Here is a 60,948-nt window from a genome sequence, read left to right as displayed (position 1 = left end):
CCAGAACCTATTGGCAGCAATGCCCTGATGGGAACGTCAGAAGCTTTTGCTCTGTCCCTTGCACTCATTTCTGTTTCTAATTCTATTCCCACCCTCGGGTGTGACCAGAGCACCACGGCACAGTTCATTCAGTCTGTGTGGGACATGCTGCCCTCGGTTCACTTGGGAACTCAGCTCCCTTACGCTTGCTGGAATGTGCTGCTTAATTAACACCATTTACCACACAGATACTGCCACCGAAGTGAACACGGGCTTGCTGGCTGTCCCTTGAGAGTGAATTTGCTTCCTCTCAGCAGCTGAGGTGCTCAGCAAGGCTTGGAGCTCCAAGGAAAGATGCCTTCACTGTACACCTTCCCCAGTGGCATTCCAAAACTTTCTCCCGGCATCTGGAACAAGAGTTTACTGCAGTTCAGAAAACTAAATTCACCACTCCCCTGAAAGCGCATGTGAGTGGGGAAAAACTGAGGAGCTGTTTTCAGTCTTCATCCACAACCTGAACTCTACCCTCTTCTGCTGCCAAAACAGATTCCCTTCCTTTGGGGCGTTTTCTTCTTTGGGGATGTGTTACAATCCTCAGGACAGCGTGTTCTCTTGGCTCTCTCGGCAGCAGGCAGCAGCCCTGGTTTCTACACCCACTTGTGGCCTGAGGAACAGCCCTGGGAGCCGTTGCCCAGCTGCTCCCGCCGCCAGCGCTGCCCTGCCGGCCGCGCACCGCGGCTCCCAGGAGCTCCTGCCAGGCACGGTTCGTGCACACGCTGGCTCTGGGCACAGGGCGAGCGCTGCCTGTGCCCGTCGGGCACTGCTCTGTGGCAGCCGCGAGCAGCCAGGGACAGCAGCCAAGCTCTCCCGAGAGGTTGGCACACGCTTTGTTTTTCCCCAGCTCGGCCTCGGGCCAGGCGGGCTCAGAGCTCAGTGTGCAAACACCGCTGAGCGCAGGTTGCCGTCTAAACACGTTCCCTTCCTCCTCCCTTTCTGGGAGCCCAGGACAAAACAGGGGTGAAAGGAGTGAGAAGAAAGGGGGTGGTAGTGATGTGGCGTCGGGCTCTTCTCCCAGGGAACAGCCCACAGGATAAGGGCAAACAGCCTCAGGTTGTGCCAGCAGAGGTTTAGGCTGGATATTGAGAAAAATTTCTTCACTGAAAGGGTTTTACCAAGCTTTGGAAGAGGCTGCCCAGGGAAGTGGTGAAGTCATCGTCCCTGGAAGTGTTCAAAAAACCACTTGGCTACGACTTTCAAGGAAGAGGTTCAGTGCTGAACATGGTGGTGCTGCATGGTTGACAACTGGACTTGATGAACTTAGAGGTCTTTTTGAGCCTTAACAATTCTATAATTCCATAGATATAATTCCCTGGAGCTTGGACACTGGTTTGCTTTGGCTATGTGTTGTTAAACCTTCCCACCGCTTGTCTGTGCATCGCTGGGGCCGTGTCCCCTCCCCATCCAGCGGTGCAGGTTTGTGCACACCTGGCTGCCACACCTGGGGATGGGCAGGAGCTGCCCTGGGGAAGGTGGGAGTCAGCCAGGCTCCAGGGCCCGGCAGTGACCGTGTGCGTGCTCCTGCCCATGTGGCCATTGCTGCTGCTGGGATGTCCCTGGTGTGACCCTGGGACCCGGCTCTGAGGGACACCAGACAGACACGTGTCCTGCTGGGGACGCTGCACCCCATGGCAACAAGGCCCCTCTATCCTTGCAGTGGAGACTGGGACTCTTCCCGGGCTCAAGAGCAAAGGGAGATGAAATTATATTCTCCTCTCTGTGTGTGCCTGGCATGGGGATTAATTTATCCGCATGATTAAGGCAGCAAGTGATGCAGGAGGTGGCTGGGTAATTTAATGACCCAGGTGGAAATAAAAAGCCAGGAGCGTGTTTCCCTTTCAGTCGTGCTGGGGTTTGATTTTTATGTCCTGTTACAAATTGATTGATAAATGAACCCCCTGGAGAAGTGGAATATATTCACACTGATCTGCCTCTCTGTTGTATGAAACTGCTGAGAGCCAGAGCTTGCTGAGCTCTTTTTGGGGACAGATGTGGCCATGGCGTGTGCAGAGGGGGCTCCCCAGCTCCTGTGTGGCTGCAGGATGGTGTCACTGAGCTCAGGTGGAGTCCTGGAGTCACATCCCTATGGATATGGGCTTGGTACCACCTCATTTTGTGGAGTGTGTGACCACCTAGCTCTGTGACTTGATGACTGATTCAAAAGCTCTCTGGGCTCTGGCTGGGGTAGGAGAATGGCACAAATGCTCTTCCACTGGCACAGAAACACAGGCTCTGGCACTGTAACTCTGGAAATCCCACCGTGCTGCAGCAATTCCTTCCTCCTGCCTCGCTCTACAGTTTGGCTCCAATTAGTTGGTCTCGACTGCTACATGTGCAGGCCAGCACCGCTTCTATTTCAGGGGGACTTGCCAGAAATTAATTAGATCCCAGGCCTGCAGAGGACCAGCCAGCACATTTCGTGTGCCATTAACTCGGCACTTATCAGGCAAACATTGTGGGGATAAATCTCCCCTTTGTCGTGCTGCTGTAAGCGATGGTTGTCACAAAGATGAGCTTTGAGCAGACACAGGGTGATGGTTTGGGATCTGCATAAGCTGCTCGGCGAGCTCAGACGCCAGCCCCGGTCTGCTCACGGAACTGCTGAGGCACAGCATCCACCAGGCCCTGAGTCAGTGCACGGGGATGTGCAGCGTCAGCCACTGCTCCAAGGAAACCTGTGCTCTGAAGGGGAAAATCGCAGACAGAGAAGGCATGGAGCTGGGCAGAGCAGGGAACAGATCTCCAGCAGGAGCTCCGCAGGTTTCTGTTTGGAAAGCACGAGGTGACCTTATCTCACCAGCCTCAGGTTGTGCTCTGCTCCTGGTGCCCACGCACTGGGAACACAAACCACAGCGGGCTGGCTTGTCCCAGCTCGTCTCACTTCCAAGAGAGCTGGGAGAACGTCTGGCCAGACAATGAGGGACAGGAGCCAAGAACCAGGAATGGAGTGATGGCAAGAGCGAGACAAAATCAGGGAGCAGAAACAAAAAAGCAGCTTGGAGCAACCTGGTCTGTGGAAGCTGTCCCTGCTCCTGGCAGGGGCTGGAACTGGATGGCCTTTAAGGTCCCTTCCAATCCAGAGCACTCCAGAATTTTATGATTCCATGATAAATCATTCTAGCTAATCATCTAGAGGGGATGGGGCGTGCAGAGGGGTGATGTAGTGGGAACTGAACGCCAATAATCTTAACAGCAGCAGCCTGAATTAATTTGAAGAGCAAAGTGAGAAGTCTGGAGAAAAAGCCTGCAGAAGTGTCCAGAATGAGGGAACAGTCCTGGCAGTGTGGTCAGGGAAGGGCCAGACGTGGAATCTGCCTGGACTGCACTGGAACAGCCCGGCCTGGCCTGGGGACTGTGAGGTGAGGCTGGTTAGCTGGGCTCCCGGGGCTGCCACTCACACCAGCAAGTCAGGCTCCAGAAACTCAACGTGAAACATCTTGTCCTGGCGCTGACACATCGGGCTGGGAGATGGTGTTCAGATAGGGAACTTCCTGCTTTGACAGCAGGGGAAAACGGGAAGGTTCTGCTCCAGCTGCTCGGGCTGAAGGCTCTACCCTGCCCTGAGCTGGCCAGAGAGAACTGCAGTGTGCCCGGGACACGCTGCCCTGGGATGGGCTCCAGTGGGACACGGCTGGGTCCCAAGGCTGGGTGCCACCCTCTCAGTGCCACCCTCTCAGTGCCACCCTCTCAGTGCCGTCCTCTCAGTGTGATCCCTCAGCAGAGCCATGGCTCAACTGGCTGGGGCATGGCACACACATGTGGGATGTGTGTGATTATCAGGGGACAGGGATCGGCGCTGGAATTGGCCGAGCACTTGGAACTGCTCCGTGCAGCTTCTCGGCACTGACTCGAGAGCAAGGAGTTATTTTTAAGATTCTGCTTTCCCTCGAAGTGGAATGACTCAGAAGGAGCTTCCTTTAAACAGCACAGATTTGGTGGGAAAAGGGGAAAGCAACTGCTGTTAGCTTGGCCCTGAGAATGTGACAATATTTTTGTGAAGGTGAAACTTTTGGTAAACTTTTGGTGAGAGGTGTCCGGAGCTGCGGCTTCTGCTCCAGGACATGCTGGAGTAATGTTGGTGACAGATGCTGCCTGAAACATGGCTCTTCAGGGAGAAAAACACCACAAACTTTAAATGGTGTTTGGGGCATACACAGTGAGTCTCCAGAGAGCCCAAATCTGGGATTAATCCATGTGGGATAGGGGTCAGAGTGCCCAGGGGAAGGTTTCCATTCCGGAGCTCGCTGGATTCCCCGGCCACCCCGCTGTGCACAAAATGAGCTCATTTTTAACAGCACCGTTGTCTTTCCTTCTGAACAGGCCACCTATGGAGTAACCCAAGTGTTTGAACAGGGCTGGGCCAGATTGATTAAAAGGCACTGACATTTACCTCCAGCCTTGCTTATATTAGAGATCCATTGATCAAACAGCCCCGTTCCAGCTCTAATAAGCAAGGTCTTAAACCCAACCCATGGGCTGTAATTAAATAAATCTTAGATAAGCTTTAAAACCTTCTGTCATCAGTGCAGTGTGATGGGGCTGTGGGGAAGATGGGGTGAGAAGGGGACAGTAAATAAGAGTTGGGACAAGCAGAACTGAACTCAAACTCGGACATGCTCACGCCAAGGCTGGAGTTCATTGTGTTGTTTAAACCGCCGCCTATGCCCAGCTCGGGCCTCTGCTGCGTGACCCCTTCATTCCTTTGTGCACACAGGTCGTGTTTATTGCAGACTGTTTGCACGGCGGCCATTGGTCCAGTGAGCAGGTGAGCGGCAGGGCTCTGAGCTTCCTTCTCAGCCGCCGGGAGCTCTGTACTTGGAGGGACAGAGTCCCCCCGGCACCAGGTACACCAGGTACAGCTCTTTTCCCGGCTCTTTTCCCGGCGGTTATCCCAGAACCCCAGGAGCCGCAGCCGCGCCCTCTCTGTGGTGCCCTGAGGGGCCGCCCCGGGCCAGAGCGCCGCCTCGCCCGCCGCGCGCTTGCCCCGCCCGCAGCGCGCCCCCTGCCGGCCGGGCGGCTCCGCGCTGCCAGCACCCCTCCACCACGAGGAAGTCCCTCCCCTCCGCCCCGCTCGCTGATTGGCCGCAGCGCCCGCGAGGGCGGGCGGCCATTGGCTGCGGCGCGGGCGAGCGGGGCGGGGCCGGCGCGTCCCGGCCGTGGCGGCGGCGGCGGGAGCGCGACGGGGCCGGTGCGGTGCGCGCCCCCCGCCCGCGGCCGCGCCATGAAGAGCCTCAAGTCCCGGCTGAAGAAGCACGAAGCGGTCATCGGGGGCAGCGCGGTGGGTGCCGGGGCACGGCCCCCCGCCTGGCTGGGGGGTCCTGGGGTGCGGCAGAGTACGGAGATCCCGGCGGGGCAGAGCACGGGGAGGTCCCGTTTCCTGGGCTGGGGCAGGGCACGGGGGTCCCGGCGGGGCAGAGCACGGGGAGGTCCCGTTTCTGGGCTGGGGCAGAGCACGGGGGTCCCGGTATTTGGAGGGGCGGAGAACGGAGAGTCCGGTCCGGCTCTTGGGACGCAGAGCTCGGGGGTCCCGGGGTTTGGACGGATGGAGAACGGAGGGTCCGGTCCGGCTCTTGGGGCGCAGAGCACGGGAGTCCCGGTATTTGGAGGGGCGGAGAACGAAGGGTCCGGTCCGGCTCTTGGGGCGCAGAGCTCGGGGGTCCCGGTATTTGGAGGGGCGGAGAACGAAGGGTCCGGTCCGGCTCTTGGGGCGCAGAGCTCGGGGGTCCCGGTATTTGGAGGGTCCGGCTCTCGGGGCGCAGAGCCCGGAGCACGGAGGGGCAGAGCGCGGAGGATGCCGGCTCCCCCGGGGAACGGGGACTTCACGGGGAGCGGAGAGCTCGGGGAGCCGCGGTAACGCGGGGCAGGGAGAGCCCGGATCCGAGCTCGGGGCGCTGCTCGGGGCTGGAGGAGCGGGGCTGAGCGGCCCCGAGCCGCCCCCCGCCTCTCGCTCCGGTTCCCTGTGCCCGTCCGCTGCCTCCTGGCTCCAGCACAAATTAACAATTTTTCCCCCAAAAACCTTGGGGAGCCGGTGCGGGGCCGCCGCGGGGCTCGCTCGGTCCGTGCGCGGGGCACGGGCAGGAGCGGGTTCCGTGCTAGGAATTGACGTGGTGAAATCGGAGCGCTTCTGATGGAGGAATTGCTCGGAAAGTGGGCAGGAAGCTGGTGAGCGTGCGGCTGTGATTGCCGGTCATCCCCTCTGGAATGCCGAGCCGAACCAGGCAGAACAGGGCAGGCAGAACCTCTGGAAATGCACCTCTGTCCCTTCTGTCCGGCTTCCAAAATTTAGGCTGGCTTTAGCTGCCTTTAACCGGCTTTATCGGTCTTTATTTTCACTTCATTCATCCCCGCGGATGACTTTTGTTCACGGAGGAGGTCTTTGTAAGTGGAGAAAGCCGTGTTTGGAAACTGTTGGCGCGGTAAATCATCTTTAATTGTGCCTGCCCGGTAAATGCTTCCCCATCTTTAATTGTGCCTGCCCGGTAAATGCTTCCCCATCCTGAGCCGTCCCTGTGCTCCTCTGCTGAGCTCGCCGCTGGCTCCGGGGAATAGCGGGACAGGGAGGTGAATGCGAGGCGCTGGATTTTATCAGCCGTCCCTTGAGATAGTGGCTATCTGTAAAATCCTGCTCTGAGGATGTTACCTGGACAGAGCTCGTGGGGAGGAGCTGGAGCTGCTCCCCCGGCTGATGACAGCTCCCAGGATCCACGGAGCTCAGCGGTGATTCATGAGCCTGTTATGAGGATTTGTCATGCGTGGGCTGGCGCTGCTCTGTGTTCATTAGCTGTCCCGTACTTTAGAGCTGTTTGTTATTCTCAAATTAGCCCAGTAATTACATTCAAACAAAGACTGGCAGCACCTGTGTTTGGTTTTGAATAGACATGGAGATTTTTCACTTCCAATAAACCCTCTCTTCAGAGGAGGTTTGAGCAGTCTTAATGCCTTCGAGAGCTGAAGCTACTCTGAAATACACGAAGGGAAATTCCTTTCAGCGAGATCCTGTGAAAACAGGGATTTTTCTCCATAGTAAACTTACTTCCCCTGTTTATTACCTAGCTGGGTTGTGTGATCGCTCCACTGTCTCCATCTAATAGCAGCAGCTTTTAATCTTCTCTGTGGGGGACAGACCCGTGTGGGTGTGTGGGTGTTTGGGATGAAGCTGGGCTCTGTTCTGCTGGGAAGGAGGGGAGGTGGGTGGGATCCCTGCCAGCGGCAGCTTCAGAGATCCCGTGTGAAAGGAGTGCACAAGAGCTGCCTCTATGGGAAACCTCATCCCCCTCTCCTCTCCCCACCCAGCGCTGTTTCCTGCAGGGTGGAGAGAAACCCAATCCAGCCTGCTTTTGGGGAGGTTTCCTCCAGGTGAAGGTGGTAGTTACGTGCTTTCCGATGAGAATCGCTTTATTACTGATTTGTGATGGAGGGAAGCCACGAAAAGCAGCAGAAAGTAAAAACCATGTTGGTTATGACCAATTCCACGGTTATCCAGAACCTGAAAGTGGAATTACCTGGTTTTGTTAGCTCCAGCTGGCTGCTGGTGCTTGGAAAATTATCTGAGCAGCCTGTTCAGTGCTCTGCATAGTGAGACAAATGCCTGTCATTAGCAGGAGGGCAGGCTGGAAAGTTGGATGTGGGCTTCTGTGGGGCATGAAGGTCAGAGGAGATGCCTCATCCACCAGCATTTACAGGAAAGATCTAATTAATGTACTCAATCCCACTGCTGTGCCTCTGTGATTCCAGAGTACATCCTGGCACCATAAATGTGTGTTTGGGACCTGGGTTGTGACAAGGAGATGTGTTCTTCAGCAGAGCTGGGGACTGTGTCTGTACCCACGAGATACTCACTGCTTGGTCTCTCTTGAGAAGCTGATTGAGGAAGGGTTGGTTTGTTGTTCTGCAAAACAAACCTCTCCTCTCTGGGCAGGCCTTGGCAAATGGACCTTCAGAGTTCTGACAGTGGCCTCTGCAGGGGAAAAGGCACCTGCTTATTGCTGTAACTCTGGGGCAACAGCTGGGGAGGGCTCTGCTCAGTCTCAGGTGTGTTATCCCCTCAGCTGAGCCTGGAATTCAGGGAAGCACCTGGAGTTACTGGGAAACCACCAGTGAGGTTGCTGGTGGTGCTCTGAGCAGAGCTGGAGCTGCAGCCCCAGGAGTGGGGTCCCCACGGTTCAGGGGGCACCTGGGGGAGGTGGTGATGGGGATCACCTGGGGGAGGTGATGGGGATCCCCTGCTGATGGTCCTCACCTGGGGGAGGTGGTGATGGTCCTCACCTGGAGCAGGGGATGGGGAACACCTGGGGGAGGTGGTGATGGTCCTCACCTGGAGCAGGGGATGGGGAACACCTGGGGGAGGTGGTGATGGGGCTCACCTGGAGCAGGGGATGGGGATCACCTGCTGATGGTCCTCACCTGGGGGAGGTGATGATGGTCCTCACCTGGAGCAGGGGATGGGGATCACCTGCTGATGGTCCTCACCTGGGGGAGGTGATGGGGATGGGCAGATCCAAAACCACGTGAAAACTCCTAGCAATCCTTCCTCCTCTGGGAAAAGTGGTGCCGGGTTTTGTTTAATTAAGAGAAACCAAACCTGCCGTATAATTAGCGGAAACCATTGTGCAAGGAACAAAGGGACACCTGAGCTCTTGCCCTGGCATAATGAGCTGTGATTATTAAATGAATATCTGAACAAGCTCTGGAGTCAGTGACAGCTGAGCTTGTTTAAGGCTGTGTCAACACTCCTTTCCCTGTGGATGCTGCCCAGCTCTGTTAAGTGGATGAGTTTTCCTCTGGGAAAGCAGGAGTGGAGCTGTGTGGGGTGACCCAATGCACATGAAACATCTGCTCCTGCCCTGTCAGCAGCAGAGAGGGCAGGTACCACCTCCTGCTCTGGGCTGACCCCTTTTGTCATGGGAATGAAGGATGCTGCTTGGGTTTGCTAATTCATCAGCAGCATCAGTGTTAGCAGTGATTTATAGCCCCAGTGTGCTGACAAATGCACATCTGTAACCAAAGGGGTGAAGTGAAAACCAGGTGCTTGATAACCTGATTTTAACCCTTTAAAGGTTCAAGATCATTTACAGAAGAAGATCCTGGTGCTGCTGGGGGCACAGGAGAGCTTGTACATGAACAAGACTTCTGTGGCACTGTGTCCTGACTCTGCCCTGTGCAGGGACACAGACCATTTGTCAGCCAGGCTGATCCCAGTGCCCTGACCCCTCAGCAGAATCTTTCCAGTGCTGCTGCTGCTCTGGCTGGAGCAGCTCTGTCCTGTCCCCCCTCCCTGGGGCAGCCCGAGGTGACTTTGCCATGGCATCCTCAAGCACCCACAGCACTGTAATATTCCAATGTCACTCCTGGCCTGGCTGGGGTTGTTCCTTCAAGCGAGTTTGGTTCCAGGAAGCTTTATTCAGGCTCGTGCTAATGTGTTTGTTCTTGGAAAAAAAATCTCTTTGTGATTCATTTGCATTTAGTTAAGTGGAATTAGAGCTTGTTTGTGGGGTGAAGCTGAAGCAACACAACTGGCAATTTGTGGTGCAGCAGAAGCTTTGTGGTGCAGCCTGTTTACAGGTGCATTGTAATTTTCAGGCTCTGTAGAAAGGAGAGTTAATGCTTTATCGCTTTGGAATGTAGCAATTAAAAATATTTAAAAGAGTGGAGGTTCAGTGCAGGCCTGGGAGTTCAGTATCCTGAGCTGATATGCAGACATAATTACACAGACAAGCTCTATGCTTATCTCTTTGGAGTTCACATGACCTTTTGTGTGGAAGCAACTTACGGAGTGCTTTGTCAGTATTTAAATATTAATGCTAGCAAGCACATGCTGGGACATCTGAGGCTGATCCTGTTTGCCTCACTCACTGCTGGCTGACCATGGCTGGGATTTGTTGCCTTCCCCGTGTGCCGGATGCAGCACTCACATCAGGTTTCATCCCCCCTGACACCTCCTGATGCTGTAATGAATGGCAGCACACAGATCGATGGGGCCGTGCCTGAGAGCTCAGAAATTCCAGCTAATGGAGTCCTGGGCAGGCAGGAGCTGTGCTGCTCCCACTGGCAGCTGGACTCTGACCCTGCTCCTGCTTCTCCCTGTTTAAAGGGGAAATATTTCCCCTGTGGGGTGAAGCCAGGCTGCAGCAGGAGCTGGGCTGGCAGGGCTCCCCTCTATCCAGGTTGGGGGGTGTGATGTTCCTGGTGTGTGTGAGTCTGGCCCCAGGTGCCAGGGGTGTCCTCAGCAGAGTTTGGAAATGCAGAGCCCCGGCAGCTCTGGTCACTTCTCTTGGTGTCCAAGTCAGGCTGTGCCTCAAGGCTGGCACTCTCAGGCTGTTTTATCAGTAAAGCGTTCTGGAGTTTTGTGTTGGCCATGAGATATGAGAAAGTTGTTTGAGAACAAAACTGGGACTGTTTTTAGTTCTTTGAGCCGGCTTTGCCGCCTGCAGGGATTGTAGGCAGAATCCTTTGGCACTTCCAGTGTGGCCTCGGAGCTCCTGTGGCTGGTGCTGGTGGATTTTCCCCTGGCACAGCCTGGCAGAGAGAAGCTGGCACTGCTGTGGGGGACCTCTCACTCTTTGCAGTGGGAAATGTTCATTTTGAGAGGATTTTTTGACCTAGAAGTCGATTTGAATTTTCTTTATTCTTAATAGATTGATCTTGATGGGACATGCTGACTTGGGAGGAACAGGGTAAAATCAGGGATGTTTATGAGGAGATGCAGCTGCCTGCTTTAAGCTGTTTGTTAGGACACTGTTACCTGCATTAATGACAGGCTGCAGTTACATTTAAACACACCAGGCACAGCTGTTCAGGTGAGTTTTTTTGACAGGAGTGTTTTCAGCACAATACCAGACCAGAGCAGGCCTAAGGGAGCTGCTGCTTTTATCCCATTTTGAGCTAAGCCTTGCCCACTTTGTGGCATTCAATGGCTTTTTTATTCTGGAGGATTTTTGGTGAATGAGGTGGTAACACAAAGTGCTGCCTGTGGGAAGGTGCAGGGTGAAACAAGAGCCCTGTGTTCAGCCTGTGTCTGGTTTTCCCTTGCACAGACTAAACCCACATCTCACTCCTGCAGTCTGGCACTCCAAAGCCTTTACACGTGGGGACAGACGTGTCCTGGGAGGTAAGATATGCTTGTAAAACACAAAAAATGCCATTTCTGCTCGCCCCAGTGGGGTTTAACCCGGTACGTGCAGTATTTTTTCAGCCAGGTAAGCCAGATTCTTCAGGAGAGATGGGTTTGGGTGAAGTGCCCTTGCACTGCAGGGGAAGCTGCACCTGGGAAACATTTTTAAGAGAAACATTTTTAAAAGCCAGTTTTCTGATCTAACTTACCTTTCATTCTGTCAGTGCAGTTTTAAAACAAACCAAAGCACTTCAAAAGCCTTTGTCACTTTGTGCCATTGAGAGGGCAGGGTGTGTCTGTCCCCACGTCGGGTTTGATGACAAATGTACTCTGCCCTCTGGAGAAAGAGCAGGGACTCCAAGTGTGCGGCCTGGGGGACTGTGAGCCTGCCCTGGCTCTGAAAGGGGTGGTTTGGGTTGGATTCTGGCAGGAAATTCCTCCTTGGGAGGGAGTGAGGCCCCTGCATCCCTGGCAGTGCCCCAGGCCAGGCTGGACACTGGGGCTGGCAGCACCTGGGACAGTGGGAGGTGTCCCTGCCGTGGCAGGGTGGGATGGAATGGGATTTAAATCCCTTCCAGCTGCTCCTGGGCTTCTGTGAAGGGCCACTGAGAGCCTGTGAGCTGTGCTGGTGCTGGCAGTGTCCCCAGAGCTCTCTGCTCTCCTGTGGGCTTATGTCACCCACTAATGGCATTACAGGGGCTGTGTCCCTGCTGGGCTGTGCTGGGGACAGGATCAGCCTGGCCCCGTGGTGGCAGGAGCTGGGCTCACTTTCACAGCTTTATCCCAGCTCGCTGTGAAGGGCTTAGGAGCTGCTTTGAGTCACTGCTGGTATTTCTGGGCTGGGTTAGGTGACCTGAGAGCTCATCCAGTGCCACCCCTGCCATGGCAGGGACACCTCCCACTGTCCCAGGGTGCTCCAAACCCCATCCAGCCTGGCCTTGGGCGCTGCCAGGGATCCAGGGGCAGCCACAGCTGCTCTGGGCACCCTGTGCCAGGGCCTGCCCACCCTGCCAGGGAGGAATTTCCTCCAAAGCCACCTAAAGCTCCCCTCTTCCTGTGGGAGGCCATTGCCCCTTGTGCTGTCCCTCCATGCTCTGAAGTTTTACAGTGTCTTAGCAGAGGGTGTGGAGGATGCTCAAAGCTCACCTGGACTTGAGGAGTACCTGGGGAAGTCCATTCTTGCAGCTCAGGAGGTTTGTCACTGGCTGAGAGCTGGGAGGGCACGGGGAGCAGGGGGTCTGTGTTCTGTCTCTGCTCTGGTGTGTGTCTGCAGCAACCAGGCTGCTTCTGGTGCCAGCCCAGCAGGGAGGTGGGCTGCTCTTCTCTGTGGAGACACAGAGCTAGGCTGGGCTTAGGAAAACAGGTGTGTTAACACAGACTGGGCAATGTCAGCCTTGGCCAGGCGTCTGTGGGGTGGAGAGGGATGTAGCACCTCCAGAGATCTGCACTGCTGGGGTCTGATGATGTTCCTGGTCTTAATTTTGGGAAAAAATTCTGAATTAGGCTATGCACTTCAGGTACTGTAAAGAGCATGTTGGAGTTGGTGCCTTTGAGCTCTCTGGGTTGAGCTGCCTTGGAGAAGGTTTAATCCCTGGGGTTTGTGCTTCCTGAAGCTGCTCGGTGCTGATGGAGCATGGAAGCTGCTCTGTGCCTGGCTGGAGCTGGGCAGGGCTGGGGAGTGTGGTTTAGCAATCCTAAATCTCGTGGTCAGGGCTGTCTCAGGAGGATCTGCAGCACAAAGGGGCTGCAGGGTGAGTGCAGCTCAGGAGACACGAGGAATGTCTGCAGGCAGATGAGATGGAGACAAGGAAAGCCTTTGGGATGAACACCTGGAAGCCACAGTCTTACCTACATTTCTCACCAAACTGATTTTGGTCAAGTGGGGCTTTTCTGTCCCTGCCACTTGGGAGGTGTATTTATTCTCCCCCCAAAAATATCCATTTTTAGCTGAGGAGACAGACTTGGTTGTGGTCAGAAGACAGCACAGTCACTGCACTTTTTTGGAGTGGCTTTGTCACATGGATGCTAATTGCAGAGAGGTCTTGGATCCTTCTTTGGGGAATGTTGGTGCTGTGGGGCAAAGGCTGGTGCCCACACAGGGGACCAGGGGACAGTTCACAACTTACTGGGAAAGAGAGAATTTGCCCAAATCGGCGATTGATTTAAAAATTCTCTGCTGAGAAGATCCATTTATTAGGTTATTTGCAGCCTCTGGAGTGTGTCCTCCAGGATGAGTCTAAGTGGTTTTCCTGGCCCTGGACCAGGTTTCTCTCCTGCAGACAAAACAGTGCATTGCTTGTCTTGTTGACCTACTCCTCTAAATATGGCACTTGGGAGATCTCCATTTAAATTTAAAACTTGTGAAAGGGGATTCTCCATCTCCCTCCTGTTAATCATTGTGCTGTCTGTTTAATGTTTTCACAGCCTCTGTGACTCCTCTCGTTTCACATGTTGGGAGACAGACTGGCAGCAGCAGTAAGCTGAAACCAGGTTTTATTCAGAAAGGGTTTCAGTGCTGTAAAAGGAGAATTTTTTTGAAGCAGAGGCATGTGTGTTTTCTAATTTAAAATGGGTTACATTTCTGTCAAAATAGGATCAGGCATTCCATCTGCTCGGCGGTTGTAGCTGTCTGAAGTCTGAGCCCGAGTCTGGTTCTTGCGGCTTTGTGGCGCGGCGGAACGGGGAAGGAATTACTGCTGGGAGTATTTCAGTCCTGCTGTGTTATTAGCGGTGCTGAGCACGACCTTCCCCCGTGTGGGTGCCCGGTGGCCGTGAGGAGGAGCGTGTTTGTCATTTCTGAAGAGCGCTTGCCTGCCTGTCTGCGGGGCTGGGACGTGCCTGGCCCCTGAGCTCACTGCCCGCACCGTGACTCAGGGCACGGGCACGCCGGGAATGTATTAATAGCTATTGCTTTCTATCGCCTGCCTATCAAGTAGTGCCTTATCAGAAAATAGATCGGGCTGCTGAGGCTGCCTGCGTGTTGTTTACAGCTCCTGGGGTCCGGGCACTATTTCCCTGAGCGCCGTCCGTCCGTCCGTCTGTCCGGCGCTGAGCGCGGCTCTGGGCAGCGCACGCTCCTGCGAGTGTCCCAGAGTGATGAAGGCTGAGGATGATGCTGAGGATGGGGAGAGCACCCTCGGGGAGCCGAGCTAAGTGAGGATGGAGCAGGAGGAGCCGCGGGCGGCGCAGGGCAGCGCTTCCTCGCCGTGAGCTGCGCTGCGGGTGTGGCCGGGCCGGTGGCTCCTGGCAGCTCGAGTTCAGCATGATTTGTTGGTTCTCTTGTGCAGCCAAGAACACAGTAGGTATCTGGGAGCTCTAGCTGGGGTTTCGTACCCTGGCAGGAATTCACAAACATTGCTGCAAAATGTGAAAGCTTGGGTTGTGCAAATGGGGTGGAGTAGTTCTGTTGAATTGATGAGTGTTGTATCTCCTTAGCAACTCCTCCTGCGAGGAATCTTCCCTAAATGATAAATGTGTTTGTTAAATATGTAATGATTTAGTCGTGGAATGGTTTGGGTTGGAAGGGATCTTAAAGCTCATCCCATTCCACAACCTGCCATGGCAGGGACACTTTCCACCATCCCAGGCTGCTCCAATGTCCAGCCTGGCCTTGGGCACTCCAGGGATCCAGGGGCAGCCCCAGCTGCTCTGGGCACCTGTGCCAGGCCCTGCCCACCCTCACAAACAGGAATCCCTTCCCAATATCCCATCCATCCCTGCCCTCTGGCAGTGAGAATGATTCCCTGTGTCCTGTCCCTCCATCCCCTTTTAAACTTAGTGCACCATAGGCTGTGGGTACAAATGACTGAAGTGTTGTTTTTTTTTTTAAGTAATGCTTCTGTTAATCAGAACTTTTATGCAATGGGAGCAGGGACTGGCTGGGGAGGATTTGGGAGGACTTTCTGTCCATTTGGCTGAGTTGTGCTGGGAGGTATCAGCTGCCGAGGTACAACCCAGCAATCCCAGCACCCAAGGTGAGATCTCTGTCCCGTAGGGATGGGAAGGCGCCAGGAGAATTTCAGGAGCACAGGGTGTGATGCTGTGCACGCACAGTCTCCAGGGTGTTTGACATGAAAAGCTGAGCCTTGCAGGAGGGCAGCCTGTCCCAGCTGGGGAGGGACATGGCACTGGTGATGTCACCAGAGCAGTGACTTCTCAGGCCAGGCTGCCTTGGCCTTCAGGCTAATGGATGTGTTAATTGATTGATGAGTCAGTGCTGCACCTCAGCCCTGCAGCACTGGTGCTAATTTCATTAGTGCTCTATTTTTATTACTCCTGTCACTTCTAGCAGGGCCGGACTGGGTTAGCTGCTGCTAAGCCTTCATGATTACAGTAATCTTGTTTATTGTGGGAAAGCAGAGTGAAGATTATCACCCAGAGTCGTTAGGGCTGGAAGGGCCCTCTGGAGATCCTCCAGGCCAGCCCCCTGCACAGGCAGGCTCACCTGGAGCAGGTGACACAGGACGTGGCCAGGTGGGGTGGGGATGTCTCCAGAGAGGGAGGATCCGGGGCTCTGACCCCTCTGTGGAAAGAAGTTCTCCCTCATGCTGAGATGGAAATTCTTGTGTTTTAGTTTCTGGCCATTGCTTCTTGTCCTGGGTACCACTGAACAGTGTGGAATTGTCCTCTGACACCTCTTGGAGATATTTGTGTGGATTGATGGGATCCCCTCTGTCTGCTCTGATCATGAGTGCAGCACCCTTTTACAAATCACTGCAGGTGCAGGTGGTGATTTTGGGGTTGTTCTCCTTTGTGTGCTCTCTTTTACTTAAACCCTGGGCTGGGGTTACCTGCTTTAATGTTCTTCATGTTGTGAGGAATTTCTGACCCGCAGTGAAAAGTAACTTCATGCACCCACAGGCTGCTTGTGTCTCACCCTTACCTGCAAATTCTTTTGCTGTGCAGAGTTAGATTTGAATGTTATATTCCTATTTTGAGTAAAATACTCCTTTGGAAGCCTTGTTCTTCCCTTAAAAGCTCCTTGGATATCCAGTTATCAGTGTCCAGCATGGATGTGAGGTTTCTGTCCCAGAGCAGTTTCCTGAAAAGCCCAGAGCCATTCACAGGGGTGGTTTGGCAGGGAAGAGAACAAGCTCTGCATTTTGGGATGGGAGGCTTGGCCTGGGGCCTGAAATTCTAAGTTTGAAGTAAACAAGAGAGGAGTGGGGGGTGAGGGCTGTCTGGGGCTGGATGGTGGTGGTCTATTTATAACTGGCTTGGGCTTTCTCTGCCCTCCATGGTTTGGAAACCGCAGGCAATTCCAAACCATCAACTTTGAATCTCTTCCTTCTGCAGCTCAGTAGCTGTTCTTCCCTTGGCCATCACACTTAGCTAATTCATGACCCACTGAACAGTCTGGCACAGCCAGGAAAAGCCATGTCCTGGAGTGTGTTTTTAGTGCATCCATTTGTTGTCAGAACGTGACAAACTGAAACAGAATGAGGAAAACCAAAGAAATTTGATCCTAAAGGTCTCCTTTAGGACCAAAGTGGCTTAACCAGGCTGTCCCAGAGCTCTGCACGTTCAACGCCAACAACAGTGACAGGGATGTTGCACAAACAGTTCCAAACATCCTGGTGGGTGCAGCACGTTGTTTGTAAACCAATTTTGGATTTTGTTGTGCCTCAGCCCCGGTGGATCCTGGTGCTCCATAAACTCACATCTGTGCTTCTGTCCCCCAGCTGAACCCGGACTGGAGCAAGTATGATGACAGGTTAATGAAGGCAGCTGAGAGGGGCGATGTGGAGAAGGTTTCATCCATCCTGGCCAAGAAGGGGGTCACCCCCACAAAGCTGGACGTGGAGGGGAGATCCGCGTAAGTGACCTCCAGAGCTTGGGAATGCTGCTGGGGGGCTGCTGAAAATCATACTCCTGCTCTAGAGTGTGAAAATCATACTCCTGCTGCTCTAGAAACCTTCTTGGCCGCAGAAATCTGGGTAATACCTCATCTGAATCTAGCTCCACCAAGCTGGAGCCCAGCTGGCTGGAAAGGGAAACTCCCAAACAATCTTCACTTCCAGGGGAGATAGATGAGTGTTTAAAGGCTTGCTCTTGCCAGGTTTGAGTATAGAGGGAAACTGAAACCCCACTGGTATTTCACCAGGTTCACTGATCCAGGTAAATAATGATCGTTTCTCAGGAAATTTGCCTTGTTCCTTGAAGTAATATTTGCAGAACCCTTAAGTCTGGATGCTGTCCAGAGCTGGCCCCTGTAGCACTTCCCTGCTGCTTTGCCTTTCCTGGCCAATATTGCCATTCTTGTGTACAAATCAGCTGTGCTTAAGCAAGGTCTTTATTTTTTTTTTTTTTTTTTTTTTAAGATTCCATGTTGTAGCATCAAAGGGAAACCTGGATTGCTTGAACACCATCCTGGTGCACGGAGTTGATATCACAGCCACTGATGCTGCAGGTGGGTTCCTCACAGGCCCTGAAAGGGCAGCCTGAAAATGCTCCCAGCTGGGTTTCATTCTGAAATAAAGTTAAGCTGGACCACAGGATAGCTCTTCCTTCTTTCTGAAGCTGGCAAAAAATGAATTATTTGTGTGGCGTGTTGCTGGTCTTGAGGAAACTGGCCTGTCATGGAATTCATGAATGCAGCAGAACTTCAGGAATGTGGGTTTGTGCTGCTGTAATTGTGTTTATAATGTGCTCCAGACTCACTGATGAGATCAGCATTTCTGGGTGAGAGCAACAGGATAAGAGCAGTTCTAAAAGAACTCAAGGTGAGGACCCTGTGGAATGTTGTGGGAGGTGTTTGTGTGCCCAGCTGAGCCTCAGGGGCTCAGAACCTTCCAGATTTCCTTGTGTGGTAGCAGAGTTTGTCTTATGGAAGAGACAGTTAAAAACAGGTGCTAATTTTCAGGTTGTTACTCAGAATTTATTAGGTTTAATATGAAGCTGAGAATAAGAAAGTTTACAGAGATAACTTGGCCTCCTCCTATGGGAGAATTGATTTTTTAACTCCTTGTGCGGAGTCAGATGCGGTATTTTGAGATTAATTTCACAAATGAACTGTAACAAAGTGAGGTGTAGAGGGGAGATGTCTCAGCACACATCTGCAGGGACTGGCACACAGGAACTGTTGGGTCTAAAATGCTGGGAATGCTCCTCAGGAATTCACTGGCCCAAACCCTGAGCTGCTGTTCTCTGTTTTCAGGCAGAAACGCCCTGCACTTGGCTGCCAAGTATGGCCATGCTTTGTGCTTGCAGAAGCTCTTGCAGGTACTGAAAATACAGCTTGTCTCTTACAGCTCTTATATTGAGGGGGGAAAGGTGGCTTTACATACACTGGTTCAAAACTGGGATATGTGATTTCTTTCTCAATCGGATTCTTTTTAAAAAATAAGAGTCATGGGGGAGAGACCTTTTCATGTTAAATACCAGGTTGGGACTGAAAGAAGGCTAAAATAAATAAAATAAACTTTTTTTTTTTTAAATCTTTTCATAGACTGTCAAATCAAGTTGTAGTTTGTGGCTCTTGAAGAAAATGGGGCTGTCTTTTAAAGCTGGGCATTTACAGCCACAAATTCTCATTAATGAAACAGTGTTAGAGGGTTGTCTTAGGTTTGTGTGATGTTTATTTTTTCTTCATTTATTCCTGGTCAGTGTATGCTCATTTGATTTTTTTTTTTTTTTTTTTGTTATTTTGAATGAGTTCTTTTAAACTTTTAATTGATGCGTGTCTCCATGCAGATATAAAGGCTCATTATCTGTGAAATGAATCGTGCAATTCCTGTGCATCTTTTTTATTTAAATCACGTTTTATTGCTTTAATTTAAAGCTCAAACACCTGATGTTGTAAATGCAGTCTGGATTCTGATTGATAACTGGGATTATTTATTTCAACAGTACAATTGTCCAACAGAGAATGTGGATCTCCAGGGAAGAACTGCTCTTCATGATGCAGGTGAAGGGCTTGGCTTTGCTGGTAACTGTGTGGAAACAAAGATTTAATTAATGCATTTACTTCCAGATGGGCTGAATCCTTCTCTTTTAATTTTGATGGCTGTAGTAGGAGAGAGTGTTTTATATTGCCATGACATTTGTCCTCAATAATGAACATTAACAGTGTTACGGGGCTTGGAGGCCTGAGATGAAGTTGGGTAAAACGTTCAAGCATCACGAGCAGAGATTCAGGGCAGTGCTGGGGTGGGTGAAGAGTCTTTGCTCTGGGTTTCCTGCAGCCTCCCTGTGCTGCAGTGTCTGGCACAGCAGTGTTTGGTTGCTGTGGGTGGTTTCCTGCAGCCTCGCTGTGCTGCACAGCAGTGTCTGATTGCTGTGGGTGGTGCGAGAGCCGAGCCCTGCAGCCCCATCATCCTTCAGCCTGGCTGTGGGCATTTTGGTGGAACACACACCCCCAGGGCTGTGCCTGGGCCCTCCCCAGGCTGCTGTCACAGCACGAGGTCCCCTCCCTGCCCCGTGTCACCTCCCTGTGTCCTGCTCTGTCCCCAGCCATGTCCGACTGCTCCGCCAGCATCCAGCTGCTCTGCGACCACGGCGCCGCCGTCAACTCCAAGGACGGGGTAAGGGGCTGCCTCCCCCTCCTCCTGCTCCTCCCTGCTGCACGCAGGGAGCTGCTGGCCCCCTCTGGCTGCTCCCTGCCCTCACGCTGTCCCCTGTGTCCCCCAGGACGGGAGGACACCGCTGGTGCTGGCCACCCAGATGTGTCGCCCCGCGGTGTGCCAGCTGCTCATAGACAGGGGGGCCGACCTCAATGCCAGGGACAAGCAGAGCAGGTAAGGCCTGCAGGGCACTGCTGGGCTCCTGCTGGCACCTGGGGGAGGGCTGTCCCTTGGCAGAATGGGTGGCCCTTGAGGGAAGGCTGTCCCTTGGCAGAATGGGTGGCCCTGAGGGAAGGCTGTCCCTTGGCAGAATGGATGCACCTGGGGGAGGGCTGTCCCTTGGCAGAATGGATGCACCTAAGGGAAGGCTGTCCCCTGGCAGAATGGGTGACCCTGAGGGAAGGCTGTCCCTTGGCAGAATGGGTGGCCCTTGAGGGGGAAGGCTGTCCCTTGGCAGAATGGATGCACCTGGTGGGGGAAGGCTGTCCCTTGGCAGAATGGATGGTTCTGGTGGGGCAAGGCTGTCCCTTGGCAGAATGGGTGGCCCTGAGGGAAGGTTGTCCCTTGGCAGAATGGATGCACCCGAGGGAAGGCTGTCCCTTGGCAGAATGGATGGCTCTGAGGGAGGGCTGTCCCTTGGCAGAATGGATGCACCTGGGGGAAGGCTGTCCCTTGGCAGAATGGATGCACCTGAGGGAAGGCTGTCCCTTGGCAGAATGGATGGCTCTGAGGGAGGGCTGTCCCTTGGCAGAATGGGTGGCCCTTGAGGGAAGGTTGTCCCTTGGCAGAATGGATGCACCCGAGGGAAGGCTGTCCCTTGGCAGAATGGATGGCTCTGAGGGAGGGCTGTCCCTTGGCAGAATGGATGCACCTGAGGGAAGGCTGTCCCTTGGCAGAATGGGTGGGCTCAGTCTGGGGGAGGAGAACCTGGGAGTCAGTTCACAAGTGGATCTGCCAATTCAACACCTGGCCTTTCTTCCTGCTCCTGCTGGCATCCAAAATATTCCCAGGCTTGTTCTTGCCAGCAGGGAACCTGCACTTGGTTCTTTAAAGGGTTTTTCTGTCCTAAGCAGCCTTTGGGATCAACGTGCACAATGGGCCATGGCAGAAGTGGTGCTCTGGCAAGAAATCCTGAGTGCAGTGGAGCTCCCAAGGGACCTTGAGCTGTTTATTCCTGGGTTCTGTTTGTAGCTGCTGCTTTTGCCTGGGATTTCTTGGAGAATTGCTCCATGACATGAGGCTGCTGTGGGACAAAGCCTGGCTACTCACACTGCACGTCCTGCAGCTGGGGAGTGTTTGGGGAGCTCTGCCAGGGCTGCACTCCAGGGCTCCCAGGCACCCCCTCTCCAAACCTTGTCTAAACTCCTTGCCTGGTGTTTGTTGTGTCTGTTGAGATTTGTATCTGTAGAGGAAAGCAAAGTCATGGGAGTTCTCCAAACACTGGGTGGTTTCAAAGGCAGCAAGTCTATGCTGGTTTTGTAGAAATACTGTTATTATGGTGGGTTTGTTTGCTTTTGCACAAATATTTAAACGTCGCCGAGTGACTTTGGAAAGCTGTTTCCTGTGTGGGCAGAGGGAAGGTGCCTTGGCTGAGGTTTCTGAGGTCAGACATGTTTGTACCAGGGCTGGCTCTGTGAGTGATGCTCTGTGGGGTCCCCGGGTCTCTCAACGCCCTCTCTCTCCCCATGCCAGGACTGCCCTAATGTTAGGCTGTGAATATGGCTGCAAGGATGCCGTGGAGGTGTTGCTCAGGAATGGTGCTGATGTTGGTTTGACTGATGGCCTTGGCCATGACTGTGCTTACTATGCCAGGATTGGGGACAATATTGACATTTTGGCTTTAATAAAAGCTGCCGTTGAGGACTCCAGCAGAGGTAGGAGGAACCTACAGCACCTTCCTTGGGGTGTGGGATTGTGTCCCTGTGGCTTCAGGGGCTGTTTGGGAGGGCAGCTGTGGTCCTTTGACCACAAAGGTCATGATCTGCCTGTTTGGGAGGGGAAGGACAGTTATTAGGGTTGTGTGGTTTTAGCAAAGCTTTTAAGAGGGTTGCAGGCTCTGATGCCTCGAGGGTTTAACAGTATTGATCATGGGAGTTATTTACCCTTATTTATAGAAATAAATAGCCTTTATTTTATAGAAAACCTTGAGGATGTTTCCATGTTTGATTAGTTGGGGGTGTGGTGAGCTGTTTTTTGAAGTGCCCTCCCAGGGTGGAAGGGGGATGGAATTAGCTGAATGTGTCACGTTGCTGTATGAATCTGAGCAAAATGCCTTTTGTAACTCCCTGTTTTTGTGATGCCTTTTTAGGAAGAGACAGCATCAAGAGAGGGCAGGCTGAGCAAAAGGTACTTGGTGAAGCCATTTGTCAGTGAGGGGTTGAGAGGGGACCATTTGTGGGGTGACCCCTGTCCCAGTGGAACTGGGGAGGTGGGATGGCACAGGCATCTGAAGGAATGCTCTGCTGCTGCACTGACAGGTCTCCAGTGTGTCCCAGAAGTGGGGCCGGGGCTATGGAGCACAGGAGGAGCTCCAGCTGTTCCAGAAGGAGCCCAGCACTCAGGTGGGTGGGCAGGGAGGGTGAGCCACAGGCACTAAAGGCAGGCTGGGCTGCTGGACTGAGCACTAATGATCCCCTCAGCAACGGTCGTGTACTGCTGCTTGCTTGAAGCCTAATTGCATGATGTGCAGTGTGGCAATTATGCAGATGAGCTGTAAACTTTTTTTCAGGGAAAAACTGCACCTTTTTTGGGTAATAAATAGTTGGAAGTGTCCCTGTCTCAAGCTTTCCTACCTCTTAACCTTCTGCCTCTGCAGTAAAATCAGTCACAAATGAGGAAGATTTTTTTTTTTACATTTTCAGGAGATGTATGTTTGTGTCATACTAAAAATAATCTGTGTCATAATTGTTCCACTAACCAGCATTCATTTTCCCATCTCATTCCCTTGTCATTGCAGTTTCAAAAGGCTAGGCAGGGCTTGGAGTGCTCAGTAGCTGTTAAATCTGCTGGCTCAGAGTCTTTACCTTTGCCAATGTGTGTGTAGTGTGGGGAGGTCTCCGTTTTTGTTTTTAAATGCCATATTTGACTTTGAAGGACTTGGAGCTGGAAAACCAAGATTTGAAGGATCGAATGAGGGAAGTGCAGGAGGAGCAGAGGATGCTGCTGGACAGAATCAGTGGGCTACAGCTGCAGCTCACTGAGGTAAACCAAGGCTTGGAATGCCTGCCTGGGAAGCTGGGACAGCCACCTGGTGCTGACAGGAAGGCCCATGGCGTTAGGATGGGGTCTGCACTGCTTTCCTGGGAATCACTGCAATGTGCGTGTCCCCACTGGCTGCTGGAAAAGCCTTTGGTCTTGTAGTTACACCTGAACTGTGAGGAGGCTGGTGCCATGTGCTTCCCTGACACCCAGAAATTGGGGCAGCAGCATTTGTGGCTCTGCTCCCCAGCAATGGGCTGCTCTGGAGTGCTGCAGTTTGGAGACTGAACTTCATCTCTCCATTAAATGTAGGTGGTGTGTGGCAGGGCCCTGTCATCAGCTGACTTTCCAGCTGTTACTACGAGTGCAAGCACAGAGAAAAAAAATAAATTTTTCAATTGGCAAGAAAACAAAGCCAAAGGTTTCCAACAAAAGTTTCTCACCCAAATTTTAAACGTTGATTTAAAAAAAACTTCCCTCCTTTTGGAAGTCTAAGTGTGACCTGTAGAAAGAAAACATAAAGAGGATTTTTTTGTTGGTTTTTTGCTTTGTGGAGGCTGTTTCTTTGCTGTATTTTTTAGAGGTACATGTATGCAGCCCCTCCTAAATGCAGCCCGTGGATAGAAATAATATTTCTTAATGCAGTCAGTGGCTTGTCTGAACTCCTGTTTTAAGAATTGCCTTTATAAAATGAACTTCTTAATAGTCACTTCCCCAAATCAGCAAACTTCTTCTGAAAAGCTGTAGTTGACTGCCTCAGTAGTGTCTGAGCTGGGAAACAGGAGATATTCCATTTCTCAGACATTGCTCTGTCAGACACCCTCAACCCCTAGCTAGAGAAATAAAATCAGAGCAATAAAGCTGGATGGAAATTGGAAGGGCAGCATTAGAAGTTGGGGTGGATTTGTCAGCTGATGAACTGTGTGTGAGCCCCTTAAACATCATTGAGAAAATTATTTGGGGGGGATTTTTTTTTTGTCATTTTTGCAGGAGCAAATGTTTGCAGATGATCTTGAGAATGAGGTAGGATGTGTCACCTGCAGGTGTAACAGCACTGGGGAGCAGGGGAAGCAGCTCTCTCTTTTATTTCCTCTGCAGTTTTAAATACACTATTTAAAAACTACCTAAAAATGCCAAGTGAAGCATCTACTGCTCTGGATCAGTTTGTGCAGCTGCACAGCATTTCTGTAACTACAAATAATTATCCTTCCCACGGCTCCTTTAAAGCTCACTTAGGATATTGAGCACACTGATAATATTAAGCATCTCTGTAGTGACTTTCAGTAATGCAAGACTAACAAATATGAATTAATTAAACAGTAGCAGGTTATGTTGGTGCATATTCTTGACTCATTCTTCAAGACTCCTCCTGTAGAGGAGCAGTCTTGAAGAAGAGCTCCAGAAGCAAAAAATTAGAGATTCTTTCGGTGCTGATCTTGGTTGAAGTTCTGTCTAAACTCTTCAAAAAGTTCCTTGAGGTCTTACAACCCTGTCCATTCTTTGGCTTTGGCTATGTGGCACTCCTTCTCTTTCAGAAAGATGAGTTGAAGAAAATCCTGACTACCAAGGAAAAGCAGCAGGAAGAAAGTTTAAGGACTATTGAAGCTCTCAAAGCTAAACTCAAGTATTATGAAGTATGTTGAGTGATTTGAAATGGGATATAGCAATTGATATTTACAGCAGGAAGTACTTCAGCATGTTAAATTGCTGAAACTGTTGAATGGTTATCTCATTGCAAAAGCTTTCCCTGCCCCTTCACCCTAGTTTAACACAGAGCAGAAATGTGAAGTGAATTTTCAGCCTGACTTTTGTTTCTTGCCCTTTGATTTTAGGGTGACTCTGCGGGGTCTGGAGGTAACTTTGGAACCAGTGAGTACAGTTAATTGTTCAGGCTTGCTGTGCATGATGGGGCGTTGGAATGCAGGGATCAAAGGGGGTTTTTGGTCATCTCTTGCTGTTGCTGGTCTGAAATGCAGCCAAGCCTCGTGCCCAGCCCTGCGAGCAGAGCTGTGTTTGTAGGAGCTGCCAGCAGCTCCATCTCCCAGGATGGAGAGTGCCTGGCCTTGGGACATGTGCTGGGGACCCTGCTGTGCCCTCTGCTCACAGGCACAGCCAGCTGGGCAGGGTCTGTGCTCCCAGAGGAGCTGCCCTGTCCGTCCCTGCAGGCTGAGCAGTGCCCCTGCCTGGCTGGGGAGCAGCAGCTCTGCCTTCAGCACAGCACCTGGGCTCCCACTCGTCTGAGGAATGAACCCTTCCCAGCCTCCTGCATCCAGCCCAGCTGCAGACCTGCCTGGTCCTTGAGTAACACAAGGGCTCTTGACAGATTAAATGGTATTTGGAGTGTTTGGCTGCCTGGCAGGAGGAGTCCTGGATGGGGAGTGCAGGGGATGCTCTCCCTGCTGAGGTCAGTGCAGACATGAGCTGGGCAAGCTGCCAGCCCTGACCCTTGTGCAGGACAGAGCCCAGCCTGGCAAAGCACTTCTGTCCTCCTCCTTAGGAGGGCTTTGGCCAGGCTTCCTGTGGGGATTCATTAAGTAGAAGTTGTTTTAATAACAAGTACTTAAACACCAGCCTTCAGCCTGGCGTGACCCCAGTGACCAGAATAAAGCTGGGCAGGAAAATCAGTGTTCTTGTGATTGTGTTCCTGTTTTTAACCAGAGCCTAAACACTGTTTGCTTTGAAAATCCAGGAAAAGAAGATTTATTACTTAAACAAGGCCAAGCATTTGCAGTGGAATCCCAGGTAATAAATATTTTTCCACTGGAAAGAACTCTGAGGTAGTCATGCTGGGAAAGCTAAACGTGCTTATAAAAGTGTGTTTATTGAGCATTGCTTCTGAGCACACGATTTTGGGGAATTCTTGCTTTTCTGTGTTTATTTTTTACTGCGGGTGCCCTCTAGAGTCCTGTCTGTGACAGGCTGGAAATGCAGGGAGCTCCTAGGTCTGTCCTGAGCTCTCCTAAACGTGTTTTACACAGCCACTCTGTAAACTGGGGGCTCATCTCCATAAAATTTTTCTAATTTATTAATCTATTATAATAATATAATTATAATATTATAATAAAACAATATAATATAGAGATGATTTCCTTTTCTTGCCTTCTATATAATAATTCCCTGACAATTCTGTTTGATAGCTATCAATCTTTTAAAGCAACAATTTGTATATAAACAAGGTCCAGCAGACCCTTGGCAGTGGAATGAGGTGGTCTTTAAGGTCCCTTCCAACCCAAACCCTTCCAGAATTCTGAGTGACTGCATTCCTCAGTCTTCTCAGCAAGAAGGGTCTGTTAGCCATGGCATTCTCTGCTCTGATTCCTTATAAAATTATTTTCACACACTTGAGGGATGGGAGCAATATCTTAATAAATTAAATTTGTTCTAGCAGATGAGTGATTAAATATGAATGCAGAACAAGGAAGTGGAATTGATGCATTATACCTGCCCCTCTAGGTTTAGATGGGATAGTGGGAAGGAATTGTTCCCTGGGAGGGTGGGGAGGGGCTGGGATGGAATTCCCAGAGCAGCTGTGGCTGCCCCTGGATCCCTGGAAGTGTCCAAGGCTGGGTTGCACAGGGCTTGGAGCAGCCTGGGACAGTGGAAGGATCCCTGCCATGGTAGGGGTGGCACTGGATGGGATTTAAGGTCCCTTCCAACCCAAACCAGTCCATGACTGGGGAGCAGTAATGCAGAACTATATTTGGGATTTTTGCTGTTAAAAGCCAAAATACCTGTTTTCCAATAGGGGCAAGAATAACTTACTATAAAAAAAAATAAAAAATCTCTTGTACTAGTGATGCTCAGATCAGCTGGATTTTAGGCAGCTCCCATGCCCCAAAGAGTGGCAGCTCCCATGCCCCAAAGAATAAGCAATAAACACATGTATGTGACCTGTCAGAGTTGTGAACTTCTCTTTTTTGTGCCAATTTTCCTTCAGTCGCGGTCTATGCTGAGGCCCCTGGAGCTGTCCCTGCCTAGCCAGTCGCCCAGCTCCGAGAAGGAGACTTTGAAGAAGGAGCTGGAGAGCCTGAGGAGCTGCTTTGGTGCAGCCAAGGAGGAGATCAGCAAGCTGCAGAGGGAGCTGGCCCTGAAGGCCGCGGAGTGCAGAGCTCTGGCCTCAGAGTGCGAGAGGAGCAAGGCAGAGTCTGACAGCCAGGTCAGGCAGCTGGAGGACGCCCTGAAGGACGTGCAGAAGAGGATGTTCGACTCTGAGGGCAAGGTGAAGCAGATGCAGAGCCACTTCCTGGCTCTCAAGGAGCACCTGGCCAGCGAGGTGGCCTCGGGGAGCAGCAAGGCGACGGAGGAGCTGAAGGAGCAGCTCCGGGAGATGAAGGCCAAGTATGAGGGAGCCTCTGCCGAGGTGGGGAAACTGAGGAACCAGATCAAGCAGAACGAATTGCTGGTGGCAGAGTTCCGGAGGGACGAGGGCAGGCTGGTGGAGGAAAACAAAAGGTTGCAGAAGGAGCTTGTGAAGTTGGAGATGGAGCGAGACAAAAGGGGCAGGAATGTCACGGAGTTGGAAGGGCAGCTCAGAGAGACGGCGGCCAAGCTGGCCCAGTCTGTGAGCGCAGAGCAGTTTGAGAACATGAAGGGTTTGCTGTCAAACCAGGTGAATGAGAAGGCAAGGAGGTTAGCAGAGGTGGAGGGGGAGCGGGAGAAGCTGCAGGCAGAGCTGGTGCTATTACAGAGGGAGTCTGAGAGTCAGAGAGCTCAGCTGGCACAGCATGTGAAGGCAGAGGAGCACGAGCAGATGAGGAGTGGGTTTGAGCAGAGGGAAGAGGAGCTGGGGAAGGCAATTTCTGAGCTATCACAGAAGAATGAGACTCTGCAGAAGGAACTTGAAAGATTGCAGGCTGATAACAAGGTGCTGAAGCAGCAAGTCCAAATGCTAAAAACTGAAATTAAAAGCCAGAATGTGCCTTTAAAAATTCATGAGGAGTTGAAGAAAGCAAACGATCTGGCTGTGGGTGACCTGACAAAAAAGCTTTTTGAAATAACAAAGAAGTACAATGAAAGCAAAGCAGAAGCTGAAAAGTTGCTGGCAGAGAAGAACAACTTAAATGAGAATATCAGCCACTTGCAAGCTGTGTACCTGTCTCCAGAGCAGCACAAGAAAGAGCTGGAAGCTTTAAAATCTAATGGGATTGAGCTTGAGAAGCAGCTTGCTGAGCTTCAGAAGAAATATGATGAGGAGCAGGCAAAAGTGGGCAAACTGGTGGCTGAGAACACAGGCTTGAGGGAGACCCTGAGGGATCAGTATGTGCTGGCCACCACGCACGAGGAGGTTAAAACTGTCCTCAACAGCACCCTGGAAAAGACCAATGGGGAGCTGTCAGATCTGAAGGGCAAAATTGGAGAGATAAAGCAGGAGTTCCTGAGGGTAAACGAAGAAAACGGAGCTTTAAAAAACAAGGTGAAACTCTTACAGAACCAATTAAAAACGGAGTATATCAGTTTAAAGGATCATGAAGCCACGGTAAATACTTTAAATAAAAGCGTGCAAGAGCTGCAGGAGAGCAATGCTGCCGTTAGGGCTGAGCACCAGAGGGGGCAAGATGAAATCTTGCAGTTGCAGGCAGAAATCGAAGCCCAGAAGAAGGAACTGGACACAATCCAAGAGTGCATCAAGCTGAAATACGCCCCGGTGGCCTCCTTTGAGGACAGAGAGCAGAGCCTGGAGGGCACGGTGAAGGAGCTGAGGGCGCAGCTGCAGGAGCAGCAGCAGAGGTGCAGGGGCAGCGAGGAGGAGGCGCGGAGGTGCAGAGAGGAGAGCGAGCAGCTCAGGAGCGGGCTCCTGTCCATCCAGAACGACCTGCAGCACAACTACGTGCTGGCAGAGAAATGCCACCAGCTGGAGAGGCTGTGCGCCAGCAGCATGGAGGAGCTCAGGCAGCAGCTGAGGGCCCTGCTGAGGAAGCACACGGGAGAGGAGGGGCAGCAGGAGGGAGCCGTGGCTCATGAGGCGCCGTCAGAGCGGCTGCAGGCGCTGAGGGAGGCCCTGGGCCGCACTGTGGAGGAGCTGCAGCAGGCCCTGAGCAGCAAGGAGGAGCGATACCACAAGGAAACGCTCAGAGTTGGAGAGCTGCAGCAGGAGCTGGCCCAGCTGAAGGAGTGCTCGGTGCCTCTGGTGGAATACACCCAGCTGAAGGAAGGGCTGGAGGGACAAATCGCGGCCATCAAGCGCGGCCTGGAGGAAAAGGAGGCGGAAACGCAGGCCAAGAGCGAGGAGGTGCTGAGGCTGCAGGAGGAGCTGCGGCGGAGCCAGCAGGCCCTGGCAGAGCTGCAGAGCCAGGAGGTGGTGGCCGTGGCAGAGTACAGCTCCATGAAGGCTGACCTGGAGGCCCAGGTGAGCAGCATGGCCGGCCACCTGGCCAGCATGAGCCACAAGTACGAGCAGGCCTGCGAGGAGGCCCTGCAGGCCAGGAGGAGCGAGCTGTCCCTCAAGGACGAGAAGGAGCTGCTCCAGCTCAGGAGCTGCAGCATCGAGCAGGAGATCAAGGACCAGAAGGAGAGGTGTGACAAATCACTGACAACCATTATTGACCTGCAGAAGAGGATCCAGGAGTCTGCAAAGCAGGTGGAAGCCAAGGACAACAAGGTGAGATCTGGGTTTGTGCTCCTGATGCTCTCAGCTCAGCATTCAGCTCCTGAGGTGCTCCAGCACCACTTTGTGCTGAGCATTAGGAACCCAGGGTTGGCCCAAAGCCCTGATTTTACATCATGCAAAGTTTTTCCAGTCCCTTATATGTTCTGGACATTGTGTAGTGTTTAAATTCTGTTAAAGCTTCAGACTTCTGGGGATATCGGCTCCTCCTTCCTCTGGAGCTGTGTTTGTTGGGCATCTCTGGCTTGCCTTCTAAAGGTTCACTGTTATTCCTAGAAGTTAGACCTGGAATGTCCTTAGATCCTCCCTTTTTTCAGTCTCTTATGTCACTGTCCCTGCCACACCCCAGTGCCAGGGAGCACAATGGGAACCAGCATGTCAGCAAAGCAAAGTCCTCTCTCTGCAAGCTGGGACAAAGAGCCTTCAGTGCTTGCTGGGCTTCATCAGACTCGAAAGAATGTTAAAGAGCAGTTTGCAGTGAGACATCCTTAAATGGTGTTTTCTGTGTTTTTATTTTACAGATAACAGAGCTGCTGAACGACGTGGAGCGGTTAAAGCAGGCTCTCAACGGCTTGTCCCAGCTGACATACACCACTGGGATCCCCTCCAAGAGGCACAACCAGCAGGTGGAACTGCTCCAGAGCCAAGTGAAAACACTCCAGCAGCAGCTGGCTGTAAGTGCTCACACAAGGTGTTGTCTGACGTGCAGTAGCATTGCTTAATTCCCTGTGTAAACAGGGAAATGTGGATGTGCCTGCTGGAGCAGGGGGTGGGACAGCAACCTCACACTTCACAAGTACACTATCCATTGTTTGCTTGGGCTTTTGCCCCTGAGTTCTGCTTCTCTGTAATTTTTTTTTCTGCTTTCCTCTTCAGTTTGAGTTGCAACACTTGACAGCTTCTCCAGATAAAAAGGATATAAGCAGAGTGGGAGATTCTGTGTTTATGTGATACTCTATTATAATCCTGCCAAGACCATTTCTGAATGCAGGCTCAGCTTTAGTAATTTCTTACAACCATATATTTTTTTTTTTTCACCTTGGAAGGCTGAGGTGGTAATTTCTTAATGGCTTTGAGTTGTGTTCCTCTGCCTGCAAGCCCTGGGTGTGTTGTTTGTCATGAAGCACTGACAGAGCAGGGGACACAGCCTGAGTGCTAGGATTTTGTGCACACCTCTGTGGCCTCAGTAAAGCTCATTATTAAAGCTGTGTCTGGGCAAAGTGAGTTCTGCTCCTGCTCAGGTTCACAAATACATCTATCAGAGTATTTGCAGGGCTGATTCTTGTGAGGGAAAGTGTTCTAAAAAGGGTGGTTTTAACCAAATAGCTGATGCTGTGATGAAGGCAGTGTGCAGGGCTGTCACTATTGTATTGGGGATGGCTGAATGAAGCAACATGACTCAGATGTTTCTAGAAGGTAAAAGCTGAGTTTATTAGACTCACATTCTTTTTGTAGATAGTTCTGAGAAGGGTGGACTTGATTGGTCTTCAACTAACACTCCTTACACTGTTGGTTAATTAGGGACAACACTTGTCTTGCAAACATCTTACAAGTTCAAAATACTAACTGTAGGATTGTTTTAATTATTTTTCTGAGTTTTCTCAAAACTTCCCAGAGGAATGGCTGGGAAAGTTTCTCTGACTTTCTTTCTGACCGGACTCTCAACCACCACCACAATGGGCCAGGAGTTGGGCTCTGATGGTCCTTTCCAGCTCAGGATATTCTGTGATTATTCTCCCAGCAGAAGAGCAGCCACTTTTTTTCCTTCATTAGTGGAAGGGATAAAACTTGAACCTGCAAATTCAGCTGTGGTTGGTGTGGCAGTGCCCACACCCGGGTGCACAGGGGTGGAAGGGGCGGAGGCTGAAGGTGTGAGGAGCTCACCTGGTGTCCCTGTTGTCCCCCGTAGGACGCCACCCGGCAGCACCAGGAGGTGGTGGCAGTGTACAGGACACACCTGCTCAGCGCTGTCCAGGTGAGGCTGCAGGATCCCTCCCCTGGGGGCAGGTGGGTGGTGCCCAGGGGGGTTTCAGTGTTGGTGACGGGTGTTTGCCTCTCCAGGGTCACATGGATGAAGATGTGCAGGCTGCCCTGCTGCAGATCATCCGCATGAGGCAGGGCCTGGTGTGCTGAGTGCTGCTGCTGAGCCTGGGCAGTGAGAACTGCAGGGCCCTCGTGCTGATACTGAATCACTGGTGGTGGTAAAGCTGCACTCACAGCCTCCCAATACCACACAATTCTCAAAGCTGAAGCATTTTCTCCTCATCTAACACTAAACCAGGGCTATGGCGTTTCAGGCCCGGCGCTTTTTTAATGAGATGGATAAAAGGTATACAGCATCTTTTAAAACTGTCAAAATGATGACATAGAGGTTAAATTATTTTAATGTCTGATTGACCACTTGCTAAAGCAGGACCTATACCCAGAAGCTCCAGTTGATCCTTGAACTTGAACTCTCATGGGATGGTTAAAAATAAACTGTGCAGAGCAGTGTGGCTGAGTGTTGTAGATGTGGATGTCCCTTAATGATTAAGAGAAAGTGGCTCATTTGTCACACTGGCTGAGCAGGATGTGCTGTGACACACACACAGGAAGGTGTTTTGCTGTCTCTTGTAACTTGGCTGGCCAAGTTACAGCCTTTATTTAATAAATAAGCTTAAGATTTAGTGCCTTCGCTTCTACAAGACTTAAAAAAATCAGGTTTTCCATCCAAACACTAACACTCCCTGCCCCTAAAGTGTTCTTGAATGCTTCAGCCCTGACTCCTGCAGGCTGGAGTGGCCTGGTTTGGGGAGCAGCAGTGCCATGGTCCTGCTGCTGCTGCTGCACAATTTCATTCCTCACCAGGGTGGGACTGAGCAGCTACGTGGGGCAGCTCAGGTACTGCATTTTCAAACACCACCTCATGGAAGTCCGAGCTGTAAATGATGTGCTTTAATCTTATTTATGGGGGAAGATGTCAGTAGTGAGGATTAATGGAAGGAGAATTTTTAATTGCTGGAATCTCCCCATGAAACAAGGCTTCATTTTTAACTGAAGAATGGTTTCCATAAGGAAGTTTTATGAAACAGAAAAAAAAAACAAACCATGAAATTTGTTACTGTTCAAGGGAAGTCTTTGAAAAATGAGCCTGTTAAGGAACAGGGCTGTTTAAATTGAGCACCAGTGAGTGCTGACCTCAGTCTGCTTTTTAAAAGCCTTTGCTGATAACCACCAAGGGGGAATGTGGCATCCTGATGCAGAAAAGCCAAACTTCCTCTCCATGTTCCTGAAAAATGAGGGCTGAAGTCAGAGTTCCCTGCTTTGTGCTGTTTGGGCTCCCCCAGCTGCCCCTCCAGGCCTTGAGCTCCTTTTTTTACACTAGAGTTGTGTTTATCTCCTTTTATTTTCTCCCTTTTTGGGCAGAGTCTTGTAGGATTGAAGAGGCCACGTGGAGGCTCCAGACAGTGATGGATGTGCAGGGCAGTTTTTATATAGAAATACCCTTAATATATTTACTAAATATGTGTCTGTAGTAAAACAGATCTGCTGCTGCTTTCCTTTAGTTTCTTAGAGGACTATTACAGAAAACATCTCAGAGTAAAGAGTTACTTTTTAGCCAAATTCTTTTATGATTGCATTACTTGAAACTTATTGGAGAGGATTTGTTTTGTTGTACTAACTGACCTATTTTGATACTGTGTTTCCTTATCCAGGGAGTTCTAGGTATGTTTTTCTAAATCTCTCTCATATTACAACATCAATAAAATGGTTTCTTCTTTTTTTTTTTTTTTTGTACTGTAGTGGTCAATTCTTTTTAGGATACAGAAATACCAGTGGAGTTTTGAGCTTTAATAGGTGTGCACTGTATACATCCTGGGAAAAGGGGGGTGTCTGCAGGCTCATGGAATGAACCAGTCCAGCCATAAGGCTGTCCCCTCCCTGGGGAAGGTTCCACATCCATGGCCAGGAGGAAATGGGAGGTCACCAGAATGTCAAATGCCACCAGAGAGGCCCCAGGGTCCCCTGGAGCAGCAGCGCCACATTAACGAGGTAATGGAGCCTGGAGCTGGGGCTGGCACGAGGCTCTGCTGTGAAACAGCTCTCTGCAAAGGGAAATTTGCCTTTTGTCTCGAGGAGCTGCCTTGGGAATGGCTGGGAATGCTGGGAGGTTGGACTTTACTGCTTCTGTCATCTCGTGCCTGTGCTGCTCTGCCAACTCAGAAAATTGCCTTTTAATAGGAAGGCCATACACGTAATTGTCACAGCCATTAGGTCAGATGGATTTTACAGGAAGAGAAAAAGATGTTGAGCATTTAAGGGCCATTAAATTGTGCAGGTTTTCATTGGTGGGCTGCAGCCTCCGAGGCAGCACGACGCTGGGAGGGATATTTATTTTTACATTTGCAGAGCAGGGGAGGGAATACATTGCACAGGAAAATAGGACATGAAAATGGGCTGGTTTTCCACTTGCTGAACAGCTAGTTTTATTTCATAATAATTAGTTTTACACTTCATTAAGTGATGGGGGTTTTGCTTATATACTTTAAGAACACAGTGGAGAAGATTTAAAAATTCTCAGCAGGGCATCAAGTTACAGTTTTATAATGTAATGAGGAATTTCAGAGGGAGATGGGATAAGAATTAGTGTGAGTTCAGAGACACTTCTGGTTGCCCTGGTCTCACTGCACAACTTGCTGGAGTTTGGGGTTGGAAGGTTTTGCCTTCTGGACTGGTGGGCAAACAAGTGAGAAGTGTTGCAGGATCTCAGCTCCTGCTGGAGGAGGGACAGAAACTGGACATTCAGGAGTGATTTCTCTGGCTGGTGTGGGGAAGAGCTGCAGCCCAGCCCAGGCAGCACCTCTGGGTGCTGGGGGCAGCAGTGGGGAAGTGCAGGGAAGGGTTTGGCTGCAGAGTTAAAGTGCAGCAGGTCCTGCAGGGCCTTCAACAGCTGATTGCACAGGAGCCAGGAGCTCCAGCATGGGCTGTGGAATTCCCAGGGGTGATACCCGTGTTTCCCTTGCCTGGAGAGGAGTGACCCCATCTCCTCTCCTGAGCTGCAGCTCCCTGTGTGTGGGTCTCAGCTCATCAGGCTGACACCCTCGAGCTGCTGGAGGGTTTGGAGGTGCTGTGCTGGATCCTGCACGCTGGCATCGAGTGGGAGGGTGCACTGGGACCTCTGCTGTTCCTGTGTGTGCTCCTGACAGGAAATCACAGCAATCCCGTGGCCCTGCCCCTGTGTCTCCTGCAGCCCCAGGCTGTGATGTCTCACATCCCACTCCTGCTAGAAGGTGGAAAAGGAGAGAAATGAGTGGGCTCTGGAGCAGGGACTCGCTGGGATGAGAGGGAGCTCCCTGGCAGGCAGCAGAGCCTTGCAGGAGGGTGTGGGGAGGCTGCCAGGATTCTCCTGGGGCTTCAGCTTCACCTGGAGAGAGGGCAGGGTACAAAAATGCAATCATTTGGGCAGCTTTGAAGAATTCTGGCAGTCTGCTTTTTTCTTTTTTCTCTCCTGAGTGAGGATGTAAACAGACCTGAGGAAGAGGGTGCAGGGAGAGGGCTTTGGAGATGCCCTGGGGGTATCAGATGGAAATAAATCCACAACCAGTGTGGGGCAAGGCCACAGCTGGGGTGCCACTGCCCGAGGGCAGGGTTAGATGGGATGGTGGGAAGGAACAAAACCTTCCCCAGTCACCTTTACATCTCCAGGGCAATGGATGGGGACTCCAGGGCCACATTTGGAGGTAAATTACACAGAACAAATAAACCAATCTGTTCCTGAAGTGCTCCTGTGCCTTTGGGAACCCCGGCCCTCACTGACTGCTGGGGGGTTTTAAGGGTATTTTTATCCATTCTAATCCAGTTGTTGCCTTTGTTTAAGGTCAGCTGAACAAACCCCACCCAGCACTGGGGGCTGTTTGGGAGAGCCTGTGCTCAATCCCTGGGGCACACTCCAAATCCTCCTGGTTCCCAGTGCCTTTGGGGCCGTGTTCCAGGCGTGTTCCTGGTGCCTTTGGGGCCGTGTTCCAGGCGTGTTCCAGGTGCCTTTGGGGCCGTGTTCCCGGTGCCTTTGGGGCCGTGTTCCCGGTGCCTTTGGGGTTGTGTTCCAGGTGCCTTTGGGGTTGTGTTCCAGGTGCCTTTGGGGCTGTGTTTCTGGTGCCTTTGGGGCTGTGTTTCTGCTGTGTTTTGGGGCCGTGTTCCCGGTGCCTTTGGGGTTGTGTTCCAGGTGCCTTTGGGGCTGTGTTTCTGGTGCCTTTGGGGCTGTGTTTCTGCTGTGTTTTGGGGCCGTGTTCCAGGTGCCTTTGGGGCCATGTTCCAGGTATTTCTGGCCCTGGTTTGGGATCACTGACCCGTTCCCCTGTGCCATGGGATCACCTGGGTTCAAATCCCTCAGCCTCCAGCGGGATCCTGTCGGTGCCTTTCTGGGAGCAGCTGGAAGGGGCAGTGCCCGTGGGGGCAGAGCAGGTCCCTGCTTGGCTGGAGCAGGCTGAGCACAGAGGTGAGGACAGAGGTCAGTGCCCTGTCACAGGGCCCGCCAGGGCAAAGTTGATGTGCCAGCCCTTGGGAATGTGTTTGACCTGGCTCAGGGGGTTTGACTGATCAGACACCTCACAGCAGGAAGGTGATGAAACACTGAAATGGGGGCTCCAGGCTCATCCCCCTCTGGCCCTTGTGTCACAAACTGGTTTGATCTCTGCTCTCCGCCCTCTGAGGTGACATTTCTCTGCAGGTTTGGGGTATTCAGGTGTCCATTGTGTCCAGATCTTTTCTGGGGCCAGGAGGGGCCCAGGGGGCAGGAGGGCTCTGGGTTCTTCTAGGAAAGATCAAAAGTAGAGGGGGCTAGACCTGGCCTAGCAAAGCTGCTCTTCCAGCAGTGCCTGCTGGGCTGTGTGAGGAGGAGGAGGAGGAGGATCTGGCTCATCCCAGCTCCTGGCAGAGCTGCCTCTGGAAGCTGCACGTTCCCAGAGTGGTTTCAGAGGCTTTTAATTGCCATGTTCTGCCCAGCTCCTGCCTGCAGGCTCTGCTGGAGCTGCTCTGTGCCCTGTGGCTCCAGCTCTCCCAGCTGCCTTCCCCGGTGCCAGAGCTCGCTCTGGCTCTGCAGCGAGTCAGGAACCGCAGCAGGGCAGGGCAGGGCTCTGGCTCTGCCCCCAGAACACTCCCCAGGAATGTGCTTATCTGCCGTGTTCCCAGCTCGGGCAGGAGGAGCCTGTGTTCCTGATGAAATCGAGATGCCCAGGAGAGGTTACAAACCTGCTCAGGGATTTTCCTTGGCCTACACGAAGGTGTCACCTTACCTGTGTCAGCTGGATGCCTCCGGGGGCAAAGTGTGGAGCACTGAGTGCCAGGACACAGGGAATGGCTCCCAGTGCCAGAGGGCAGGGATGGATGGGATTTTGGGAAGGAACTGTTCCCTGGCAGGCTGGCCCTGGGTGCCCAGAGCAGCTGGGACTGCCCCTGGATCCCTGGAAGGGCCCAAGCCAAGCTGGACTGTGACCGTGCTCACAGGGGTCCCAGGATGAGGGAAGAGATGAGGATCTGACTCCGTGTTTCAGAAGGCTTGATTGATTATGATATATATTATATTAAAACTATACTAAAAGAATAGAAGAAAGGATTTCATCAGAAGGCTGGCTAAGAATAGCAAAAGAAAAGAAAGAATGATAACAAAGGCTTGTGGCTTGGACAGAGCCTGAGCCAGCTGACTGTGATTGGCCATTAATTAGAAACAACCACATGAGCCCAATCCCAGATGCACCTGTTGCATTCCACAGCAGCAAATAACCATTGGGTACATTTTGTTCCTGAGGCCTCTCAGCTTCTCAGGAGGAAAAATCCTAAGGAAAGGATTTTTCATGAAAGATGTCTGTGACACTGGACACTGGGGCTGGAGCACCCTCATCTCTCTGTGTCTTCCTCATCTCCAATCTAAACCTCCTCTCCTCCAGCTTGAGGCCATCCCCTCATCCTGCACCTCATGCACGTGTAATGCCTCAAAGTGGCATAAAGGACACGAGAACTATTTCATTTAAGGACCTGTCCTTAGCCCTCAGAACACCTGGGCTCTGGAATCCGCCCCGGAATGCGGCAGCAGCAGCTGGTTCTGAGCTCTGTGCCAGGCAGCAGCCACGCCAGGCTGTTCAAGCAGCCACAGAAAAGGATCTTTTACCCCAGGCCTGCCTCCCCCGGCCGTGGTTTGTCGGGTCCCTCGGCAGCTCTGCCGTGCCGGGCTCAGCCCTGATTGGAAACACCACCACGGCTTCATTACAAGCTCCGCGGCTTCCCCTGCACTTAACATTCCCTACAAATTGTTTGCTCAACCCTGGCATCTCGCCTCGGAGGAATTGTTGTCATTTGAAGGTTTAAGTCAGCTCTTTGAGCCCTCACAACTGTAAATAAGAGGCTGTTTGGAGGAGAGCTGCTCCGCTTTTTTCCCAGCCTCTCCCAGGGATGGAAGTGCTGGAATCCCTGTCACGCTCGTGTTAAAGAAACCCCAAACCCTGCCCTGGGAAAACTCATTTATAGAAACCAGTGAAATGAGCCGCTGTTTTTAGCCACATGTTCCTCATTTTGCTTTTATTGCTTTAACATGTCTGCACTGGAGCAGTGCCCCGGGAGGCTCGGGGTGCCAGCTGCACACCTGGCTCGGGCTGCAGAACCAGGGCTGCCCTTTCATCTCCTCTCTGCTCTGATTGGAACCACGGCTTGGCCACAGATCAGACACAGGGAGCTGAAAGCCATCCTCGGAGCTGGCTCCTGCAGGAAGCCTTGCGAGGCTGGGGGGGGGTTAGGGGTGGGTTTTTTTCCCTTTTTGGAGCTGTTGTATCGAGTTTATGTCCTGGCAGAAGCAGGAAACCATCGTGTGCAATGTGGCAACCAGAGCTCACAGGCGGCCCGGCCAAGGGCTGTAAATTATGGCTTTAATTTCTTGGTTTATGGGCTCTTGTTGACTGCAGATCAATAGGAAAAAGGTGCACGGAGCCACCTCTTTTAATTAAAATGCTGCTGGGACTGGGCTGCAGCGAGGGAGGGAGCAGTGAGAGGAGGTGGTGCCTGGAGCAGTGCAGGGTTTGTGTTCCTCCCCTGGCTGCTCTGGGTTTCCAGAGGCCAATTCCTCGGGGAGAATCCAACCTTGGAGACTGATGGAACACCCTGAGCTGGAAGGGATCATTGCTCCAAGCCCTGGCCCTGCACAGACACCCCCAATCCCACCCTGTGCCTCAGAGCGGTGCCCAGGTGCTCCTGGAGCTCTGGCAGCCTCAGGAAAGTGCCCATCCCCAGAGCTGGCTCCAGCCTGGGCTGTGTTTGCCTCCTCACATCCCCAGCCAGCTCACCTTGTTTTCCAGGGAGCAGAACCACAGCGCATTTCAGGGAAGCTTGGTTGAAAACAGCTCCAATTCCACTTCACCCCGAGCTCGGGATGCTTTGCCCGGGGCAGGATTTTGCCCCTAACAGGTGCAGCAATATTTTTCTTTTGGAAGAATTTCCAGAGCACATCTCCCATCTGTGCCAGAGGCTCTTTTCCTGCTCGTGGCCCTCTGACACGGCCCTAATTAAAGGCAGATATTAAAGCCAAGCCCAGTTTATGTCCCGCCATTCCTGGGAGAACGACCCATCTCGTGAGATTGTTTGAAGTCTTAGTTAACCTTTAATCATTTGAGCCTGAGCCTGGCTTTGATTTTGCTGCAGGAAAAAAAAAAAAGAAAAAGGATATTTTGCAAATTCTTCAGGAAGGAAACATGCCAATGCTGCGGCATCTCTCATCGTGCTGGGAATGCTGTGTTTGGAATCTCCTCAGTGATGAAGGCTGTGGAATGAAGGATTTTTCCATTTCCTTGCTTGGGCTCTGTCTGTTCTGTCCGAGGTGCTGCTAAAGATAATTACTGCATCCAGAGGTGTGTGCTGGGCACTCTGGGTGAGAGGGATGGCTCAGGGTGAGTCTCAGCTACAGAATCTCCTCAGCGCTGAGCTCTGCTGAGCAGATACCTGAGGAACCACTTCCAGGTGTTCAGAGCAGCAGAACCAGGAACATCCAATCCCCAGCACATTCTGTGATAAATCCAGAGCCAAAAGCTCCTCAGCAGCCTCCCTGCTTGTTTGGTTTTGCCCATGGGAGGTGCTGGCTGGCTGACAGGGGCTGGGAGAGCGGCCAGCTCCGGTGCCAGGGAGCCAGGGCAAGAATTCCCCGCTCCCAGCCGGAGTGTGGAATGGGAGCTGGGCCTGGCTCTGCTGGCTGTGAACAGCTCCACGGAGGGCTTGGATCAGTGCCTGCAGCTGGGAGCCCTTGGGCTGCTCCTACCTGGGCAAGGCGGGCTGGGAGCTGGGTGCCCTCCTCAGCCCAGCCCTGCAGCACTCCCGACCTCCTGAACCCTTCAGCCCCGTGCTGGCAGATCCTTTTCACCACAATTCCTTCCCCAGAGCTCTCCCAGCTGTTTCCTCCTGCAAAGAAAGAGAAATAAACTCCCTGAGCTCCGGCCAGCACCTGAGCACTGCTGGAAGTGCTGTCAGCAGGGGCTGCCACAGGCGAGGGGGGCAGTGAGGGGAAGGTGCCTCCCACCTGCTCCAGCCAGCCCTGGGAGCTCATCCCTTGCTCCCGGGAGAGCCTGAGCCCTTCACCTGCCCCTGCAGGAGAGGCTGTGGGGCTGGGACGCACCTGGAGGGTGGCATGTGCTCAGGGCCAGCTGCTGCCCTGACCCCAGCATGTGCAGCTGGAGCCCCAGTGAGGCTCAGAGTGGGCATGTTCTCCCTGAAATCCATCCATCCATCCATCCATCCATCCATCCATCCACCCACCCATCCATCCATCCATCCATCCATCCATCCATCCATCCATCCATCCATCCATCCATCCATCCATGGTTCCATCCATCCATGGTTCCATCCATCCATCCATCCATCCATCCATCCATCCATGGTTCCATCCATCCATGGTTCCATCCATCCATCCATCCATCCATCCATCCATCCATCCATCCATCCATCCATCCATCCACCCACCCACCCACCCATCCATCCATCCATCCATCCATCCATCCATCCATCCATGGTTCCATCCATCCATGGTTCCATCCATCCATCCATCCATCCATCCATCCATCCATCCATCCATCCCTCCATCCATCCATCCCTCCCTCCATGGTTTGGGTTCGTTTTTCCCTGGAGGAGCCCTGGGGGCTCGCAGGGATTGCAGGGACGATTCCCGGGGAAGGCCGGGCTGGGAGGGCTGGAACCCCCGGCCAGAGGAGCCCTCTGCTCCCTGTCCTGCTCCGGGAGGATCCCCTGGGTGGAAGATCCCTCTGCTCCCTGCCATCCTCCAGGAGGAACCCGGCTTTAGGAGCCTTCTGCTCCCTGTCCTGCTCCGGGAGGAGCCGCGCTGCCGCCTGCAGATGGTGCCAGAGACAGGACAAAGCTGGGCAGCGCTGCTGCTCCGGGCTAAAGCCGGGAAACCCGGGGAAATGAGGAGGAAATCCGTCCCGAGGGTGTTCCAGGGGGTCACCCCAGATCCCTTGTCCGTCCTGTCTCTGCAGGCTGGACCGGAGACCCCACGGGCCGCCCCTTCCCACCTGATTCTGTGTTCTGGCTGTTCCCGGAGCGTCTCCCCTGGCTGGGAATATCCTTGCAGACACTTCCATCCATCTCTCAGTGCTCCACACGGGCTAGAGCTGCGCAGGGAGAGCGGGGCCGGCGGTGGCACGGTCCTTTCCCGGAGCAGCAGGGCTGTGCCGCGGTGCACAGCCAGCCAGGCTGGGCTGCTGCTCTCCCCATCCGTCCCCGGGGTGTCACACCACTGTCTGTGCTCCTGGAACCCGCACCTGGGGCTGCTGACAGCTGCGGACAGCTCCAGGTTCTGCTAACAGCAGCCCCTGCTCCCTCCTGCCGCCTCCAGCCCCAGCCTGGTGCAGGGAGCAGAGCCCAGCCGGGCACAGCCTCTGCGAGCTGCTAATTGGCATCTTTAATTGGGCTTGCTGGGCTGGACCTTTCCCTTCTGCACCTTCTCTATCTCCTGTCGTGTCCCACCTCTCCCCAGGCTTTATTTATTAATGTTCCAAACCAGGAGCAGCCCCTGGTTTGGCACTGGGGGAACTGGTCCCTGGGGACCCCTGAGTGCCACGGGGGACCCCTGAGTGCCAGGGGAGCCCCCCGAGCCCTGGGCTGTGGTGCTGCCATGGAGGCAGGGCTGGCTGTGCCCTGCAGCAGCTGTGGATGGGGTTTACCCTCTGTGGATGGGGTTTATCCCCCATGGATGGGGTTTACCCTCTGTGGATGGGGTTTATCCCCCATGGATGGGGTTTATCCTCCATGGATGGGGTTTACCCCCTGTGGATGGGGTTTACCCTCCACGGATGGGGTTTATCCCCTGTGGATGGGGTTTATCCCCTGTGGATGGGGTTTATCCTCCATGGATGGGGTTTATCCCCTGTGGATGGGGTTTATCCTCCGTGGATGGGGTTTATCCCCTGTGGATGGGGTTTATCCTCCGTGGATGGGGTTTATCCTCCATGGATGGGGTTTATGCCCTGTGGATGGGGTTTACCCTCCATGGATGGGGTTTATCCTCCATGGATGGGGTTTATCCCCCATGGATGGGGTTTATCCTCCGTGGATGGGGTTTATCCTCCATGGATGGGGTTTATCCTCCGTGGATGGGGTTTATCCTCCATGGATGGGGTTTATCCCCTGTGGATGGGGTTTATCCCCCATGGATGGGGTTTATCCTCCGTGGATGGGGTTTACCCTCCATGGATGGGGTTTATCCTCCATGGATGGGGTTTATCCCCTGTGGATGGGGTTTATCCTCCATGGATGGGGTTTATCCTCCGTGGATGGGGTTTATCCCCTGTGGATGGGGTTTACCCTCCATGGATGGGGTTTATCCCCTGTGGATGCGGTTTATCCTCTGTGGATGGGGTTTATCCTCCATGGATGGGGTTTATCCCCTGTGGATGGGGTTTATCCTCCATGGATGGGGTTTATCCCCCGTGGATGCGGTTTATCCTCTGTGGATGGGGTTTATCCTCCATGGATGGGGTTTATCCCCTGTGGATGGGGTTTATCCTCTGTGGATGGGGTTTATCCTCTGTGGATGGGGTTTACCCTCCGTGGATGGGGTTTATCCTCTGTGGATGGGGTTTATCCTCCATGGATGGGGTTTATCCCCTGTGGATGGGGTTTATCCCCCATGGATGGGGTTTATCCTCCGTGGATGGGGTTTATCCCCTGTGGATGGGGTTTATCCTCTGTGGATGGGGTTTATCCCCCATGGATGGGGTTTATCCTCCGTGGATGGGGTTTATCCTCCATGGATGGGGTTTATCCTCTGTGGATGGGGTTTATCCTCCGTGGATGGGGTTTATCCCCTGTGGATGGGGTTTATCCTCTGTGGATGGGGTTTATCCCCCATGGATGGGGTTTATCCTCTGTGGATGGGGTTTATCCCCTGTGGATGGGGTTTATCCTCCGTGGATGGGGTTTATCCTCCATGGATGGGGTTTATCCTCTGTGGATGGGGTTTATCCTCCATGGATGGGGTTTATCCCCTGTGGATGGGGTTTATCCTCCGTGGATGGGGTTTATCCCCTGTGGATGGGGTTTATCCCCTGTGGATGGGGTTTATCCTCCATGGATGGGGTTTATCCCCTGTGGATGGGGTTTATCCTCCGTGGATGGGGTTTATCCCCTGTGGATGGGGTTTATCCCCTGTGGATGGGGTTTATCCTCCATGGATGGGGTTTATCCCCTGTGGATGGGGTTTATCCTCCGTGGATGGGGTTTATGCCCTGTGGATGGGGTTTACCCTCCATGGATGGGGTTTATCCTCCATGGATGGGGTTTATCCCCCATGGATGGGGTTTATCCTCCGTGGATGGGGTTTACCCTCCATGGATGGGGTTTATCCTCCATGGATGGGGTTTATCCCCTGTGGATGGGGTTTATCCTCCATGGATGGGGTTTATCCTCCGTGAATGGGGTTTATCCCCTGTGGATGGGGTTTATCCCCTGTGGATGGGGTTTATCCTCCATGGATGGGGTTTATCCTCCGTGAATGGGGTTTATCCCCTGTGGATGGGGTTTACCCTCCATGGATGGGGTTTATCCCCTGTGGATGCGGTTTATCCTCCGTGGATGGGGTTTATCCCCCATGGATGGGGTTTATCCTCCGTGGATGGGGTTTATCCCCTGTGGATGGGGTTTACCCTCCATGGATGGGGTTTATCCCCTGTGGATGCGGTTTATCCTCTGTGGATGGGGTTTATCCTCCATGGATGGGGTTTATCCCCTGTGGATGGGGTTTATCCTCTGTGGATGGGGTTTACCCTCCGTGGATGGGGTTTATCCTCTGTGGATGGGGTTTATCCTCCATGGATGGGGTTTATCCCCTGTGGATGGGGTTTATCCTCCATGGATGGGGTTTATCCCCTGTGGATGGGGTTTATCCTCTGTGGATGGGGTTTATCCTCTGTGGATGAGGTTTACCCTCCGTGGATGGGGTTTATCCTCTGTGGATGGGGTTTATCCTCCATGGATGGGGTTTATCCCCTGTGGATGGGGTTTATCCTCTGTGGATGGGGTTTATCCCCCATGGATGGGGTTTATCCTCTGTGGATGGGGTTTATCCCCTGTGGATGGGGTTTACCCTCCGTGGATGGGGTTTATCCTCCATGGATGGGGTTTACCCTCCATGGCTGACCCAGCTGGTTCCCAAACAGGGATGGCATTCCCCTCTCCACGTTTGGGCTGTGTCTCCTGGGAGGTGAGAACTTTACAGAGCAGACTAATGAGCACATGTGGCTGAGCCACTGCTGGGAGCCCATCTGGGCCTGCCCTGCTCCTCGGGAGCAGCTGGGGAGCAAAGGCAGCAGAGGGAGCTGCCCCGGCAGAAGTGGAGCAGCTTGACCCCTTTTCCCCCTGACAGGGCTGTTACCTTTTAGGATCAAAGCTTTTCACATTTGGTCGCTGTTCTTGAAGGAGCTCAAGTGTTTCCACTGCAGCCCTGAGTGATTCTGGCTCTGCTCCTGCCACCCAGCCCCGCTCTGCTCTGTGAGCAGCTCCTTGAAACTGGAGTTTACAAAAATAAAACCCAGATTAAAGCCAGTGCAGCTGCCCTGAGGTTTAAATCGATGCTGGTATGATGTGCTGCCAAAGAGAGAATTACTCAGGAGTGTGGATTAGAGCTGTTTGTCTCCAGGAAGACCTGCTCTTCAAAGCCAGGGAATTTTCCCAGCTCTGGCTGGTGCATCTTCAGACACGAGGCTCTGGTGCCCTGCTCTGTGGGCACCAGCCTGAGTGATCTCGTTTTTATCTCAGCTGCTTCATCTCCTTTCTTCTTCTTCATCTCTTTCTTCCTGGCTGCTTTGGTATTCTCCCATGCTCCTGCTTTGGCTGGAATTCGCTGGCCAGGGCTGCCCTCCAGCCCTCCCGGTGCTGCCTCTCACCAGCTGTAAAAACTTCAAGGCTTTCAAAAATATTTTCCTTCCTGTTGGGAGAGAGGTTCCATTTTTTTTTTTGGTCGTGTTTTTTGCTCACTCTGAGCAGCCCAGCTCTGCTGAGGGTCCATCCACAGGGGCAGGTTTGGGCTGAGCTCTGGCAGGAGGAGGCTGTGCCATGCCCAGAGTAGCAGGGCTCCTGTGCCATGGGGAGCAAAGGGCTCAGGACAAGGCTGGGGCTCAGCAGAGCACCTGGGGCTGAGCTCTGCCCTGCCAGGGCTGCAGCGAACAGGGCCTGGTGCCCCTGCCAGCCCTGAGCAGCCCATGGCAGGCTGTGCCCATTCCGTGCTTCCGTGCTGCTGCTGCTTTCCCTGAGCTGCACATGGAGCCTGCTGTCCTTGTCCCTGCCTTCAGACGGCCCAGCAGCCCTCAGGCAGGAGGGAGGCACAGCTGGGAGCTCCCAGCCCTGCAGCAGTGACCAGAGAGGGGCTCTGTCCCTGCCATGTGTGTGACCCAGGAGCCAAGGGGACAGCAAGGAACCTCCCAGGTCTGCAGGGGCTGCCCGCTCTTGTTTGGCTCTTGGAGCCAGCACTGAGCCCTGTGTGCAGGTTTGGGGTCCTGCCCTGGCTCTCCCCATTGTGGATCCCCATTTGGCCCCAGCACTGAGCCCTGTGTGCAGGTTTGGGGTCCTGCCCTGGCTCTCCCCATTGTGGATCCCCATTTGGCCCCAGCACTGAGCCCTGTGTGCAGGTTTGGGGTCCTGCCCTGGCTCTCCCTGCTGTGGATCCCATTTGGCCCCAGCACTGAGCCCTGTGTGCAGGTTTTGGGTCCTGCCCTGGCTCTCTCTGCTGTGGATCCCTGTTTGGCCCCAGCACTGAGCCCTGTGTGCAGGTTTGGGGTCCTGCCCTGGCTCTCCCTGCTGTGGATCCCATTTGGCCCCAGCACTGAGCCCTGTGTGCAGGTTTGGGGTCCTGCTCTGGCTCTCCCCATTGTGGATCCCATTTGGCCCCAGCACTGAGCCCTGTGTGCAGGTTTGGGGTCCTGCTCTGGCTCTCAGCCCACTGTGGATCCCATTTGGCCCCATCCAGAGGGAGCTCTGCATTTCTGGGGGCAGGGAGGGGCGGGCTGGGGGTGGCATCTCCATCCTGAGCGGGTCCTTTCCTGCCCAAACCCTGCACTCCCAGGCTCCCCACGGAGCCCTGCCTGTCCCAGGGCATTGTTTGTCCTCCAGGGACTCTGAAATCGCAGCCAGACCTCCCCAGCTGGGGCGGCTGCCTGCTGAGCCTTGCCTGGGTGGGCTTAGGCCAGGCTTTGGCGGTGTCCCCACCCTCGGGGGGCTCTCAGGACAAGGGGGGGACGATGACCCCGGGGGGCTGCGTGGGGTGCGACAGGGGAAGGGGCTGGGGAGCACCAAGTGCCTCTGCAGGGCTGATGGAGGCAGCCTGGACGGTCTGATGGACTCAGGCTTTATTTATTAATGTTCCATTTCTGGCTTGTTTGTCCATCTCCTTAACAAGGTCACGGCTGTAAAACAAAAATAGCATCCACCAGGGATCTCAGCCTCCCCTATGAAACCTCCTGAAAAGAAACACGGGCTGGATCTTTAAATATAAAAAAATCCACCTCGGCACGGGGGAAGGGTGAGCCACCAGATTTCCCTCTGAAGAGCAAATTTCTTCCAAAAAAAAAATTGAGGACCTGCTTCCTCATGCGTCGAGACCCCAAGATGGTTTAATTTCGGTGTCAGTGCTAATTGATTGGAAGCAACAATTTTGCCAGACAAAGCTGTAAATTAGTTTCAAATGGGGGAACCGGGCCACCCACTGCCCAACGATCGAATTGCAGTAACAACATTAAACATGGAGCAAACCATAACCCGGGGAAGGAAAACCCAAGTGAAACCAGATTTGCACTCGTTGCCTTTCCCCGGCAAAGTGGAACCAGATGGTTTGCGGCTTTGATAATAAGCGAGGCTGGTTCCTTCAGACGCAGCTCAGGCTGAGTAGCGCACAAAGGGATGGGCTGAGAGGCAAACCCCCCCCGGCAGCGGCTCTGCCTCCGGAGACCACCGGCATGTCAACCCCTCCCAAGCCAAACATTACCCAAATTGGCTTCCTAATTGCAGCCGAGCCTCCCTCGCTGGGACGGCCCCTCTCATCGCCTCCCAACAAATTCCAGCGCCGCTCCCACAGCTCTCAGCCGCAGATGCAAATCCCTCCTGGTTTTCCTGCAAATCCCTCTTGGTTTTCCTGCAAATCCCCTCCGGTCCTGCCGCGGGGCTGCCCGGAGCGGGGTCCGGGTCTGGGGGAGCTGAGGGATGCTCCCCACAGCCTGCAGTGCTGCATCCCCTGCAGCCAGACCTTGGGGCTGTTGCAGGAGCCAGGGTCATCCGGGCTGGAAAATCCCTCCCAAGCTTTGCCCATGCCCACCTTGTGCCCAGCCCAGAGCCCTGGGTGCCAGCTCCAGCCCTGCCCTGGACACCTCAGGGATGGGCACTCCAACCCCCCTGGGCAGCCCCTGCCAAGGCCTGGCCACCCTTCCCATGGGAAATTCCTCCTGGTGTCCAGCCTGAAGTGAGAGCGTCTGGGGGGTGAATGTGCTGAGAGCTCTGAGGTTGCTGAGCAGTTCTGAGATTGCCCTCAACTCGTGGTGGGGCTGGAGCTGGCTCAGATCTGCCTTGAGTAGGAGCTCAGCTCTGCCCAGAGTGGGAGCTCAGCTCTGCCCCGGGTGGGAGCTCAGATCTGCCTTGAGTAGGAGCTCAGATCTGCCTTGAGTAGGAGCTCAGATCTATCCAGGGTGGGAGCTCAGATCTGCCCCAGGGTGAGAGCTCAGATCTGCCCCAGAGTGGGAGCTCAGATCTGCCCAGGGTGGGAGCTCAGATCTGCCCCAGAGTGGGAGCTCAGATCTGCCCAGGGTGGGAGCTCAGATCTGCCCCAGAGTGGGAGCTCAGATCTGCCCAGGGTGGGAGCTCAGATCTGCCCCAGAGTGGGAGCTCAGATCTGCCCCAGAGTGGGAGCTCAGATCTGCCCAGGGTGGGAGCTCAGATCTGCCTCAGGGCCATGTCCTGTGCTGGGTGCTGGCCCTGGCTCTGTGTGAGCAGCCCTGGGCATGTGATGGGCTCAGGGCCCTCAGCCCAAATTCGTGCTCTGGTTTTGTGGCATGGGAAGCTTTTTCCATCCCCTGTTTCTGTCACCTCCAGGCCTGACTGGAAACAGCCTGCAGGTGCTTCTAGAGGCCAGGTGGAGTTGAGCACCAGCCCATCCAGACCTTTATTTGATCTGGGTCTTGATGTTCAGGAGGTAAAATCTGTTCTGGGTCTGGATCTGTCACAGCTTCGTGTTCCTCATGCAGCAGAAGGAAGGAGCCCTTTGTGGGGAGACCCTCGTGCCAGAGACAGCCCTGCCTGTGCTGGGTCTGTGTTTATGGCTGGGCTGGGGGCTCTGAGAGGTATTTTCCCAGCCTAACTACCCTGGAACTGCATTTCCTGCCCCGGCAGGGACAGCACAAACGCTGCAGTCCTGTGAGGAAAGGTCCCCACATGGAACCCCAGGCCCGATCCAAGCTCACAGCAATTCCACGTGTCCCACCCAATGCCCTGCTCCTGGGGAGCACCCAGGGTGCTGGGGACACAGGAACTCGTGGAAAGCTCTGCTGGAGAAGCTGCTGGAAATCCCTTCGGCGTGCACGGAGGCTGGTTCTGGGCACAGAGGGGTTCATCCCTGCAGGCGAAGCCTCCTGGCTCTGGGCTGGGGTCTCCTCGTGTCCACAGCAGCTCCAGAATGTGGAGGGGGAGCTGGGGGAAAAGTTTCCTGCCTTTCTCCCTTTCAGGATGTGAAATGTGACTTTTTTCCAAGCCGAGGCTTCCCACAGCCCCGCTGGGAATTGGTTTGGCAGAGGAGCTTCCCCTGGCTGGCAGAGGCAGAGGCAGGGGCAGGGGCAGGTCAGCACCAACAAGGAGCTCCTGTGGCAGCCTCCGGGAGGCGATGGGCTCTGAAAAACCATCAACAAATAATTGCAATTTCCTCTCGGCCTTGTGGTGGGGCGGGCTCGGAGCTGCGAAACCGCCGGAGCGGCTGAGCCCGGCCCCGGGGCAGGCGGAGCTCGCTCGGGGCGATCCCGGTGCCGGAGTCTGACCCCAAACCCTGCCAGAAATGGGGCGGGAGGGGCTGCACAGCCGGGCCTGGGCTGCTCGGGGGGCTCTTCTATCTCTGTTCCTTCAGGAATAATCAGAGAGCTGCTCCTCCTGCCCAGATCTGCAGGGCCTGGGCTGCTCGGGGGGCTCTTCTCTCTCTGTTGCTCCAGCAATAATCAGAGAGCTGCTCCTCCTGCCCGGATCTGCTGGGTGCTGGGCCGGGGCTGGACGGATGGGGATGGGCTCGGTGCTGTTGGGCTCTGCCCCTGCACAGGCTCTGCTTGGGTCACACGTGGGGACAAGCAGGACACGGCGTCAGTGGCTTTGCCAGGAGCTTGGCCTGCCAGCCATGCCAGTGCTGGGGAAGTTTGGAGGAAATTCCCTCGCTGAAAGGAAGGGAGGAGCATCACAACAGGCTGCCCAGGCTGCGGGAGTCCCCATCCCTGTGGGGATTTAACAGCCCTGTGGATGTGACCCTTGGCGACACGGATGAGTGGTGGCCTTGGCAGTGCTGAGGGAATGGCTGGACTTGACCTTAGTGGCGTTTCTGAGCTAAGTGATTCTAAAAACGGGCAGGGCTGTCCAGGTGAAGCCTCCTGGCCTCTCCCCAGAGCTCTGTCCCCTACAGGGGACAGCTCAGGATGGGCTGGCTGGAGGCCAGGAGGGTCCCCTGCATCCCACCTGGATCCGTCCTTGGAACAGCTCAGGCTGGAGGCCGGGGGGCTCCCCTGGATCCCACCTGGATCCGTCCCGGAGCAGCCCGGGCAGCCCCAGCGCTGCTCCGCTGCTCCTGCGGCCCGGGGCTTGTGAAACACGGCGTGACACAGCCGCGGAGACGCTCAGGAAATTCCCACCGGGAGCGCAGAACACCCCGTGGTCCTTGAACTTGTGAGGACTCGCAGCTCTCATCATGCATGCGGCATCTTCCCCCCTGGGTGCCGCTGGAATTACAATGCCGGCTTCTCCCGGGCTAATCGCTGTTTTGAACAACAAGATTGATTGCTTTCTCCTTTAATTATTTGCAGATCACTGAGACTTTGCGGAGTGCTCTAGGTGACATAAACCGCAGTTTAGTGTGCTGGCATGTGCCCATCTCGGGGATTTTTCCAGCTTAGCCACCAGCCGGGCTGTGGGAAAGGAGGAGTGCAAACATCCCTGTCCTCTGCTGACCCGCCTGGCACTCAGGCATTCATTCCGCCTTAATGGGGCGCTCCGGGGAGCAGACGGGGTGTCTCGTCCCTGTCCCCATCCCTTTCGGATTAACCTGCTTCAATTGAAGCACTTCACTCTTTTTCACTGCTAATTTGCACCTCCAAGCCGTCGGCGGCGAGGCGGGCGGTGCCAGCCCCGTGTGGCGGTGCCAGCCCCGTGTGGCGGTGCCAGCCCGGACCGGGGCTGCTCCGGGGGCGGCTCCTGCAGCACGGGGTGCCCGGGGGGTCGCGGAGCCGCCCGCGCTCTGCTGACCTGGAAAGGCAGGCGGAGGAGCAGCCGCGATCCCCGCGTCTGCAAAGGTCACCGCATCCGCAGCGACTTTTACAGCTCGGGCTGCTGCAGGGCCGGGGGAGATCTTGTGCTTGTCGGGTCTCATCGGGGAGAGCAGAGCCGGGCTGCTGGCAGTGTCACACCGAAACAGCTCTCCCCGTTCACCGAGTCCCCTGCAGCATCTCCATCCCTGCCCGCCTGGGCTGTGCCCAGCTCCCATCGCACCTGTCCCAGGCCGGGTAGGAGGAGGCCGAGAGCCACTCGGGCACCGGACTGAGGATTTTTTGTGCTGAGGAGACAAACGAGCTGTAGAGAAATGCACGTCTGCTCCACGATTCCAATTAAAGCACAGCTTGGTGCTGATTAGATCTAGAAGTTGCATCAAGAAAAGGGAAAAAATGTAAATAAGCAGTATTATTCACCCCCCCTCCCCATCCTTTCGACAGATGGAGCCGCGCTGATTAGCTTATCTGATCTCTTGTGAGAGAACAAATTGTTGGTGGGAAGCGCTTTGTGGGTTCTGACTCCGCTCGGGCTGGGGGATGGCGGCGATGACGCCGCGTTTGTTCCGCGGGTTGTTCCCGCACGCTGAGCCACTTCCTCCAGCCCTGGGGGCAGCTGGGGCCGCCTGGCCCCTGGCCCACTGTCCTGTCCCTTTGTGCACCATCATCGCATCCTGGTCCTGTCCCTTTGTGCACCATCATCGCATCCTAGTCCTGTCCCCATCCCCATCCCCATCCCCATCCCCATCCCCATCCTGTCCTGTCCCCCTGACCACCATCCCCATGCTCATCCTGTCCCCATGCTCATCCTGTCCCTATCCCCATCCCTGTCCTGTTCACATCCCCATCCCCATCCTGTCCCCATCCCATCCCTGTCCCCATCCCATCCCCGTCCTGTCCCCATCCCCATCCCTGTCCCCATCCCATCCCCATCCCTGTCCCCATCCCCGTCCCCATCCCCATCCCAGTCCTGCCCCCATCCCAGTCCTGTCCCCATCCCCATCCCAGTCCTGTCCCCATCCCAGTCCTGTCCCCATCCCCATCCCAGTCCTGTCCCCATCCCATCCCCATCCCTGTCCCCATCCCCACACCATCCTGTCCCCATCCCCATCCCATCCCTGTCCCCATCCCCATCCCTGTCCCCATCCCCGTCCCCATCCCAGTCCTGTCCCCATCCCTGTCCCCATCCCCATCCCAGTCCTGTCCCCATCCCAGTCCTGTCCCCATCCCCACCCCTGTCCTGTCCCCACCCTCTGACCGCCCCCACCGGCCGTTCCTGCTGGTGCCAGGCTGGCTCTGTCTCCGCTTTCGGGAATAAGGTTTTTCTTAAATGAAATCACTTCCTCGGAGCAATTACATCAGCTAATTAGGGACCTAATTGGCTAATTAGAGCAAAGTGACAGCTTCTCCCCTGCACGGAGAAGGAACACGGTGTGACTGCAGAGCTCTGGCTGCCAGCGCCGGCGGCGCAGGGGACAGGGGTGGCAGGGCCAGCTCTGCCCTCCTCAGTCTCTGCGGGCGCTGGGGCTGCAGGGGCTGCCACACAGGCCCTGTGGGGACGGGCTGTGGGTGCTGGATCCCTGCTGGAAGGCTCTGGGAGCAGGAGATCGGTGCCAACAACCTCCAAAGGCCTCGGGGCAGCGCCTGCAGCACAGCACAGGGCTGGGGCTGCAGCCCGGGGAGGGAGTTCTGGAATGCTCTGGGTGGGAAGGGACCTCAGAGCCCACCCACTGCCACCCCTGCCACGGGCAGGGACACCCCCCACTGTCCCAGGCTGCTCCAAGCCCCATCCAACCTGGCCTGGGACATTCCAGGGGCGGTGAATGCACAAAACCTCATCCTCCCTGTCCTCTGGGCTTGGCGCTGCCGGAATGTCTTGTTGGGAGGAAGGTTTGGGAGGGATCAGAGGGAAAGGATGGCTGTTACTTTCCCCATGCCTTTGTGTGCTGCAGACAAAGGGAGCTGAGAGCACTGCCCAGGTCTGTGGTTGGGTTTGGCTGCTCTCCGGGAGCCCTTGGATGTGGTTTGTGTGTCGAGGGCTGGGAGCTCAGCCCTGGATGCTGTTCCCTGCTCTGGCACCGCTTTGGGGTGGCCTCGAGCACATTTCTCCTCAACCCTGGGCTGCTTTTTCTCTTCTCTGCCAGCCTTGCCTTGTAAGTGACCTCCTTGGAGCAAAACCACGTCTGTGTATCCATAACAGGCCTGGGTCCTGCTGGGAGCCACGTAGGCTCCATCCCAAAACAGCCTGGGCATCTAAATCCAGCCCTGCTATTCCTGGGAGCACCCAGATGGAAATGCAAGCCCTGACCCAGCTGGACTCTGCCTCCACGTCAGGGTGCAGGGCTGGGGGTCCCTCAGATCCATGGGGGCCAGAGCAGCCTCTGGAGCAGCTCCCAGGAGAGCTGAAGGTCCCTCCTTACCAAACAGAGGCTGGAACACGGCCCTGGAGCAGCAGCTGGAGCCTGGATGTGCCATCCTGAGCTGGGATTGGACCCCCAGGGGTCACTGGTGCAGCTGGAGGTGCCTCAGTTTCCCTCTGCAGTGGCCCCACACAGGACGGTCACACTGTGGGGTACAACCATGGAGCTCCAGTGACCATGGAGCTCTGCACAAACCAAACCCTGGCCCAGCAGGAGCCAGAGGCGTCCCCAGAGCCCCTCCTGCACCCCTCTCCCTTGCCACAGCCACCCCCAGCTCTGTGTCCCTGCCAGGTCTCACTGAACCAGGGGCTGGTGGCACTGGGGTCGCAGCTCTGGCTCTGCCCCCTCTGCCCAAAGCCCCTTTGTGAAATTCCAGGTGAAAAATCTGCCCAGGGGAATTCCTCCCATCCTGCCCCCCAGCAAAACCCCCTGGCTGAGCTGGGATCTGCACCCAAAACCATGCAGGGGCTTTGGCAGGGTCTGAAGCTGCTGTGAACGTTTCCTCATGTTCAAACACAGAGCTGCTCTCACGGACACTGCTCAGTGCAGTTTAAATTACAGCACTGGGATGCTGTCAGGGACTCCACAACCTTCCCTTGGCTTTCCAAGCGTGCCAGGAGGTGGCACAGAGCAAGGCTGTGTGGGACAGCCCGAGCTGCTCCATGATGTTTGTGCAGCTGGGAGGAAAAGGCCTCCTAGCACTTAGGGATAAAGCGGTTTCAAAGTGGTTTTTGTAGCTCAGAAAAGAGTATTTCATGTGCAGAGAGAGGAAAAAACAGGCAGGGAAAGGATGTTAAATTCCTCCAGTCAATTGCTCAGGGAATTTTTGCTGGACTCAGGTTTTACCAGAGGGAAAATCCTGCTGTGGTGGTGATGATGAGTGCCCAGGAAATGAGGCAAGGCTGCCCCTGCTCCCAGGGTGAGCAGGGTGACAATGGCACAGCAGGCAGGGCTCAGGTGATGCCTCAATCCCTGCAGAGCCCTGGGGACATGGGGACAATGCCAGCCCCCCTGGCTGAGCTCTCCTTCCTGGGATGAACCCGCCCAGGAGCCAGCATCTTCCTGTCAGGTCTTTTTAAATGAAAAAAAATTCCCTTAAAACAGGTTGTGCCCAGAATTTGGCTTTCCTGGGGCGTTTGTTCAGCAAACCTGGGAGGAACCAGCTCTGAACAAGCCTTTCTTGTCTCTCTCACTTGAAATAGAATTTTGGTTTCTGAAGTAAAACAACAAGAAAAAATCCGTTTCAAATCAACGTTTTGACTTGAAATGTCATTTTGTTTTTAATTGAAGAACCAGAATGAAATGACATTTTAAGTCAAAATGTTAATGTTTTGTTTAGACATCTCCCATGGGAAAATTTAAATGTTTCAGCAGAGCTGACATTTGCCTGTGAAAGATTCCCAAAACCGGGGGGTTTCTCCAAGCGGGGGTGAGAGGGGTTCCCAGGCCGGTGCCTGGACAGGCTCTGCAGGTGCTGTGGGTGTGGAGGGGCATCCTTGGGGCTGTTGGTGGCCAGGTCTGCTCCAGCTGCTCCAGCTGCCCTGGGATGAGGCTCCCTGGTGGAGCTGAGCAGTCCCAGGGTGATGCTGAGCCATTCCAGGGTGATGCTGAGCAATCCCAGGGTGATGCTGAGCAATCCCAGGGTGATGCTGAGCATTCCCAGGGTGATGCTGAGCAATCCCAGGATGATGCTGAGCAATCCCAGGGTGATGCTGAGCAATCCCAGGATGATGGGATGGGATCACTGGGATGGGATGGGATGGGATGGGATGGGATGGGATGGGATGGGATGGGATGGGATGGGATCAGTGGGTTGGGATGGGATGGGATGGGATCAGTGGGATGGGATGGGATGGGATCAGTGAGTTGGGATGGGATGGGATCGATGGGATGGGATGGGATGGGATCAGTGGGATGGGATGGGATGGGATCAGTGGGTTGGGATGGGATCGATGGGATGGGATCACTGGGATGGGATCGATGGGATGGGATGGGGATGGGATGGGATGGGGATGGGATGGGATGGGATCAGTGGGTTGGGATGGGATGGGATCGATGGGATGGGATGGGATGGGATCAGTGAGTTGGGATGGGATGGGATCGATGGGATGGGATGGGATGGGATCGATGGGATGGGATCAATGGGATGGGATAGGATGGGATGGGATGGGATGGGATGGGATGGGGTGGGATCAGTGGGATGGGCTCTTGGCACCTCCCTGCCTCCTCCTGGCTGCAGCCTGGCATGGGGAGCAGAGAGACACGGGCACCAAGGCACGGCCCCAGGCCCTGTCTTCTGCACAACCCACAGCTCTCAAAGAGCTCCAGTTTGGAGCTGGTGCCAGCACAGACCCCACATCCCACCTGTGCTCTGCAGCCGTGCCCTGGCTGCTCCTGAGCTGGGTTTGGGGCTCTGGGGCTCCCCGTGAGTGGGTGCCCTGTGCCTCTCTGCCCTTCCCAGCACTCAGGCCTGCCCTGTGTCTTCCTGGTGGTGTGGTGTGACAAAGATCCCTGCGGGAATGCAGAGCTCTGCAGGACATCCCTGCAGGTGAAATCCCAGCCCTAAGAGCACCCAGGGCCACAGGGCTGCGCTGGGGCCGCCCTGTTTGCTTTGGAGGTGTCTGCAAGCACCCAAATTATCTGTAATTATCGCTGGAAACCACCCAGCCAGCCTCTCCCTGGTTAACCAGCACTGGGTTCCCTGGGAGCCAGGGGAGCTCCCTGCTGGCAGCAGCTCCAGAGCCCGGCTGGGGACATCACAGGGAGGCTTTGGCTGCCACCTGTGGGTACCCAGGCTGAGCCAGCAGCTCCAGAGCCCCACCAGGGCCATCGAGGGGAAGCTTTGGCTGCCACCTGTGGGTACCCAGGCTGAGCTCTGCCTGGGGCTGCTCTCCAAGGCTTTCCCCCTTCCCAGCCTCTGCTGGAGCGAGAGGGCAGAGGGGTGTGGGGTCAGAGGTGCTTTTGGGGCAGCAGGCAGCTCCTGGCTCCAGCCTGGAGTGGCCAGGCTGGGCTGTGCCAGCACGGCCCCTGGGCTCCTGCCCAACAGCCCAGCTCCCTGCAGAGCATCCTGCCCCATTCCCAGCTCCAGCTGGGCATCCCGAGCCTCCCATTGCCCTGAGGAACCACAGACCCCAACAGCCCAGCTCCCTGCAGAGCATCCTGCCCCATTCCCAGCTCCAGCTGGACACCCTGAGCCTCCCAGTGCCCCAAGGATCCACAGACCCCAACAGCCCAGCTCCCTGCAGAGCATCCTGCCCAATTCCCAGCTCCAGCTGGACATCCCGAGCCTCCCAGTGCCCCGAGGAACCACAGACCCCAACAGCCCAGCTCCCTGCAGAGCATCCTGCCCCATTCCCAGCTCCAGCTGGACATCCCGAGCCTCCCAGTGCCCCGAGGAACCACAGACCCCAACAGCCCAGCTCCCTGCAGAGCATCCTGCCCCATTCCCAGCTCCAGCTGGGCATCCCAAGCCTCCCAGTGCCCCGAGGAACCACAGACCCGTCTGTGCTCGGGTTTAATTGCTGCTTTTCTGGAGCACTTCAAAGAATGTTTCTAACCGCAGTATGTGGCACATATTATTAGATTTGTTTTTGGAATATAATGATAAACTGTTGCCATTATGGAGGTAGACGTAATTATCTGAAATCTATTTTAATCTATTCTGCCTTTTAAATATTCTATGTTCCCTTTTAATAAGAGGTAGCATCCAGCCTTTGATGTTGTAGCGGAGGTGTAGAAAGCTCTCCTCTCCTTGCTGCAAATGTTAATTGAATAGCCTCCCTTTCTCTTCATTAGCCACATTAGCTTGCATTAACACCTTTTAATATCTCTTTAAAATCTTGTTCAATTTACTTTCTTTAATCTTTTCCTTTCCCAGAGTGTTGCATCACTTTGATCCTCATCTTCTTCTTTTCTTTGATGACAACTTGGAGTTTAATTTGTATTTGAATTGAAATGGAAATTTCCTAATTCCCCAGAATTCAGCAGGCATTTTACAAGGGTTTGGCATCTGCATTAGCATTTGGGGCTGCCCGTGCTGGGGAGGGCTCCTGGAGCCCTCTGGGTTCTCGGGTCCCCTCCAGTGCCAGGACCCCGGGCAGGGGGATGAGGGCTTGTGCAGCGCCTGCTCCTGGGCCTGGTCCCAGTTCCTGGGTGTTCCTGCTTGTGCCAAGGGCTCAGCAGCACGTGGGGAGCTCCAGAGGTGCAGGAACAACCCCTGCATCCCTCCCTGGCAGCCGGGCAGCGCTCACAGGAGCCCCTGCACGGCTGGGAATCAATCCTGGCATGGGATGGGATCCTTAAATCCCCTCCAGTGCCAGCCCTGCCGTGGCAGGGACACCTCCCACTGTCCCAGCTGCTCCAAGCCCTGTCCAGCCTGGCCTTGGGCACTGCCAGGGGCAGCCACAGCTGCTCTGGGCACCTGTGCCAGGGCCTGCCCATGGCCTCCTCTGGACTCTCTGACTATGGATTGTTAGGACTAAAATGTAAGAAATCAGCTCTCCTTTGAAAGAAATACTAATTTTTTTCAAGGTCTTTATTCCTGATGCTCTTCCTCGGAGCACTTGATATTTGTCAAAAGCACCTTGGTGTGGATTTTAACAATAACACCACAGATGAATCACTGTTTTTTTCTGAGTGCTTTGAATGGCACTCGGTGAGCCCAAAAGAAGAGGCTGTTGATTGATACATTATTCCCAGGCTTGAATTCTTGATTTCTGTAAATCCTTTCCTCCCCTGCCGAGCAGTGACTGGGACATGGGGCAGCCCATTCCTGCCGGGAGCGTGGCCTGGGCTGGTTTTGCAGTGCTGGGTGGCTCAGAATGCAGAATCGCTGAGGGGCAGGGAGGCCCCCCAGCATCAGGGCGGCTCGTGCGGCGTCCAGGTGACTCTTGCCCATGTCCCCCATCCCTGGGGCTGCCCTTGGGTGTCATCCCTCAGCTCATCCCAGCCCCTCCAGCCCCCTGGTCCCCTCTTCCCCAGAGGCTCCACATTCCCGGGCAGGGCTGGGGCTGGGGGCCGTGGTGAGCACCCTCAGCAGCTCCAGAGGGATCCAGGGATTTGGGATGAGGCCGATCTTGTCCCTCCTGAGGCTCTCAAAGGCTCCAGTGTGGGAATGGATGGATCTCCAGGCTCCGGGGGTGTTCCAGAGCGAGGACTGTGCTGTGCTGCTTTGTCAGGCTGCTGTGCTCTCACCTCCTCAGCCCTGCCTGCACAGAGGGGAATTCATGGCGTGCTTTGCATCTTTTCCCTTTTAAATCCCTGCAAAGGAGGCTCTGATTTCTGAAGCGTTGCTCTTTTCCTTCTCTTCCCTTTCAGGGAGAGGAGCTTTGCTGGGAGGCTGGTGCCGTGCTCCTGGGGAAACGGCAGATTTGTCACTTCCCCACCCTGCCTCCCCTCCCGTGCCTCTGATCCTCCATTTAAACCAGAGGCAGCAGCTCAAAGCACCTCCCAGGCCGGCAGGGAAGAGCTGTGTAAGATGGAAGCATGCAGGGATGTCTGGCAGGGATCACAGCTGATCAGGGACAGTGGGGAGGTGCCTTGATGCGGGGTCACGGAGCACCACCTTCCCCCAGGCTCCTGGATGGGATGGGGAAGGAGCGAGACAAAGAGTGTCAGCGAGGCCGAACTGGCTGTGGTCTGTGTCCTTCCTCAGCCACACACCTCCTCCTCCTCCTCCTTGCCACAGCTGAGCTGTGTCCTGCCGGACACGCTCCAGGCACACGTGGCCTCCTGGATCAAGGTGTGAGCTTGTCCCCGTGTCAGGTGAGCTCTTCTGGCCTCTGGTGTTGGTTTTGGGCTGAAAGGAGCCCGGGGTGTGACCTGGGTGTCTCTGAGGGCTCTGTTTGGGACAATCAGCAGGGATGTGCCATCACGCTGAGCCTTGGACCTCGCCATGTCCCCTCACCCGGCGCTGGGGCACAGGGAGCTGCACCACCTCCAGCAGGCTGGGCCCAGCTCAGTCCCACCAGCCCAGGGGTGCAGGGTGAGGAGCTGGAGGCTCTATGGATTGAGGCAAAGTGCCGTTCCCATCCCACATTTCCAAGGCACCTGGCGAGTGCAGCGCTGCTCCGGCTGGCTGTGGTGCTCTCCACTGCTCCAGATCCTGGGAGAGAAAAACAGCCTGGAGCTGTTGGTTTTCCTCCCTCCTCACGTCCTGGGAGAGGTTTGTCTGTACACTGGGCTTGATTGAAGTGGACTTTTATCTTCCTGCTGATTTTCCTGTCTCCAACCCCCTTGGTAAACCTCACGCTCTGGTGAAAACCTCGAGCTGTGCAACCCCAGAGGGAGCCCAGCCTTGGGTGGCACTGGAGGGGCACGGGGATGCCTGGGGCTGGGAGCAGCCTGGCAGCGCCTCCGTGGGTGCCCGGGGCACCTCGGGGTGCCCTCCCCACAGCCCCACAGCGAGGGGTGCAGGGTGGCCCCGGGGACCAACCCCGCCACGCCCGGCGGTGCCGCTTGCGCAAGGCCCCGTCCCAAACCACAGCAGCTCCGGGGCCTCCCAAACACATCCAAACACGTGTTGGTGCTCCTGCCCGGTCCTGCCCGCTCCTGTGGGGGCCTGGCAGGGCAGGCTGTGTCATCCCAGCCTGCAGTTTCATTAGCAGCCCTCGGGAAGGGCCTGGCGTGGCGTGAGAAGCTGCCCCTGGATGTTTGCGTGGCTGCTGCGCCTCTGCCTCTGCTTCTGCACTCGGGGCCGCCTCTCTCGTGATTTACAGCATGGAAAGAGGCACAGCATGTGAAACCCGGCCTCAGTCGGGTTTAATTAGGTTATAGATGAGAAGAACAAAGAGCTTGGGGGCGCTGAGGGCTGTGGCAGACCCAAGCCTTGCTGGCTGTGGGTAGGTGGGGTGGGACGGGCCAGGGGTGCCCTTTGCCTGCTCTGCTGGGCATTTCCACAGTGCCCTCCTGCCCCCCTGCTGCAGCAGCTGCCAGGTGCCCCCAGACCCCTCACTGCTGGTTTCTGACTGCAAACCGGGCCAGGATCCTGCTGTGCCCATGGGCTGCCCCGTGGGGTTTGGGATGCTGGCAGACCCAAGGGCTGGGCCGTGCAGGGAGAGGCTGGCTCGGGGAGCTCTTGGAAAAAGGCTGCAACAAAGCAGCTCCTCGGTAACGCTGAGACTCTAAGGGAAGGAGATTTAAATACTGCCAGGAGGCTGTGCCCACATGAAGGGAAACAAACCCAGTTTTCCATGCGCTTTGGTCCAAAGAGCACCGAGCATGCAGCACAGACCCCCTTTGCTGGAGAGGGACGTCTTCGACGAGGGTGGTTTGACTTCAGAGGCGTATGCACAAGAATGAGGAATATTTCCCATTATTAAATCCAGTTTTATTTGCTTATAACTTTACAGTTAGCTCGGGGGGAAAAAAGCTTTCTGTGGGCAGCGTCTGCTTTAGGTTGAAACTTTGTATTTGGGAAGTTTTGGCGAAAACAATCCGACCACATCTGAGAGCGCTGGGAGGGAAGCAGTCTGCTTTGACATGTTGAGAAAGCCAAATGAAAGGCACGCAGAGCCCCCGGCACGCTGGGCAGCACGGCAGGAGCCAGGGCTGCTGGCACCCCAGAGCTCCAGCCCTCTGCCCTGGGCTTGCTGCTCTTGGGGCAGGACAGATCCTGAGCTGGGCATCCCCAGCCAGGTGTGGCATCGCCCCCAGTGCTCCTGGGCAGGGAGGATGAGCCAGGGTCTGTCTGTGCCCCACAGGGGTCACATCCCCGTGTGGGTATTGGGGGTGCTGGCCCTGCCTCACCACCCCTGTGCAGGTCACAGCAGGGTTGGCATGGCTGTGCCATGGGAGGAGGGCAGAGGGCAGTGGGCCTTGCAGGAGGCTGTTTGAGCTGGCTGTCCCACTTGGCACTGGTGCAAAAGGGGAGATTTTGGGCTGTGGGGCACCTCCCTCCCACCCAAGTGCAGCTCCATCACCCTGCAGGAGCTTCAGCTGCACCACAGCCCCTGGGGCTGGGGGCACCAGCAGAGCCAGCTGAGCTCAGACAGCCTGGGAAGGAGCA

At 54.5% G+C, this 60,948-nt stretch overlaps 1 protein-coding gene across 1 annotated transcript; it reads left to right on the top strand.

The window, feature by feature from the left end:
• Positions 1 to 5,214: 5,214 nt before the first annotated feature.
• On the top strand, positions 5,215 to 33,276 carry UACA (uveal autoantigen with coiled-coil domains and ankyrin repeats). The gene is made up of 18 exons (XM_066558859.1): positions 5,215 to 5,314; positions 16,828 to 16,961; positions 17,467 to 17,555; positions 18,303 to 18,367; positions 18,995 to 19,052; positions 19,598 to 19,668; positions 19,775 to 19,881; positions 21,400 to 21,581; positions 22,016 to 22,053; positions 22,185 to 22,268; positions 22,801 to 22,908; positions 24,441 to 24,539; positions 24,738 to 24,774; positions 25,595 to 25,647; positions 26,843 to 29,503; positions 30,031 to 30,183; positions 31,419 to 31,484; positions 31,571 to 33,276. The coding sequence occupies exons 1-18, from the start codon at positions 5,258 to 5,260 to the stop codon at positions 31,640 to 31,642; spliced, it is 4,134 nt and encodes a 1,377-aa protein (XP_066414956.1). The 5' UTR covers positions 5,215 to 5,257; the 3' UTR covers positions 31,643 to 33,276.
• The last annotated feature ends 27,672 nt before the right edge of the window (positions 33,277 to 60,948 follow it).

Source organism: Molothrus aeneus, chromosome 13 (assembly GCF_037042795.1).
Source record: "Molothrus aeneus isolate 106 chromosome 13, BPBGC_Maene_1.0, whole genome shotgun sequence".
In the NCBI taxonomy this organism is placed as follows: domain Eukaryota; kingdom Metazoa; phylum Chordata; class Aves; order Passeriformes; family Icteridae; genus Molothrus; species Molothrus aeneus.
The sequence above is the reverse complement of the archived record's forward strand: the minus strand, read 5'-3'. Positions and strand labels throughout refer to the sequence as shown.

Excerpts from the sequence above, each read along its gene's own strand:
- UACA (XM_066558859.1), top strand. The coding sequence starts at position 5,258 with ATGAAGAGCCTCAAGTCCCGGCTGAAGAAGCACGAAGCGGTCATCGGG. Across the intron at positions 29,504-30,030 it reads TGGAAGCCAAGGACAACAAG|ATAACAGAGCTGCTGAACGA; the intron begins GTGAGATCTGGG and ends TTTATTTTACAG. Across the intron at positions 30,184-31,418 it reads CACTCCAGCAGCAGCTGGCT|GACGCCACCCGGCAGCACCA; the intron begins GTAAGTGCTCAC and ends TGTCCCCCGTAG.